Source organism: Monodon monoceros, unplaced genomic scaffold (assembly GCF_005190385.1).
Source record: "Monodon monoceros isolate NGI ecotype Baffin Bay Population unplaced genomic scaffold, NGI_Narwhal_1 Super_Scaffold_7, whole genome shotgun sequence".
In the NCBI taxonomy this organism is placed as follows: domain Eukaryota; kingdom Metazoa; phylum Chordata; class Mammalia; order Artiodactyla; family Monodontidae; genus Monodon; species Monodon monoceros.
Genome location: NW_021703784.1, coordinates 101,496,710 through 101,556,816, shown reverse-complemented (window position 1 = coordinate 101,556,816; position 60,107 = coordinate 101,496,710). Strand labels below are relative to the sequence as shown.

At 44.9% G+C, this 60,107-nt stretch overlaps 3 protein-coding genes across 11 annotated transcripts; 1 reads left to right on the top strand and 2 right to left on the bottom strand.

The window, feature by feature from the left end:
• Positions 1–4,540: 4,540 nt before the first annotated feature.
• RBM4B (RNA binding motif protein 4B) lies at positions 4,541–17,182 on the top strand. Of its 3 annotated transcripts, none has more exons than XM_029207689.1 (4): positions 4,541–4,736; positions 5,405–5,828; positions 11,115–11,791; positions 14,342–14,943. In XM_029207689.1, exons 2-3 carry the CDS (start codon positions 5,417–5,419, stop codon positions 11,780–11,782), a joined length of 1,080 nt encoding a protein of 359 aa, XP_029063522.1. In that variant the 5' UTR covers positions 4,541–4,736; positions 5,405–5,416; the 3' UTR covers positions 11,783–11,791; positions 14,342–14,943. The 3 variants fall into 3 exon arrangements, with proteins under 3 accessions (XP_029063522.1, XP_029063521.1, XP_029063520.1); XM_029207688.1 differs by lacking the exons at positions 4,541–4,736; positions 14,342–14,943 and adding exons at positions 5,014–5,030; positions 13,437–13,584; XM_029207687.1 differs by lacking the exon at positions 4,541–4,736 and adding an exon at positions 5,015–5,030 and having other exon boundaries at positions 14,342–17,182.
• On the bottom strand, positions 12,657–40,614 carry RBM4 (RNA binding motif protein 4). 6 transcript variants are annotated; one of them, XR_003791409.1, is made up of 4 exons: positions 38,925–40,466; positions 35,093–35,780; positions 34,669–34,899; positions 29,780–33,390 (listed from the first exon to the last, which is right to left on the bottom strand). XR_003791409.1 is itself a non-coding variant. In XM_029207691.1 (4 exons), exons 2-3 carry the CDS (start codon positions 39,334–39,336, stop codon positions 35,101–35,103), a joined length of 1,092 nt encoding a protein of 363 aa, XP_029063524.1. In that variant the 5' UTR covers positions 39,337–39,348; positions 40,328–40,524; the 3' UTR covers positions 29,780–33,390; positions 35,093–35,100. The 6 variants fall into 6 exon arrangements, 4 of the variants coding, with proteins under 4 accessions (XP_029063527.1, XP_029063524.1, XP_029063526.1 ...); XR_003791410.1 differs by having other exon boundaries at positions 34,669–34,733; XM_029207691.1 differs by lacking the exon at positions 34,669–34,899 and having other exon boundaries at positions 38,925–39,348; positions 40,328–40,524.
• Positions 40,482–56,525, bottom strand: LOC114886753 (RNA-binding protein 14). 2 transcript variants are annotated; one of them, XM_029207685.1, is made up of 3 exons: positions 56,056–56,525; positions 49,001–50,465; positions 47,341–48,224 (listed from the first exon to the last, which is right to left on the bottom strand). In XM_029207685.1, the coding sequence occupies exons 1-3, from the start codon at positions 56,390–56,392 to the stop codon at positions 48,017–48,019; spliced, it is 2,010 nt and encodes a 669-aa protein (XP_029063518.1). In that variant the 5' UTR covers positions 56,393–56,525; the 3' UTR covers positions 47,341–48,016. The 2 variants fall into 2 exon arrangements, with proteins under 2 accessions (XP_029063519.1, XP_029063518.1); XM_029207686.1 differs by lacking the exons at positions 47,341–48,224; positions 49,001–50,465 and adding an exon at positions 40,482–40,667 and having other exon boundaries at positions 56,056–56,483.
• Between the last annotated feature and the right edge of the window lie 3,582 nt (positions 56,526–60,107).

The following is a 60,107-nucleotide window of genomic DNA, read 5'->3' as shown; positions in this document are numbered from 1 at the left end:
GACCCTGACTATTATCAGCCGTGACAAAGGGTCAGGTGTGTGCAGGCCCAGAACGTTTCCAAACATGAGATGTGGTAGACCGGATAGTACACAGAATAATTATCCCTTTCTCTTAAGAAGAGCAGATTCAGTATGCCAAAGTAAACATGTGGATAATGTAACGAATAATCTGTCGTGGGAGTAAATGGAGTAAATACATCAGCACTACACAGACACCTTCTTTTGTTCTTCAGGTATAACTGTAAAATCTCCACCGTATGAAGGAAGAGAAAATCACACATTGTGGCGTGCTCAGGGAATCTGGGTATTTGTACTCCATGGTGACAAGCCTGTGGGTTGGGAGAGAAAGCAATAACTGGAGATTTTAGAAGGAAATGTATATGGGCGTGAGGAACCAATGGAGAAGTTATCATTTTAACTTGTAAATAGGGCAGCCAAGTGAAGCAGTCCTGCAGAATGCGGTCAGACATTGTGAATGGAGACGTAATAAAAATATGGTTTGAGCATTTATGAACACATGGTAGCTGAAGCTACCTGAGTCCAGGAATCCTTAAGGACAGGACAGAGAAGAGGATAAGCATAAGCATAAGGTCAGGAAGTAAGTCTTGGGAGACACCTTCAGGAATGAGTGGAAGACAGGGAAAGTTCCAGGAAAGATGACAGAATGGAACGGAGTGACGGATATGAGGCAGATTAGAGCACAAAAATACAATAATGCGGGTTCCACAAATCAATGGGGAAATAGGGACAGATAAAAATGGATTAATTATTTAGAGAAAAATGTTTGCGTTCTTACCTAACCCCACCTCCAAGGGTGAACTCTAGATCTGTGCTATCTGGTATGGTAGCCACAGGCCATACGCGGCTACTAGCCACTTGATATGTGGCTAGTCCAAATTGAGATGTGCTGTAAGTGTAAAATGTTTTCCGGAGTTTGAAAACTGAAGAGGAGAAAAAAGAATTTAAAACATCTCAATAATTTTTATACTGATTATATGTTGAAATAGTTTAGCTATATTGGATTTTGAAAATATTAAAGTTAATTTCAACTGTTTCCTCTTATTTCTTAAATGTGTTTACCAGAAAATTTTGTATATGTTCACATTATATTTCTGTTTGGACAGCACTGCTCTAAACGGACTACAGACCTAAATGTGAAAGGTAAAAACATTAATGTTAATAGAAGAAAATGTAGGAGAATATATTTGTGACTCAGGGGGATGGAAAAGGACATTTTATACAAAACTTCAAAAGCACAAACTTTAAGACAAAAATTGATTAAGTTGATCACATAAAAAAATTAAGGACTTCGGGCTCCCCTGGTGGCGCAGTGGTTGAGAGTCCGCCTGCCGATGTAGGGGACACGGGTTCGTGCCCCGGTCCGGGAAGATCCCACATGCCGCGGAGTGGCTGGGCCTGTGAGCCATGGCCGCTGAGCCTGCACGTCCGGAGGCTGTGCCCCGCAACGGGAGAGACCACAACAGTGAGAGGCCCACGTACTGCAAAAAAAAAAAAAAAAAAAGTAAGGATTTCTGTTCAGTGAAGGAAGGACTCCATGGACAAAGTTAATAATTTGGTGGAATGAGAGAAGATATTTGAAACCAATAAGAGATTAATATCTAGAACATACAAGAAAATCCTGCAAACAAAAAGGAGACTGTAACCTGACAAGAAACATGGGGAAAAGATACGAATAGGGAAGTTACAGAAGAGTCAACCTCCCACACTTCAGAGAAATAAGAGATGCTTAGAATCATTAGTAATCAGAGAAATGCAAATTAAAGCAACAATGATATACCACTTTATACCTATTATACTGCCCAAAATTAGACAACTGGATAATGGCAAACATTGGCAGAGACACTGAGATGCAGGGCCCCTCAGGTGGGAGGGTAGACTGGTTTCCAGAGGACAACCTGGCACTACTTGGACAAGTTAGTTCCAAGTATACCCTATGACCCAACAACCCAGCAATCCCACCCCTGGGCTTATCTCCCCTCAAATTCTCACACCAAACCATTAGGGCGCTCAGAATTAACATAAGGATGTCCACTGCAACCTTGTTTATAGCAACACTAAGGAGTTAGGAGGCAACCTGAGTGTGCTATGCTGGGATATGGATTAGGCAAAACATGGTGGCTGCACACTGTGGAGTATTACTCAGTAGTTAGACACCACACAGTAACTTAGTGCTTAGTGAAAAGAGAAACAGTGAGCTATACAACACAATTTACATAAACATTCGCAAAATTAATTAACCCAAATGAACAATGGGCGGGCTTTGTCTATATCCATGTTAGAAAAAACCAAATGTAAAAAGGGATACTTGGGACAATCTAGGAAAATTTTAAATATAAATATTAGATGAAATTAGCATAGCATAGAGCTGATGCTTTAGAGGCAGTTAGTGAAAACCTTACAGGCGAATGACATTATGTCTGGGGTTTGCCTTAAAAAACTCCAGCCCACCCACCCACCCACACAAAAAGTAGAGGGGCTACACAAAATAAGATCAGCAAAATGCTGATAACTGTCAATGCTGAGTAAGGGGTCCACAGGAGTGCATAATATTCTCTATTTGTGCCTTTTTGTAATTTTCCACAATAAAACTTTTTTTAAAGGGAAAAAGTAAATGTGCACTAAAAAGACACGTCTTGTAGAAAACAAACTTACGGTTACCAAAGGGGAAGGTGGGGGAGGGATAAATTAGGAGTTTGGGATTAGCGGATGCAAACTACTGTATATAAAATAGATAAACAGCAAGGTTCTACTGTATAGCACAGGGAACTATATTCAATATCCTATAATAACCTATAATGGAAAATAATATGAAAAATAATATACGTATATATAAAACTGAATCACTTTGCCGTATACCAGAAACTAACACAACATTGTAAATCAGTTTTTAAAAAAGACATGTCTTACAAGACATTTAAAAAAATATACTTCAATTAAAAAAAGACATGTCTTGCAAGAAAACAAACAATACACACTAAACTCATTTACTGGTTGCCTATGAGGGAAGGGGAAGGGAGGTAAGAGGGAATAGATAAGAACAGGGAAATAAATGGGGGGAAGGAGATGTAATGGTATAGTCAGAGCTATGAGGAGGAACAGCATAAAAACACAGGAGAAAAGGATGGTGAATGAATGAAAATTTTAGAAGGGTGAAAACTGTTAAAAGGACATTAGTTTTGGTGACCTCAGAAAACTTGGGGCATTGGAGAGGAGGACAGAACCCGAAACACAGTGCACGAAGGTGGGCGACAGCAGGTTCAGACTCTATTTGTGGAAGTCTGTCCTGGAACACAGGGAAGAAACCCAACTTAAAAAACCGTAACAGTGAAGATGAGTGAAAGCTATTTCAGATATGGACAAGGAGGTCCCTATACATGTTTTAAAAGTCTGAGTGTAGAGAGAAAGTGGAAACGACCAAGAGGAGAAGGAAAGGGAAGAGGTAAATAGAATTAGGTGGGAGACAAGCATGATTGTTATCAGAATTGGAAGGACAGTGCCTCTTCTGAAATTGCTGGGAAACAAAGAATTCAGTGAAAGAAACATAACAAAGTAGTTGGAGAGGAAGAGGTCAGCCTGCAGAATTTGTGCCTAACAGCATCAGAAAGCATACCAAGGAGTAATGATGATTGACAACCACCCTGGCATGCTCTACTTGGAGATAAGCTCAGTCCATCAATCTCCATAAACTTCTATTCTTTGTTCAAAGGTGACAGAGAGTAATCCACCTCAATATCTTCCTTTTTACCACCAGGAGGTGCCCTTGGACCACAGCTGAATTTTGAAAGCCGGAAAGTGCTCAGGGACTCAGTTGCCCAGTCCTCCAGCAGCTTGGTGTGGACACGGAGACCTGGCCTACCCCCAAAACAAGAAACCTCTCTGGGCCTCCTTTGGTGTGCTCACCACGGATCAGAACTGTGAAGGACACAGAATTAGAGCTTAATTCTCTAGCTAGGGAGAGAAAACCAGCCTTCATGTATATGTGACAAAACTTGACTGATTAAGTGCAGCTAGGATAGAATGCCTCTTAGAGCCATCTCAGCTCTGCCATCTTTGGTTCTCCTTTTCCTCACCAATGCATAACGTGTTTGCAATTAAAAAATTTTAAATTATGTATAAAAGCTCTACCAAAAAAAGACTAGGTTGGCTTAAAATGTGGCGCGCCTCTATTTCTAAAATGTTGTCCCAAACTGCCATAGAGGCTGGCAGGCGCTAAGAAAACCCCCTTTTAGGGGGCCCAGTGAGATAACCCTTTGTCATCCGCAGCCGCCTTCCTCCCCCACCCCCCGCTCCCCCACATGGCCCAACAGCACGATCCATTGTGATGCTTAGTGATTCTCCCGGGCTTCTGATTTCACCAAGTCAGTGGTTGCGTCCAGAAACCTTCTGACGCTTGAGCGACGACCGCCCACCTTCCAAGGTGGTGATTGGCTAGTCAGGCCAGGGGGCGGGCTGACCTCCTCCCGCAGTACCGTCACCAGCTGGCCCCGCCCCCGTATTGGGGCGACTGGGAGCAGAGCCCAGGGCAGCCATTTGTATGCGGCCGCGGGATTGGTCGTCCGGCTCCCGCGAGGGTGAGGCGGGGCAGCGCGCACTCGCGCGTGCGTGAGCTGGCGCGCGAGAAAGGGCCCGGTCACGCTGAGGCTTGAGCGGCCGTCGCCATTTTGTAGGGTTCTCTCTGACGCGGGAGCCGCCGCCGCCGTCGCCGCCACCCGGAGGTGCGAGGGGTTCTTGTGGGTGTGTGGGGAGCCTGAGAAAGGGCCGGGCCGGCCCCTGGCTGACGGGGTTGGCCCAGGGTTAGGGTTGCTCCTCTTGCTGCGGGAGGTCCGGGGAAGACACCGGGAGGAGGCGGGGCCGGGTTTCCGGAGGGGGCGGGGCAGAGGTCGGGTCGAGTCTTTGTTGGGGCGAAGGAACTGGAGTTGGGCCGCTGGGGCGTGGGTGTCCCAGGTTGGGGCAAAGGGGGCCTTTTAATTCTTAGAGTATCTTGAAAGGTGATGCGGCACGGAAGAGAGGTACACAGATTTCCCTCCAAAACCTTGTTACCAGGGACAGTAAGATATATGCCTCTTGCCCCCTGCTTGGACTCTTCTCTTACCTGCCCCCCAAAGAGAGTATTTTCAGCTAACCCTGTTACCTAAAATGCGCCTCATTTAACGGAGATGATGGGCTGTGCACTGCCTGCTGACACTCGACCTGTTCGCGTGTCACACACAACTCACACTACTCCTTAAGAGTAAACCTTTCCTCCCGCTGTTGAAAACATAATGAACGTCTCTGCGAGGATCTAGATGGTGCCAAGAACTTTGGAGGATTAATCCAAAATGCAATGCACTGAAATTTTTCCCTCCACCCCTGACTTTTGGAAATCTCCTTTCTTCTTTTCCAGGCTCTTGTCAGGATGGTGAAGCTGTTCATTGGAAACCTGCCCCGGGAGGCCACAGAGCAGGAGATCCGCTCACTCTTCGAGCAGTATGGGAAGGTGCTGGAGTGTGACATCATTAAGAACTACGGCTTTGTGCACATAGAGGACAAGACAGCGGCCGAGGATGCCATACGCAACCTGCACCACTACAAGCTGCACGGGGTGAACATCAACGTGGAAGCCAGCAAGAATAAGAGCAAAGCTTCAACCAAGTTGCATGTAGGCAACATCAGTCCTACTTGTACCAACCAAGAGCTTCGGGCCAAGTTTGAGGAGTATGGTCCGGTCATCGAATGTGACATCGTGAAAGATTATGCCTTTGTACACATGGAGCGGGCAGAGGATGCAGTGGAGGCCATCAGGGGCCTTGACAACACAGAGTTTCAAGGTGAACTGCTCTGGGGCCTGGGTGGCAAAACTGAGTGGGGTCTAGCTCTAGACAGAGGCAAGAACACAGGACTGTGGGGCTGGCAGGGTGGTGTCTTCCATTCCGTTTTAGCCGGAAATGATTGAAAGATTGTGTGTTTACCACGCTTAAGCACAGCTTACTCTTGGAGAAGCAAACACTTCTCCTTTCCAGATTTGCCGAGATGTTCCTCAGCAACTTTGTAGAATTGCAAACGGTGGGTTACTTTATCCTGCAGGCCATCATTCATTTGGGTGCTGTTGGAAGTTTAATCTGCCTGGGCAAATGAGTATCTCATGGGAGAAGGGAGGATAAAGGTCTGTGGGTTACCTGCTTTTTCTGTTATGACAAGGAAGCCTTTTGAGAGTTTCAGTGCTTAGGGTTTATACTCTTCACTGCCTTGGGTGATGGGGCTGTGGTGGGAAAGAACAGTGAAGACATCTCGAAGAATCCCTATATTATAAATCTGGGTGGTGAATCTGGATTTGGGGGAGTATCTTTTGAATACTCAGGTTTGTTCGGTCTGAATTATACAAGCAGAGCCAAAAGCCATGCCTTGGACTATTCTGCTCCACCTACTACTATTTAACCCTAAGGGGAAAAAAGGAAATTTCTAAAAATATTAGGTAGGTTGAATGGGAATGATGGTCCTGCTTCTGAGGAGATTCCAGTAAGGGTGTTGTATCGAATTACTTATGTCATTAATAAACATACATATGGTGTCATTAATACCACAAGAGGTTGACTGAAGACTCTAGGACTGTGCTAATATGGTGGCCACTAGCCACATGTGGCTATTAAATTGAAATTAAATAAATTTTAAAATTCAGTTTCTCAGTTGTGCTGCACACATTTCAAGTACTCAGAAGTCATATGAGGCTAGTGGTTAGTGTGTTAGTGCAGGTATGGAACGTTTCCAACGTCACAGAAAGTTCTGTTGTACAGCACTGTTCTTCAAGTTTTTTGTTGACCCTATCATCTTGGACCGCACGTTTATAGCCGCTTTTCAGGTTCATAAATTAAGACCATTTTTTCTCTGAGTGCCACTAAAAGGGTTGTTAAGAAGTACTTAAGGGTCCTCTACTAAACCTAGAAAACAGAAAAGAAATGGAGAAGAGGAAAAATTGACCAGAAAAGGGTAAGAAAGTTTGCAAATAGTAGATTACAAATGGTGCGTCAGATATCTCTGGCCTCAGCCAGTGTTGTCTTGGCCTTTAGCTACTCTTTAAAGCACAGGGCAAAAGTTGTAGATACTTTCTACCGTTAACTTGTCGTATGACTTTGGACAAGTGTTTTAACCTCTCAACGCTTCATTCTCCCCACTTATAAAATAGAATTAATGATCCCTGCCGTACCTCCTTCACAGGATGGTAGTGAGGCTAGAATGAGGTAATAAGATGTGAAAGTGTTTTAACAGTAAAAGCACTGTATGATGAAAGGTGAGTGGTGTTTGCAACAATGAGTGTTTCTGTTAAGGTTAGAAACTTACTTAAAATGTAATAGTTGGCTTTCATTATTAGCTGTTGCACTTCAGACAGCTTTAAAAATATTCTTAATTATTTTCATTTGATGAGGGAGGGGATCGTGAATGGACAGTGTTGGGGAAATGGGGGTTCTCTCTTGACAAGTAACAAGCAAAATGTAAAAAGTGCAATTAAACTCAGGTACAAAGTGCAGAGGTATTCTAGTATAATACTGCATGTTCTTGCCTATTTAATATGCAATTGAATAAAAGGGTAGGGGCCAAAATAAGTATATGGAAATCGGTTAACTGGGGGGAGCAGGCTTGAAAGGAATGTTTGTTTTAATATAGTGAGTTTAATTACTTCAGGAAGCAGATATCTGAGTAACACGATGATCCATGAGATTTTTTTTTTTTAATGTCTTTATTGGAAGAAAAGGATCCTTTATTTGGTTTTTCATGTTCTTAGCCTGGGCCCCTGGAAAAAGCACTCAACGGCGTACGGTACGTACGTACAGACATTTTTATAACCAGCTCTGTTTTTTTTCCAGATGACAAGAGAAAGTTTAGCATTGGATAATAAGTTGCAGTTTTACAGAAAATACAATCTAAATACCAATTTGTCACATTTTTCCATAAAGCCTTTTCAGTCATCTCCTAATGAAGGGGGCCTCTTAAGAGTGCCACTTTGGGCATCTTTTGAACCTTTATGTGTTAATGGCTGCCATAGGCTTCCTCATTGTATGACTTCTGAAAGAAAGCAGCAGAATCTGAGTTTACCTGGGTCTTTCAGGATGTTTCCTCTCCACCGGCAGCAGTGAACTGAACCACTATTGAGTTAGCAAACAAGTTTGCATTGGAAGACCCTAAAGAAGCTATTCCCAAGTAAAAACTCAGGCAGTTGAATTGGGAATGATATGTAAGAGTTCAGATGTTTCGTTTTTCCCCCAATATATAAACAAGCATTAAACTGGAGTACAGTTGTATATCAGCTATATCCCTTGATAGGAGCTCAGCAATGAGGACCCCAAGTTGCCCTCCTCTTTGTTTCAAAACAAAACACTTTTGCGGGGGCCGGTTTTCTGGGAAATGTTGGCAACACATCTCAGTAATGTTTTGGAGATCTCAGAAAATCTTTAAGCTTTTGGCCTCTCCAAAGCCAAAGTGTAGTAGAGTGGTAGAATTTAATCTTCTTTCAATTTTCTTTGCCCTGGATCCTTAAGGGAATAGAGAAGCACAGTATATTTCAATTATAAGAACTTTAGGGCAGGGCCCCCCCCCACCCCGGGCTCTAATGCCTGATGATCGGAGGTGGAGCTGATGTAATAATAACAGAAATAAAGTGCACAATAAATGCAATGCGCTTGAATCATCCAAACCCCTCCCCCCCATCACCCTGGTCTTTGGAAAAACTGTCTTCCACAAAAAAGGTCCCTCCCTGGTGCCAAAAAGGTTGGGAACCGCTGCCTTAGGGGATTTAAATTAAAAGCCTAGTTACAACCTCTGGAAAGATTATGTGAAAAAAAACCCTGTCACTTCTGTTGCAGATCTTTTAGTTCTAGGTAAAAACTTTTTTTACCTGAATCCTTTTCACAGCTACTACAGAGGTAGATTTTGCCACAGATGTTTATAAACTTCTGAGTTCCGCTCTAAATCAGTGGTGAAGACTGGATGTATTAATAGAAACATCATAGTGGGGGCAAAAAAAACTGGGTTTTATTTCTCAAAAAAAATGGACCCATAATCTATAAAGGAGCAAGTTAAATATTTTCCTTAAAAGTGTACCTCTAGTTCTCTGGATTGGCTGTTTTTTAGATTGGCATTGTTACACTGACTTCAGAATTGGAGCACAGTTTGTGTCTTTCACACAGATTAATGTCACCGTGCATGTTTGAAAGCCAAGTTAACTTGTAATCCTCCAGTCTAAATTATAGGGAATTCTACATTTGGGATATAAATTGGGGCAAAAATCCGTGTGTTTCTGTTCTAAGCACAGTTAGCATTTGGCCCATAATAACTTCTAAGAATGGGAGTATCTAAATCTCTGAAAATACTGGGATGGCTAACTGCTGCTTTCAGAGAATTATTGCCATTTGGTATCTGTTGACGGTATCTGTTGATGGTGGATGCTGCCTCTCTACTAGCAGCTGGAAGTAAAAACCTGAGCACCTTTGTTTCTACTAAAGAAAGGGTTTTAAGTTTGAGGCGGCAACTGCTAGAAACTGGGGTGGTAGGAATGTTGGACATTGGGCAGAAGTGAGTTTGACTAAAGTGATATTACTGCACTAACCCGCTCCCCTCTCAGGGTCAGTGCATGGCGCTGTTCTGGCTGCCGTCCTGAATCGGGCTGTTTCCAACAGGATGGTGGAGCACGAGGCCTCCTATCGCATAGCTGCATCCAGAACAAGGTCTGTTAAAGAGAGAGCAACTTACTGATCGTGGAGGGGGGATTTGTTCTGAGCCGCCCTTTAGAGTGATGTTCTCTACGTCTGTACTGGCTGCCTTTTGGCTACAATTTGTAAAGCATTGACTTGATCTCCAAAGTCTTAGGCAGTTTGGCACTAAATGCTGCCAAGAATATGCCTTTCTCAAACTGCTTTTAAAGACCTTGGATGCTTTCATTAGTAAGGGTCCCTGGGCTTGATGGTACACATGGCCAGGGCAAAGATTGTTTCTTCTCTTAGCTGTTCCTTGTTCTGGTCATTTTCTGGAAGTATGGATGTGGCTTGTTTGTGTGGGTGCCCAGAAGCCTTTAGGCAAATGCTGCATTTTTCTAACAAGTAGATAATCCCCTATAAAGAATTGTAAACTACGTAGTAGGATGAAATGCCGATCATTCCATTACATGGAAGCACACTCTCCCTAAGAAACCAGTACTGCTTCAAGATCTAATTCTAGCTGTTGACAGGCCTAGGTCAAGTAGTTTTCTTTTCCACAGTAGGCATGGGTTCACCCTTGCTGAAAAAAGTGGGGGTGGGCTTGAAATGTGGAGGGTCTTACAACAAACTCTTAGAGGTGCTAGAGTTGAAGCAGATGGTGAGCCAGCTGTGGTTTGTGTACCCCACATAGCCTTCTGGTGACACCTGCAGAAATGGCTGGAGGAAACAAGATGCACAGCATATTGCTGTTTGTTTGTTTGTTTGTATTGTTTTTGCGGTACGCGGGCCTCTCACTGTTGTGGCCTCTCTCGTTGCGGAGCACAGTCTCCGGACGCGCAGGCTCAGCGGCCGTGGCTCACGGGCCCAAATGCTCCGCGGCATGTGGGACCTTCCCGGACCGGGGCACGAACCCCTGTCCCCTGCATCGGCAGGCGGACTCTCAACCACTGTGCCACCAGGGAAGCCCTGCTGTGGTTTTTAAGCTACAGTAAATGCTCAGGCCTTATGTGGCCCTGAGTAAATCGTTGAGAGGTAGGATGCTTTCCTCTGGCATAACTGAGGTTTTGTTGGATATTTGATTTGGAAAAACTGTCAGGTTTTGAATGGTTAGAATTAATAATGGTCTTAGTAGTGAAAAGTGGAAACTTTCTCAATTTCTGTGTTGGAGAAGAAAGTTGTGGAGACGGAAGTAGGAGGGAATCCCGATCTACTGGTGTAAGTAGAGAGTATTGACTGGTTTCTGAGAACTTAAATTTTCTAGCTCTCGTCTGTTAAAACTTCAACTACTTTTGGAGGGGATTGCTGAAATAGGGTTGCAGGAGTGTGCGTATGTTTGCGTGTCTTTTGCCAACTAGTTCACTTTCATTTTGGGGAGGATAAAGAATGTCAATGAGTTATAATAAATCTTCTTATGTCTATTTCCTCAAGGCAAACGAATGCACGTGCAGTTGTCTACCAGCCGGCTTCGGACTGCCCCTGGGATGGGAGACCAGAGTGGCTGCTATCGGTGTGGGAAAGAGGGGCACTGGTCCAAAGAGTGTCCAGTAGATCGTACGGGTCGTGTGGCGGACTTTACCGAGCAGTATAACGAACAGTACGGAGCAGTGCGCACACCTTACGCCATGGGCTACGGGGAATCCATGTATTACAACGATGCGTATGGAGCGCTCGACTACTATAAGCGTTACCGAGTCCGTTCTTACGAGGCAGTGGCAGCAGCAGCAGCAGCTTCCGCGTACAACTACGCAGAGCAGACCATGTCCCATCTGCCTCAAGTCCAGAGCACAGCTGTGACCAGTCACCTCAACTCCACTTCTGTTGATCCCTACGACAGACACCTGTTGCCAAACTCAGGCGCTGCTGCCACCTCAGCTGCTATGGCTGCTGCCGCTGCCACCACTTCCTCCTATTATGGAAGGGACAGGAGCCCCCTGCGTCGTGCTGCAGCTGTGCTCCCCACAGTTGGAGAGGGCTACGGTTATGGGCCAGAGAGTGAGCTGTCTCAGGCTTCAGCAGCTGCACGGAATTCTCTGTATGACATGGCCCGGTATGAGCGGGAGCAGTATGTGGACCGAGCACGGTACTCAGCCTTTTAAAAACTGGAGGTGAGAGTGGGGTGGGTGTGGTTAAGAGATTCCATTTAGTTCCCCAGGAGGGAGACCTGTGCCACATAGAGGAGGCTAAAGCCATCCGTTTGCTGTCAGGACAGTATCCAAAAGGTATAAATTGCATGTTAGTCTTAAGTATTTCTCTAACTTAGGCCAGGGGTTCATTTGGCCTGTCGAGGTTTTAGTTTACAACTCCAACCAACCAACTTGTTCCTTCTGAGAGAACAACAGCAACTCAGTTTGTTAGTGAGAATATTTTTCTTTAATCAAGTGTAAGCAGATCTGGGTTACAGAGACATAGTTAAGAGAACTAACACTTGTTGAGTGCCCTCTTTGTACATTATATCATTTAATTATACAGCTGGCCTTTAAGATATTTTCTTTTATGGAGGAGGGAACTAAGGCTCAGACGGGTTAAGTCCTTTGCCTAAAGTCACCTGGTAATTGAGAGGTAGAGCCAGAATTCAAACTCAGGCGTGCCTGAGTCCAAAACCACTTTCTCTTTCCACCACAAAAGTCACTGTAGTGTACGCCGAAGAGTACAGGTTCAGGAGTTAATAATGAATGTCACCAGTGAGAATTTAAGCTGTAACTTCAGACATCCAATTTGCTAATAAAACTACTACTTCGGTCATGAGCCTTTATCAGAGGAAACTCTTCTAACATATCTATAAGCCAAATAAAATCCTCTAAATTCTAGGTGTTTAGTTCCAGGATACTTGCTTGAAAGCAGAACGTTTTGATGCCATAGTCCCATGGAGTCCCTTCCTTGTTAGTAATCCAGAGCATCGTGTTCTGTGTGGGCACTTAAGCCGTATTTCTGCATGGCTTATGATGCTGTCATTTAGAGCCTGACACTTACCATTTCTTCCAGCAAATTTTGTTTTTTTTTTTTTGTTTGTTTGAGAGGAACATTTAAGGAGCTAGATAAAACAGGTAATTTTCTGATGTGTGTAAGTCCCATTGGTGGTAACCTTGCAATTTTTCCTACTTCAGAAAATGTATAGCAAAGATGTTTGAATGTCAAGAATAACTAGGAGTATCTAGAGATTGATAAATCTCTTCATCTGAGTGGAAATTGCATTATAACTTTCTATTCTCATAGTTTTCCTTGTACCTTGAAATTGACCATCAGTAGAACTGGAGGCCTCGTAGCAAAGTTAAACTGAGTTACCACTGAGTTTTCAGGGTTCCTGAGTACCCTTTTGGTATATGTGTAGAAGAAAACCAAGTGACAGGAATTTGCCCTTTTATGTAGTGGGAAGCAAATATGATGTGAACCTGTGATAAGTTATGTCCTATATGACCATGACAAGACGGATCCCCTGAGACCGCTGTGTAGTGTGTGTTCATGTGCATGAAGAGGACAATCTTACAACTAGTGTAGTTTGCCATTAATTTTTACTTTTATTGCTGCTGGATATGCCATGAAGTAGGATATGCCTCTAAAGTAAGGTGGTATCTTCTATCGGATAACTTATATTTCTCTCAGATATGTTCCAAAGTTAAATATTAAATTAGTGTATATTGTGGTCTTTAAAGGGTATTGCTAAGGTATTTTTTAAGTGGTTTTTGACTGCGAGCAGTGGTTGTTCAACTAACCTCTTTTTAGTGATGACTTTTAAAGAAACTTACCTTCCAGGTGTGAACCTCAAATGGACTGAATAACCTTGAGTTGGTTGCAGTCCCAGGAGCCTGATGTTAATGAGGCTGCCAGGATGAAATACTCCAGAACTGTTGGGGATCCAAATTCGGGTCTCACCCTAGCAGAACTGATTCAAGAACGTCACAACTTTTGAAGTCGATTGGCACAGATCAAGACCAAGATTTGGCCCTTTGTCTGTAATAAGTAGAGGAACTTGGTGTGAGTTAACTTTTTTTTTCCCCCAGCCATTGGTGTCTGGAGTTCCCATCATCAGTGGAAGAATTAGAGAATTTAGGATTTCTTCTTTTGATTTGGTAAGGGAGATTTGGTCAATTAAAGGAACTACTGGAATTATGGCTCTAAATCTGTGACAGTATGATATGCAGATGTGCTGGAGGATGAATGAACCACTCCTTGATACCCTTTGTGATTGTGATACCCATTTCTGAAAATTTGTTCACTATGAAAGATTAAAAATGAGACAAATTTAGAAGACTGCAGTTGGCCATATTTGAGACCTTGGCATCTTCTGATTGTTCTGGATAAATTATGGTTCTTGATAATATCTGTATGCCCTTTGTTGCAGCGACAGTAGCCTTGTATCACAGAAGTAGTCTTGCCTAAAAGATTGGTGAGAAAGATATGTTTATCACCAACACAGCAGTCTTCCAGATAGACTGCTTCTTGTTCTATATATAGCTAAAAGTAAATTCCTATATATAGCCATAGAAGACTCCTAGGTAATTATATGAGTTGTAAGTTTGATCCGGTCTGACTTGGTTTTGTTTTGTTCTGTTCTTTTCTTTCCCCCTGGAATACAGGACGGGACCGGGGCCCTTGTACTCGGAGCCAAGCTGCTCTCCAGGCATTGTGTAAGCCTCTTGTGTTGTGCTCTCTTTCAGGTAGGATAATTGCGGACTGAACCCTCGGGCTGCGGTCATATATGAGAACTTGCTCCGCGCGGTCCCCTTTGCCGGGATGTTTCCATTGCTTCATGTTTCAGTAAACAAAGGAGTTTGTGACCAACTATGTTTTCTTTCTTAATTTAATTCTTCTAAGTTGACTTTTCTTTCCTCCTGATACTAGTCTCTGTAGCCTTTCACTCTATTCCTTATGTTCTCAGCCTCTGAGCAGCCCTAGGTAAGGATTATGCTGGCATCCCCTTTTTCCTGTACAGTGGAATCCCTCTTATCTTGCTTTCCTTAGGAGTTGAACCCTTCTCCCTGTCTACCTGCAACATCTCCTTTCCCTTTAAAATGACCATGTAGTGGCAAGCAGCCTTTTACTCTTCTCTGTTAGCTCTGGACTCTAACATTGAAGCTAATCTTCTGAAACTGCTAGGACCATTGGGGTTTTGGTTGTTGTTGTTTTGTTTGTTTTGTTTTTTTATGTCTGACCTGTGATCATGGTACAGCATTAGCTGAAATTTAGCCTTGTTTTACTCCACTTCTCCCCCCCCCTTTTTTTTTTAATATTTTGACAAATAAACGTTTCTAACACTTAAGTATCTTTTTGTATTTGTGTGACTGTTATTTACCACCGATATCTTCTGGTTCTTTTTCAGTTGTGCTCAAACCACAAACTTCAGTGACAGAATAGATATCTGAAATTTAGATGTACAAGGAAGGATTTAGTGAGATAAGTAGTATGGCTGCAGCAATAAGTGGAGATAAGTGAGCCAGCATCTTGAGACATTGATAAATATGCTATACCTGGTAGTCAGATGCTTCTCTCTAAATAACCAGAGCTGCTTTTCCCCTTTTATAGGCCAGCAAACCCAGGTTAGTAGTGATAGAAATAAGCCCCACAGAGAGAACCCTGCATCAGGAAAAGGCTGAGCCAGAACAAAGGACCTGTCAGATTCTCACTTTGACTTCATAGTACATGTTCATTTAAATTCACAGTTTAAACTAGGATTAGACTTTGGCTAAAGTGAATACAATAGTTAGTTATGATGATACGGAGAAACGGTATTTTGAGCAGAAAAGCAAGTAGGGTATTCATAACTGGCAGTGATAATATTCTGCAATAAAATGTGTCCTTTAGAAATTTTTTTTAAAGATTTATGGACATGCTATTTTCTTATCATTGCTTAGATCCTCATAAAACAAGTTTAATGATGGACTCAACCCCACTTAAGCTTTATTATATCCTGTATCACATGGTGATATAAATTCTGTGAACCTTTATCTAACAATTATACAGCACTTTCCCCACATATTTTGTACTTCTTAAAATACTTTTGACATAGGTGAAGCAAAACTTTTCCTTGATTTTTGGGGGTAGGATACAACAGTCTGGAGAGGTTAATCTCTCTATGCACACACTCCAACTAGTGATGATGTATATACAATATCCATGTTAGCTCCAGTATTCCCCAAGGAGGTGGGATTGTCCTTGTTTTACAAAAAAGAAGGCAGAGATACTGGGATTTCCTTGTGATTGATCTGCAAGGCATCGGGCAGAGCAAAGAAATACAGCATGTACAGCTTTTGCTAGCCTCTCCAAAATCTCTGGTCCTCCTCTGTGCTAAGTTAACATAGAAATTTAACATATCTTGATTTCCATATCACTGGCAGGACAAGCTAGAAAAAAAATTGGATTCTGCAAAACAGTTTTACGTCACTGTCCAGTAAAACTTTTGGCAGTGTTGGAAGTGTTCTGTATCTGTGCTGTCCAATTTGTAGCTACTAGCTACATGTGCCTGTTAAGTACTTGAAATGTGCCTAGTGAAGCTGAGAAACTGAAGTTTTTATTTTAATTATAATTAGCCACATGTGGCTAGCGGTTACTGTATTGCACAGCACAGTTTAAATGGTAAAGTAGAGACTTCCGCTGGTACAGCTGTTAAGATTCCGCACTTCCACTGCAGGGGGGCACGAGTTTGATCCCTGGTTGGGGAACTAAGATCCCGAATGCTGTGTGGTGTGGCCAAAAAAATAAATTAATTTAGAAAATAATAAATGGTAAAATACTGTAAGTTTCTTAGGAGGAGAAAAGCCTTGAAGAATCATATAAAATATTTCTCCCTTAGAAAATCCTTTCACTCTACCCAAAACAGATGACACTGGGAAAGGGGTTAGTTTTCAGCCAATGTAAGAGGACTGTTGAATAGGAACAAATAGGTTTATTTCTAAACCTCAGTTTAGAAATTGCATGTTGTGGGTACAAAATTCCTTTTATTCACCAAGACCAAGTTGCTCATTATAGACCATTTTAGAGTCCCACTAGGCCTCTCACACTAAAAGCTCTGGAATTCATTCATCAGTGATTGAATTGCTTCTGGGCCAAGATTTGGGTGATGAATGAGACATGTGATTCCTAGTTGAGAAGCAAACTTTGACCACGTCTGTCATAAGCACAACAGAGGGACAAGTACAGGGTGCCTTGAAAACATGTAAATAGTGACTGACTTTGGGGGACAGGTGGGGGGGTGGCAGTTGCTATTCCAGGTTGAAACAACATATGTGAAGGATCCTGATCAAGGAAGAGTGTGGTGCCCATTAGGAACCAGAAAGGGAGCTCTGTGGCAGGAGAAATCTGTGTAGCAGAAATTTGAAGAGGTAAGTTCCAGCACAGTTCACGAGAGACTTGTGGGCTGTGTTAAGGAATTTCATCTTTAAGACTAACTGGGGGACTTCCCTGGTGGCGCAGTGGTTAAGAATCCACCGCCAGTGCAGGGGACACGGGTTCCAGCCCTGGTCCGGGAAGATCCCACATGCCGCGGAGCAACTAAGCCCGTGCGCCACAACTACTGATCCTGCGCTCTAGAGCCCACGAGCCACAACTGAGCCTGTATGCCACAACTACTGAAGCCCGCGTGCCTAGAGCCCGTGCTCCTTGACAAGAGAGGCCACCACGGTGAGAAGCCCGTGCACGGCAATGAACAGTAGCCCCCGCTTGCTGCAACTAGAGAAAGCCCGCGCGCAGCAATGAAGATCCAACACAGCCATAAATAAATAAATAAATAAAGACTTAAATGCAAGCTATTAAAGGGTTTTAAGTTTGAAGGTAACAGGATCAGATTCATTTTTCCTGAAAGATCATTGTGATTGGACAGAACAAAAGTGAATAGCATTACACTCCAATGTTCATAGCAGCATTATTTACAATTGCCAAGGTACGGAAACAACCTAAACGTCCATCAACAGATGAATGGATAAAGGAAGATGTGGTATATAAATATATATAATAGAATTCCACTCAGCCATACAAAATGAAATTTTGCCATTTGCAGCAACATGGATGGACTTGGAGGGCATTATGCTAAGTGAAATAAGACAAATACTGTATGATACCACTTACATGTGGAATCTAAAAAATACAACTAGTGAATAAAATAAAAGGAAGCCGACTTAGTGATAGAAACCAACTTGTGGTTACCAGTGGGGAGAGGGAAAGGAGAGGGGCAGTACAGGGGTGGGCGTGGGGGGGAAGTGTTATAGGATTATATGAAATCGTGTGAAACTTTTGAAAATTGTAAAGCACTACTGAATTTAAAGAATTCAATTTTTAAAATACTTTTTAAAAGTTTAAAAGAAGTGAATAGTGAGATTTGCCTGATATATAACAGAGGTCTCTCCCCTAATCATGAAGCCGATAGAGTTGATGTTTTGTTTTAAAGGAAGAAAAAATACCTCAAAGACAGGAAAACAACCATTCATAAGGAAATGTGATTCAAGGGGGCAGCGTTTAAATCCTGAGGCTGACTGATCAAGCCTTTACAGGGGTGGGTTGTGCCTCTCCCACTCTAACATTTCTGAGCACCTGTTGCGGGCCAGGCCCTACCTAAGGGTTTTACACTAGGCACCACTGAATGCTGAAGGGCGAGGGAGATGAGATAGATCTCAGAGATCTTAAGAGATGAGAAAGTATGACCAAAACAGTAACTGCTATAAGAAATGTAGGGCTTCCCTGGTGGTGCAGTGGTTAAGAATCCACCTGTCAATGCAGGGGACACAGGTTCGAGCCCTGGACCAGGAAGATCCCACATGCCGCGGAGCAACTAAGCCCGTGCGCCACAACTACTGAGCCTGTGCTCCAGAGCCCACAGGCCACAACTACTGAAGCCCACACACCTAGAGCCCGTGCTCTGCAACGAGAAGCCACTGCAATGAGAAGCCCGCACACCGCAACGAAGAGTAGCCCCTGCTCGCCACAACTAGAGAAAACCCACGCGCAGCAACGAAGACCCAACACAGCCAAAAATAAAATAAATAAATTTATATATAAAAAAAGAAAAAATGTAAAAGCATTGTGAGAGTTCAGAGGACAATTATTTATGCAATCTTACCAAAACTCTATAGCTTATTCTTGGTGCCTTAAGATTAAAACTCTTTTTTTAATATTTCTCTCCTTTGAAATGAGAATACTTATCAGTAGTCCACAAAGAGGGTGAAATGTTTGTGAGGGATGAAGGCCGAGAGGACATCGCTGGCCCAGTTTGGAGAAAAGAAAAAGCTAGAATAATACCTGAGGCCTTCCATCTCCATGAATTTCTTCTTGAGCCGTCAGCTATTGGAGGTGGGGTTCTGGGCACCACTCAAGCAAGGCCCAGCCACAGCAGCAGCACTCTGAGGTACTTCAGGTACAAGGCAAAAGAAACCGCAGACTGACTCAAACACTGCAGCTGGGAGAAAAGCATCCAGATTCCCCCAGGTGGTGTCTCTGAACTCCTGGCTGTTACTCAACACCTTCCTTAGGGCGGTGGGGGGAAACAAACAGCTACCGTTTGCAGCAACATGGATGGACTTGGAGCCCGTATCACTGGCAGGACAGACTGGCAAACGCTCCAGCCTGGCAAACGCTGAGACCACTGCAGCCCAAACCCTGCCTCTTAGGCCTGTGGCGGACTCCAATCTCCCCTTTCCTCCAATCTCTGGCCACACGATGAAGTTAGACAGTGTGGCACAGAGAGATAAGACGCCCTCAGGGCACTCAATGCACTGCACAGAGCTTGTCCACAGGGCAGGAAAGGGTTTGCTGGCTGCAAGGTAGCCCAGGAAAGGGAAGCAACGTGCCTAAGATTGGCCTCATGGCTTGTCAGAATTTGGCTCACAAATCTGGGCCTGAGATGAAGTGTCTCTGGCATACCTGGGAGGAGAAAGGAGGAAATAAAAATACATTCCTAGGAAGAGCTGTCAGCTTTGTCAGAGGAATCCACCTCAAGGCTTTCTTAAGATCAGGGCTATGCTCTATTGCCAAGGAGAACCGAAGTGCAAGAAATGACTGTTCAGTCCCAGGAACCCACAAAGGAAGAGGGAAAGGTCTGGCAAGATGATTTCAGTCAGCAGTGTCTTAGGTTTGCAGGCCCTCTGAGGATCCAGGCCAAATTTAAACCGCACAACAGCCCTACAGATTTAATGACACCCATTATCTCTACTAATCCACAAGAACCCAATGAGGTAGCATCCTTTGGCTCCCCTGGTAATTAAAGCAACTGAAGTTTAGAAAGATTAAATAATTTGGCCACCCTCCCCACAAACACACAGTGGTGAGGAAAAAAGACCCCCGATTCCTACTGCCTATTCACCACAGCAGAAAGCCAAAGAAAGAAGCTACTGAAATGGAGACGAACAGTTGGCAAAGGCACCCAGCAGTCCTAAGGCTAGACACTATCTACCCTACTTGGGGGCAGGGTAAGCCTCTGCATTTGGCAAGGTGAACTAGACTTCCAGTGATAGTGGCCCTGGCCCACCCTTGGCTCTTATCTCAGAGGCAGGACAGTGGCTATGAGAATTAGGAAAATGAGTGGCTGGGGAAAAGGCACCCCCCACCCTAAGTACCATTATATTCCCTCCACGTTGGGGCATGGCCAGTACGCTTCAGTGGCTGTGTTTGTGAATCATACCTCGCCTCTCCATAGGGACACAAAGAGGTATTTGGGCCAAGACCACCTAAGTTGAGTAAGTGGCCAACACTCCAGAGACCATGCCACTGCTGCCACACGCCCACCCCCACCCCCACCCCCCGCACCCGGAACCACACTGCACTGAACCAGACAAGGTAAGCCAAGCTCAAGATGGGCTGGCGCAGGTCTGGCTGGAGGAAGCTCGGAGGTCCGGACCCTGCAGGGAAGTCAGAACCCTGAGTGCGACTGGGAGTGGAGCTCGCACTGCCACATGTCTCAGGACACTCACTAGACTAATGGCTGAAATTCAGGCTCCGGAGCTGGACTTAAATTAAGCCAGAACTTAAATCCAAGCCCTTTCTGTAGTCTTAGACATGCAATTTAACCTTTCAGAGCCCGTTTCCTCATCGTAAACTTCCTCTTAGAGTTGTTCGGAGTAAATGCAAAGCACTCAATTGGCCATTATTATCACAGATGAACTGTGATGTGTGCAAGCAAAAGAGAGGGTTCCACCCTATCCATGTAGGGAGCTAGAGGGAGGAGAGCTGTCATCACTCCCCCTTCAGTCTTCAAAGATTCCAGCTCCCCCTCCTTTCTTTCCCAGCTGTGGGACCTAGACACAAACCCACTCAAGCTCTGCCCTTAGGGATCACCAAATCTCAAAGCTGAAGGGCCCTCCTAGGTTATCAGTTCCGCCACCTCTGTCTTTCTTGACTGCTGACTTACGGGATGGGGCACAACACCAACCCTAACAAGGGCCATCCAGGAATCCTCCAGTCCTACCCCCGGGTCTGGTCCTATGCTGGCACTCAGTTTCTTGAATGACTGGTAACTGCTAGGGCAATGAATGGATGAGGGCAAGGGCAGAGCGTAGTATGTTCCCAGGAGGAGCACATCATTCTAATGATAGCTTACATATATACAGATTTATTATTAAAAGCCTGTTACATGTCAGGCACTGTTGCCAGGCACTGGGGTAGTTTCCTGTCCCCCTTACAATTCTGTGAGGAAAATATTCACTAAATGAGTAAGCAAAGAAACTGAGATAAGTACCACAAAATACAAAAACTGGGCAAAATGGTAGGGAAGAATAAGGGGGCATCTCTTAGAGGCTGTCAAGGAGGGCGCTCTGATGCTTGATCCTGAAGCTAAGACCTGAAGGTAAGAAATTAATCTTAAAGTGGTCAAGGGGAAAGTCCTTCCAGGTAGAAAGAAGGTCCTGAGGCAAGAAAGTTTTTGGTGAATAGGATCTGAAAGGAGGGCCAGTGTGGTTAGAGAAAGGCGGGTGGGGGGCCTGCGATGACACTGGAGTTCGGGGTAGAGGCCAGATATTTCAAGGCCTAAGGACTGGCATTTTAAACACAATAGGAAGCTGGAGTTATGGAGTGACAATCTAATTTATATCTAACAACATCATCTCGGCTACTGAATGGAGATTAAATTGAAAGATGACCAGAGGAAAAAAAGGAAGGAGAAAAAGAGAGGTCAGAAAGCCACTGCAATAGTCCTGGTGGGACTGTATGGTCTCCACTGTGGTGTGGCAAAGACATGGACAGAAGTGACAACGTTTGATATAAAATATGCTAAGGGACAGACAAGGGGGATAAGAAATGAGGGAAGAATCAAGGATGACTACCAGGAATCTGGCTGGAGTGGCTACATGGACGGTAACACCATTTAAAGAAACAGGGAAGGTTGGAGGAGAAATTATTTTGGAGTGGGGTGACTCAGGAGTTCCATTTCACACACATCAAGTTTGAGATATTCTGTTGACAACCAAGGAGAATGCTCAAGTAGGTCTTTGGATCCCTGAACTTTGAGCACAGAGAAGAGATTTGGGACAAGAGATGTAAATTTGAGTCTTCAGCATCTAGATCAGCATTATGCAACAGAAATATAAAGTGAACTGCAAAAGCCACATGGGCAATCACTGAAAACTACTAATAGCGACATTTTTAAAAGTAAAAAGAAACAGGTGAAATTGTATTATTTTTAATAATGTATTGTATTTCACCTAATATATCCAAAATATTATTTCAACATATGATCATTAAAAAATGAGTATTTTTACATTCTTTTTCATATGAAGCTTTCGAAATCCCATGGGTATTATATACTCCCAGCACCATATGTGCCTGTGGCTCTTATACTGGACAGCACAACTTTAGATGGTACACAAAGCCAGGGCGGCTAATGAAATCCCTTAGAACAGGGTTTCAACCTTGGCACTACTGATATTTGGGGCTGGGTAGTTCTCTGTGTGGGAGAGGAGGCTATCCTGTGCATCATAGGCTGTTTAGCAGCATCCCTGGCCTTCACCCATTAGATGCCAGTAGCATCCTCCCAACTTTGACAGTTAAAAAGGACTTCAGACACTGTCAAATGTCCTAGGCAAAGGGTGAAGAGTGAAGAGGGGAAATCACCAGTGGTTGAGAACCACTGACCTAGACAGAGAGAGAGTGTAGAGAGAAGAGGGCCCAGGAGAACGCTGGGAACACCAGCCTTACCATCTGCCTTAGGTAGTGTGCATGGGGAATTAAAAGGTTCAATTCTCTGGTTCAATTTTTCTAGGACTGTAGGCCCTAGGGAATTGAAAGGAAGGGGTGAGGTGATTTCATGTGAAAACTGCAGAGGTCCAGTTTCTAGTACATGAAAACACTCAACCAATGTCGGTAACAGCAGCAGCAAGAGGTCCTCCCCAACTGTCACTTCTTATATAATCAAGTTTTCCTCTCCTCATCTGATCCCTTCCTCTTGACAAATGGTAGCATTTACCAAGGACCACTGTCTCCAAAGAGAAACTCCATATAACTATTTGGAGAGATTGGGGGTTATCCAAATTAGAGGAAACCATGGGTATAGATTCAGTATCAAGCTTCTATGGCCTCGTACGTAGACATACAGCTTGCTTGAGCATAGAGGAGAAAGTCTGGGACTGGAATCTACATGGTGGGTAAAGCCAAGGAAACTGGTGATAATAGAGGGGCCCTAGCCTAATTGTTAACAGTCCTGAAAACTTATCAGCTTCCTTTCCATCTTGAAAACCCAAATCTGTTTTTAAAACAAAAAAACCAGGCCCTTAAGGAATATCTAGAGGACTAGCTGGTGCAAATACTAAGGGAGGAAGGGCCCTGGCATTGAATAAGATGTATAAAAAGTCCGGCGTACAGTATGGCTGAAGCCAAGTGAGCAAAGGAGAGGAGGACAAAGTCAGCTAAGAGGAGGGGGCAGATCATGTAGGGCTTTACAGACCTTGGCATCCGACTCTTACTCTGACTGAAATGAAAAGCCCCTGGGGGGAGAGGGGGTTTGAGCGTTTTGTGATGTTATCTGATTTCCGTTTTAAAAGGATCACTCTGGTTGTAAACAATGTAGAAGCAGGGACATTAATTAGCAAAGAATTTAGGAAATCCAGGTGAGAAATGCTGGTGGCTCTGACTAGAGTATTAACAGGAAGATTCTAAGAAGTAGAGCCAGTAAGATTTCCTAACGGACTGAATGTGGGTATAACCATCATTTTCAGCCAGAGTGCATCACATCATGATATTCCTCTGCGTAAAAACAATGCAAGACTATTTTATTCAGAGTAAAGACCAGAAGTGCCCCAGATGATCATTTAACTACCTGACCTCTTCTACCTACCCCACCCTCCCCCATCACTCCACTCTTGCCTCTGGCCTCCTTACTTTGAGAACTGGCCAGCTACAATCCCACCTCCAGGCCCTTGCTCAAGCTGTTCTCTCTACTTGGAATACTAGAGGGCTGTATGGCCAACTTCCACCTCATTCAAGTCTATTTAAATCTCAGTTTCTCAGTAATCTACACCCACATACGTTGCTCTAGCTCTCCCAGTCCTCCTTACGCAACTCTACCCTTTTTAATACAAAGCTCTTATTTCCTAACACACAGTTTACTTATTTACTATGTTCACTGTCTGTCTTGGGTTGGAATGGAAGTTTCAGATGGTGGAGCTTCCATTAGTTTGGGTGATAAGACTAACAAAGAGGAGAAACCACCAGCATGTCAACCATAATAGACATGTGGCATGAACAAGAAATAAGCCCTGACCTTTTTTACGTTTAAAAAAAATCATTTCACGATTTAGCATGAAATCACTAGCAACATTCCTGTGGAATGGCAGGGGTAAAAGCCTGATTAAAGAGGGTTTAAGAGAAAGCAATCATTAGAGAAAGAAACCATATAAAGTACTTCTGAGTTTTGTACAAAAGGAAGAAATAAAGTGATAATTGGCAGGGGAAACAGAGTCAAGACGTTTGTAAAATGGGAATGACAGAATGTCTGTAATGCTAACAAGACTGATTTAATAAAAAGGAAAAATGGATGATATGAGAGGAAAAGAACTACAGGAACAAGAAGAAGGGCCCTAATGCATAAGTAGAGCAACTAGCCTTAGATAAATGCACAGTTAATTGGGATGCTGGAAGGTGAATAAGTGTGCTGAGAATGTTAATTCTTTTCTGATTGCTTCAGTTTCTTCTGCAAGGTGCGAAACACATCATTCATTAGGTAAATAAGCATGAGAGGAGAGGAAGTGAATGGGAGGGCAAATGGACCAAGGACCTATTCTCTAATCTGCCTAACAGAATTACGGGTCTACACAAGATATAACGTTTGTAATAATTTATTTAAAGTGAGAGCAGTCACTGAGATTGTTTTTCTCCAGCAACCTTCAGGCTCATCAGTCAGACAAATGAATAGATGAACTGCATTTAATCTGGGTTGTGGTTTTGCCAAGTATGATAAAGCTGGGGACTGGGTAGGCTTTGGGCTTGCAAGAAAAATGATGGGGTAGCAAAGGAATGAAAGTGATTGGCTATGGTTTTCAAGTTGGATAAGGAGGTGATAATATTAGAGGGTGAGGGACAATGAAAAGTAAAATCAATGAGCTGGGAGTTCCAATGGGATCAAAAGGATTAGAATATTAAAGAAAGCAATCTGGAATGACAGAAGATGGCTGAGTTGAAGATAAGAAATAAATTTCAAAAGACTAAGAGGATGGCATTTTTGAAGGATTGTCTCCAAACCAAAAAAACAAGACACACTTCTATATCAACTGGTGTTTAAGAATGGTGCACCACTGAGATGATTTACCCATTCCCCCTTGATGAAGGGGGAAAACACTGCCAACCAGGTTTCTTATCCATTTGCTATCTTAAAAGACATTCAAGGGCTTCCCTGGTGGTGCAGTGGTTAAGAATCCGCCTGTCAGTGCAGGGGACACGGGTTCGAGCCCTGGACCAGGAAGATCCCACATGCCGCGGAGCAACCAAGCCCGTGCGCCACAACTACTGAGCCTGCGCTCTAGAGCCCACAGGCCACAACTACTGAAGCCCACGCACCTAGAGCCCGTGCTCCGAAACAAGAGAAGCCACCTCAATGAGAAGCCCGCGCACCGCAACGAAGAGTAGCCCCCGCGCTCCACAACTAGAGAAAGCCCATGCGCAGCAACAAAGGCCCAACACAGCCAAAAATAAAATGAATTTATTAAAAAGAAAGAGACATTCAACACCAAAACCTAAAGGAAATTTGTTTAAAGAAATTGTTTAATGACTAAGTTAATTTATGACTGACTTTGGAGGATGCCCAGGTACTGTTTATTATTTCATTCTTCACTTTGGTAAAGCAAATCAGTATGGTTCTAACATGACTCTTTCTAAATCCAAAGTTATAGTAACTACATAAGAAATTAATCTCTGATGAAAAATTGGACCAAACAGTAAGAATGCTGGTCTATACACTCCAAGTCAGTCAAATACTTTAGTGAAACTGCAGGGAGGTGGGTGTTAAAAAAAATTTTAAAGGCTGTTCTTGTTGCAGCACAAGAATGTAGCCGAACAGGACACCAAGAGGGGAAAATAAAAACAAAAAACCCATGGCTTTGGGCACCAAGAGAGTAAGATATCTGCTAATAAGCTATAGCTTGACCTACACAACCACTGCAGAAAACCAGTTGGGTAAAGTCTTCCACCCAGTAGGACATCTGGGGGATAAGATCTCCACTTAGGCCAACATAATGGCCCATAATTTTATAAGTCTAAGGTATGTCTTCCAGCCAGATAACTTACATATTGTAAAAGGCTACCTATAGCCTTAAAGCCTAATTCAAGAAAAAGGCCATGGGACATAAGTAAACTCCAAAATAGCAAACATAAGAACAGGCCAAATATGGCAATGCACCTATATGAAACTGGAACAGATTTATCGCCAATCAAGTAGAAGAGCTCCTTCACCAAATATGAGGTGGTTCTAAAAACCTCAAAAAAAGGACTCCCCTGGTGGTCCAGCGATTAAGACTCCACACTCCCAATGCAGGGGGCCAGGTTCGATAGGGAACTAGATCCCGCATCCATGCCACAACTAAGAGCCTGCCTGCCACAACTAGAAGATCCTGCATGCTGCAATGAAGATCCCACGTGTGCCACAATTTATTTGGAGCAGCCAAATAAATAAATATTAAAAAAAAAAAAGCAACCCTCAAATAAGCTTTGTTTTGGATTGCCAAGGGGGGATAACTTGACAAAGAAAAAAATTTTCAAAAGGGATTAAAATTTATGTATCTAACCCCAATTGTTCTGCATGCTGTCCACCAGAGATGGAAACAGTGTAAGACAGAGAAGGAATAGGTGAGGAGAGAAATGTCATTCTCATCCATCTTGACAAATAGAGGCACATTGGGTCCCCGTAGGTTCAATACTATTAGAGAAGTCCTGGGCATTGTCACAATTGGATTGGGGAGCACTATTGGTTGTTTGGTAGGTTCTGTAGGTTGACTCCTACAGATTGAATCCCTGGAGGACAGGCATGCCAAACCACAACAAATCCGATTTATACTCTATAAAGTAAAGCCTAAATACATTATTCAGAGCACTCTAGGCACAGATTTACAACCAGGGTTGACTTTTCCCCCAAGGCCAACCCCTACAGACTGTGATTTAAAGGGTCTAAGGCAGTGGTTCCCTCTGGATAAGCAGGTTTTGTTAGAGTAGGTAGGACGCATCTGTATCGCGTTCATTCCAGTCTTCCATGAAAAGTGCTAAAATTTCTTGCTTCTTATAATCAGAAGAGGAAATATGATGTTCTAACACTATTTTCATTCCTTTAGTTCTACTGCAATTAAATTGAGATTTCTTTCAATTTGGTCCCCAGCTGAGTGGCCACCTAGAAAGCAAAGTCAGGTATCTACCTCATACTTTATATCAAATAAATTCCAAATAGATTAAATTTTTAGTTAAAAAATGAAACCATTAAAGTATCAGGAAAAAAGTAAGAATTTTCTTATGTTGAACTTCAAGTGCAGAAATCCCAAATATGATGCAAATCCTGAAGTCCTAAGAATAAAGGCTGGAAATTCCAACTACCATACATTTTATTTTCTTACATGGCAAAAACATCATGAATAAAATGACAAATGGGGAAAAACACTAGCAACTCTTACCACAAAGAGCTAATTTCCTAAACATATACATTGCTTCCACAAGTTAGTTAACATGAAGACCCAATTTTTAAAAAAAGGTAAGGACTAAGGATATGAAAAGACAAAAAATGCAAATGGCTCTTAAAAATATAGAGATGATCAACCTCATTCATTATAAAAATAGACACTAAGTGTAACTATAATAAGATACCATTTAACCCATCGGGTTGGGAAAGATGAACAAAGGCACTGATGAGGGTTTAAAGAAACATTTGAAAAACTGGAATAAATGCTGAGAACAATCTGACATGTAGCAAAATGTAAAATGCCATTCCATCTCTAGGAATATAACTTACAGATACACTTGCACTCATGCAAAGTAACTATATTTCATCTAATCCAAATGCCACTGATTTTAAGGTCATCATTGATTTTAAGATGCATCGTTATTTTATGTACCACTAAAATCAAAACACTGCCAATTAAACTATGGATATTAAGATACATTCAAATTTCTGATATTAAAAAATGTGGGGGAAATATATATATATATATCCTATAACCTCATTAATTTCATTCCATAATTTTTTAAATTGAGGTAAATATTCAAAATCTGGTTCCCTATCTTTGCTGGGCATCCTGAATTTTACAAGATGTGCCATGCTGAAATTCTACAGGAAACCTTTTTGGGCATCTTAGTTCCCTGCTTCTCTGGCTCTCCAGGGAAAACTTTTCATCATTTACTACGAAAGTCTGTTCTTCAAACCATTTCAAGTCTATAAATAAAATCAGAATGTCCTAGTCCAGCTCAAGCTAGTGTGTAAAAACGATCCTCCTTCCCCTTGCAATAGGCTAGATGGAACAGATCAGGTTGGATGGTCTATACCATTGGTCCCCAACCTTTTTGGCACCAGGGAGTGGTTTCATGGAAGACAATTTTTCCGCGAACGGGGGCGGGGTATTCAGTTGGTAATGCGAGTGATGGGGAGGCGCAGATGAAGCTTCGCTCACTCCCTCGCCTGCCACTCACCTCCTGCTGTGCGGACCAGTTCATAAGCAGACCAGTACCGATCCACGGCCTGGGGGTTGGGGACCCCAGGTGCTAAGGAAGCTCCAAACTCAATCTGGTTTCAATATTCCCTACATAGTGAAAATGAGAGAGGTCCCATCTCGTAGTTTAACTGAGTACAAGCAATTCAGCATGTTCAGTAGAGGTACTCTACTGAACCAGCAGGCTTAGCCCTTCAAAGAACCAGCCCCAGTGGACTAAGAGCATAGTACTCAGTTTCCCTATTGGCCTTGACAAGTTAGAGAAAACATGAGCAGTAGTAACACACTCAATTCAACTTTAAGATTTACTTATCATTAGCTAAGCCCCTTCCTTCTTTGGTGTCTTATCTCCTTGACAAACTGCTAGCACCACCCCTATCCTGTATCTCAGGGGTGTTATTTACCTGCCAGTGAATAATACTAGGCCCTACTCATGTCAGAAAATTTGCATTTGGTGAGAAGTTGGAAGGTTTCCTAAGTTAAGCCATCATCTCAGGCTTAAGTCAGAAAAAAGCCGTTAGCATAAAGCTTATTTTTATCAAAATTACCCACGAACGAGCTTGCCTGGTGGCGCAGTGGTTGAGTCCGCCTGCCGATGCAGGGGACACGGGTTCGTGCCCCGGTCCGGGAAGATCCCACATGCCGCGGAGTGGCTGGGCCCGTGAGCCATGGCCGCTGAGCCTGCGCGTCCGGAGCCTGTGCTCCGCAACGGGAGAGGCCACAACAGTGAGAGGCCCACGTACCGCAAAAAAAGAAAAATTATCCACGCACATGATTTAGCAAATATAACAAGGCTTTCACGTCTCTTACCCCATCCTCCCCAGAAGCAACAGATCTTAGCTCTTTTCAGCGTTCCTTACCTTTGTGTCTGAGTAAGATGGTCACTGTTCTCCATCTACCACTTCAAGAAATTATTAATTTTTTTTTGGTAATATTTAGCTGCCCCAGGTCTCAGTTAAGGCACGTAGAATCTTCACTGCTGTGTACGGGATCTTCGTTGTGGCATGCGGGATTTTTTTTTTTTTTTTTCAGTTGTGTCGTGCAGGATCTAGTTCCCTGACCATGGATCGAACCCAGGGCCCTCGCGTTGGACGCCAGGAGTCCCTATCTATTGATTTCTATTATGAAATTTTGAATTTTGCTCTTACACACCCCATTACTTACCTATCCACGCTTCCCTATTCTCCCAATTTAGTTAGATGAAAATTATTTTATTAAATATATAAATCATGCTGCCATGATTATGACTCGGTAGAGCTCCTAATTATATTTTATGAGTTTTTGTTTACTCTGGAATTACCATTTACATTTTTTCATTTATTTTCTATTTTCTTATCAGCAATTGAGCTAACTCTTCAAATGAACCAAAATTTCCTCAAGATGCTCAAGCTAAGTTTCAAAATCAGTCTTGGAGTCATTCCATTCTAGAACTCAACTTTCCCTTACTGCAACCTAGAGTACTGTTCTCCAAGCCAAAGCAGAAAAGCAGTCCTGAGACTTCCCATTGCCATCATTTCTGGGAATTCCGTTTGCCTCCGCATGAGACCACATGGAGAATTCCAGTACTAAGTAAACTCTACTTCAGTAATTTGCACCAGCATTTAATACCACAATGCAAAGTCTACCTCTCACTACTCCATCCCCCTAGAGTCTAGCTTATTGCTGATGTAGCTCTGGGATAAGAAGCCTGGTTTAATTTAGCATTCCAAGTCAACCCCAATTTTGAGGGTGTGTGGATGACTTTTAAGTGAAAGTTAATCTAACACCAAATCAGTATCATCCTGAAAACTGCCCTCCTAAGTCCTCTGATTCATCCAGAATCGGGCTTGGCCAGACGCCATCACAACAGAATGGTGTAACCATTCCTATCTCCACCTAACATATATACCAGTTATTTGCACACCCAAATTGCCTATGCAGAAAGCTGCCTGTGTAGGCAAAGTAAGGACAGGCACCTAATCATCTTTATTCTCCACATGGTATTTACACGTAGTAGGTAACCAGTGAGTACTTCACAATGTGCAAAGCAAGCTCTCAGATGGATGCCAACCACAGTTTACTCAACGGAATGAAAAGAAAAGTGGAAGGCTACATGGGAATTCCCTGGCTGTCTGGTGGTTAGGACTCAGTGCTTTCACTGCTGAGGGCCCGGGTTCAATCCCCTGGTGCGGAACTAAGATCCCACAAGACACGCAGCACAGCCAAAAAAAAAAGTGGAAGGCTACAGAAAGCTAGTGTATTAAAGCATCACTCTTAAAAAACTACTGTACAACTCCTGAGGCTAAGCGTTAGCAGTATAACTTTGTCAATGACACAGGGCAGACTATGTGGCCTCAACTCGAGATACATTGGATTGGAAATTCACACAAAAATAATTTCACAAAATGTAATGTTGAAATAGCGAATTCAATCATTTCAAAACACCTTTTTAAAGTTTTAGAACTACTTTTCCACTGTTCTTAACAGTGTTTTTCCTTTCAACAGTAATTAAAAAAAAAAAGACAAAAAAAACAACACTATAGTAGGAATACAGCATTAAACCAGCCCAGATTCTGGCAGTCATGAAAAACTCAGGTTGTGTTACAGGGAGATGATGCTCTCAGAGGGAGAAAGAATGCTTTATCATGCAAAAATATATTACTCCCATATTTAATCCACTGTGACACGTCACCACCTTCATTGACCATTCCCATCTAAATGCTCTACTTGACAGTATGTAGTCTCCCTCTCTTAGAATATAAGCTCCAGATCTAGACCTAAAACAGTACCTTGCAGAGTATCACTGAAAATTTTTATTTGTTGAATCAGTGAACGCTGCTAGTGCCCATCTTTTGAAACTTGCCAACCCCACCCATCGGACCAAGGGGCATGTTCATCAGCGCTGATCAGTAATGGGTCCATCTCTGGCGGAAAAAAGGAACCAAAGCAGGAAAACCCTCTAAGTGGCAGTGGCAGCAAACCAAGCCAGCCAGGGAAGATAAAGACAAATACAAGGACCTAGCCTAGATATTAGTCATAATCTTCTTTGTTGATCACTTCTTATCTGTAGGAGCCAATAACTCTTCCCACCCCTAATCCCAACTCCACCAACAGTTTTCCCAGAACTGTTGTCTTTACCACTTGACCTCTCACCAAAGACAACTTCCATATTCAGTAAAATGGTGGCTGGGAGATTAACACATAAAACACTTCTCACAGGGTTTCAGAGAACAAATATCCAATAAATTACAAGTTGTACTGTTATCCCCATCTCAGCCATCTATGAATTAGAAACATTAAGTAGGAAAATCTGAGAGACTACCCAACTAAAAACCAGCTGCTTTTTCTTATCTCCCATTACCACAACCCACCTTTCCTAAAAGCATAAGGGCCGGCATACAGTAGGTGCTGAGTATTTGTTGAATGATGCTGGGAAATGCCCTAACCAGACAGAACCCCACTATATATATTAAAACTGGAGCAAGAAAGTACAGACAAAAAACATCTGCAAGACAGTCTGTTTTGATAAAAGCATGGAACTAAGAAGCAGTGGCTCTTCCTTGTACTCACCCCCCATCCTTGTTAAATAATCTAAAGCTCACTTCTGGGTCCTTCTTCTATGCCTATCATTCTAAAGGAAATGAGGTACTAGTGGGGCCACTGAGGAATTCTTTGGATTTTGGCAGAACTGTACAAATAGATGGTGAAAGGCATCAAAAGGTGTTGCTTACTGGCCTAGGAAAATAGCAGAATGCTGTTGGAGCCACAACTTAATTTTCCATATGGCATGAAGTGAAAGCTGACCTCCTGTTCCCTCAAACCCTTCCTTACTCTAGACCTCTTCCTTGGAAAGTAAGTCAAACTAGATGTACTGATTGACTGGGTGGTTGGAATGTTAGTAGTAAGGGGTGGGTGACAATTGTTTCTCAAGCAGGGAAAAGTCCCACATCTCAAAACTCCTAGTAAGTTGATGGTTTTATAACAAAGGTGTATGAGAGACAGAAAGTCTTTAACGGAATAAGCCTGCCTACCTGGGTTCTTCTATACAAGCCCTCTTTTACCTTTGGCACCTATAAACCCTATCTACAATAAGGAAAACAACTGCAGTGATGTTCACCCAGAACTGAATGTCAAACTTTATACCCTCCCCTTCTCTTCCAGAGACAAATAAAGAACCCAGACACAAGCCCAAGTAAGAACTCTCTCAAAGCACACATTCCCTAAGTTGAAAAACCATTTATTTCACCGGAAAGAAAAAAGTGATCCAACGCTATGTGTCTACCTGCCATAAGCCTTTGGGTCAAAAAGACTCAGGAGCAGTGACACTCTCACAACACCCACTGGAAGCAGGAAGTGGGGATACAGCACAACCCCCACCAGTTTCTACACACAATGAGACCTGCTGGGAGAACAGAACATGATGGGAAGCTACAGAAGTATTGAAGGACAGAAAGAACACGGAAATGGGCAGGAGAGAGGAAAGAAGAGGTGGTCTGAACTTAACAAGGTAAATTAAGGTCCACGGTTCCTGGGGGACTGAATGCACAGAGCTGAGAACGTCCCGGAGATGGGGTACCACGAAGGGTGTATTCTCATGCACAACCGCAGCTCGGAATTTCAGCCCACACACATCCCACCTGAAAGAGAGCACAATACAGGGGCTTTACAGCAAAGCTCACAAGGGCTTTCCCACTTACACTTCAAAGAACATCTTTACAAAGTACGGTAACTTGACACTCCTTTTAAGTTTACTTGTATCCATCCATAGTATAATAATAATCTCTAAAAGTGAAAAGAGCTTGAAGGCCAGACAGTAACTGGGAAGGGTCAAGCAATCCCAGACTAGCCTTTCTCTAAACGAAATAGCAAATTTTCTTTCACGAGAGTAGACAGACATTGCATTTCTCTTGATGTTAGCATATTAGCATTCCTCAGAGAAGGCAATTCCACATTTACAAACTGTCATTGGAGAGCAGGAAAAAGGGAAAGGTTCCAATTAGCTCTTAGCTCTCCACAGTAAAAAGTATGTTTGAATCTTGGAGTTACAAGTTAAAAACCGTTTAAGGTCTAGGAAAAAGTGGCATTAACTGAACAAGCTGTAACACCTGAGGGCATCCAACTCTGCCTAGGGAAGAAAATAAAAGAAAATAAAAGAAAAGAACGTACTGGAGGGCATGTGTAAGCTACACATCAGGTCACTCAAGTTTCTTCTCCAGCCCTATCAGTGATCTCCTATCCAATAACCCTGGGCAAGTCACATACCTTCTGCCCTAATGGAAAAGATGACAGTATCACCCACCCTGTTACTACAGGATTACAGATCAATGGTAATGTCTGGGACACAATGGGAGCTACTCAAGACAAAGGGTGTTGTGAAACACCCTTTAATACAACAGCAGTCTCAAACACCTAGAGCCCAAAGCTGGCAAGCATCAGAAGAGAATACACTCAAGTAGAGCCAAATGGATCATGAGGCTCAAAACGTATAGGAAAAAGCCAGAGGACTCAAGGTAGAGCTGGTGGTTCAAGAGTGTTAAATGCTCATAGCTGGTGGGAAGATGAAGGGAGTGATGTGCTTAAGGCAAAGCTCCCAACCTTGGATTTCAATATTACTGAAGAAGAGTAGAATTAACAGGGTGCATACATATTTACGTTATTATATACCTTAAAGAAGTGGAGAGAATGTCAAATCTAATACCGTGGGGACAGTTTAAAAACAAAACTGAACAAAGTAAATGGGCTCTTACAGGACAGATTCAAAGATAAAGCAATGGGGTAGGCATTCTATTCAGCTCAGGGAATGAATGTGAACTGAGCAGAGAAGTTGAATTTGAGTCTATGCCCCAGACTCCTTGCTGAAATCAACTTTATAAGTTGAAAGATATCTTTTTCTACTCCTCTCTGCCCCAACTTACCATCAGACCTTTCACACAGCATGAAGCAGAACAGGAACCTTGCAGACCTTAGTAATGTCACACACCTAGGAATTTCAACGAAGGCTCTGAGAAACGGCACACCTGGGTCTGAATGTCTGGTTTCCAGGTTTGGTTCAATTACAGCACACAGGTGTGACCCAAGAGTCATCACACCACTGTTTGCTTTTCCAGGCACAAATGGAATCAGATTGACTCCCAGGACTAGGAGCCCTGGAAAAACAGCCATGAGGGATAAGGATGTTTATATATTTCACAAAGTAGTTAGGACTTCTCCCTATCCTCTGAACCATTAGCAACCTTACCCTAACCCTGCAAAAGCAAGCAAGCAGGGCAGCCTAACTGGAGCCTTTAGGCTGCAGGAGGGATGGCAAAACCAGAACAAGGGACACCCCACCGCTCTCACCTCAAGCTTTAAAAGGCTGAATACCGCGCCCGATCCGCATACTGCTCCCGCTCATACCGGGCCATGTCGTACAGGGAATTCCGCGCGGCCGCCGAAGCTTGGGACAACTCACTCTCATGCCCGTAACCGTAGCCCTCTCCAACAGTGGGGACTGGGCCGCGACGCAGGGGGCTCCGATCGCGCCCGTAATATGAAGTGGAAGCTGCAGTAACAGCAGCAGCGGCTGCTGCAGCAGCAGCAGCTGTAGCAGCAGCAGCTCCTGAAGTCGGCAACAGGTGTCTATCGTAGGGATCGAGAGAGGTGGAGGTGAGGTGACTGGCCATGGCTGTATTCTGGACTTGTGGCAGCTGGGACAGGGTCTGCTCTGCGTAATTATACGCAGAGGCAGCTGCAGCAGCCACTGCCTCATAGGACCGGGCAGCACGGCAGCGCTTGTAGTAGGCATCGAGCGCTCCGTACGCGTTGTTGTAATACAATGAATCCCCATAGCTCATGGCGTAAGGTGTACGCACTGCTCCATATTGCTCATTATATTGCTCGGTAAAGTCTGCCACTCGGCCCGAACGATCTACCGGACACTCTTTGGACCAGTGCCCCTCTTTCCCGCACCGATAGCAGCCGCTCTGGTCTCCCATCCCGGGCGCAGTCCTAAGCCGGCTGGTGGACAACTGCACGTGCATTCGTTTGCCTTGAAGAAACAGACGCAAGAAGGGTTGCTATCACTCTTAGTCATAGCCCCAGCCCCTACCCCAGACACTGGTCATAGCAATGGCTTTACCTAGACAACTCTAATGCAGGATTCATTGCCATTTTTAAGATTTTTTTTAAAAGGTCCAGTATAAATTCAGTATAATGACCTGATTTCAGGCAAAGATCAATTAAATGAAGAAATGTTTCAGCTCTAACACCAGTTTAACGCTTAAGAAAGAAACTACTCTCGCTCAAAAATAGGCATTTCATCCTTTGCCAAGTAACTGTGGACAAAAACTACTCTGAACGGTGGCCCAATGTCAAAAGAAACCACAATAATAGTGCTCCACAACATTCTGACACCTCCAATCTTCACTATTAAGACTCCTGAATTCAGTAAGCAGGAGAATGCAAAGGCCAGTCCCCCATACCGCCCCAAAATCAAAGAGAATAGAGTAGGACTCTAAAGTTACCATTGACAGTAATCCAGACTTGATCCGTGGCTGAGTGCGGTAGGCAAGTTTCAAGACTTTTGGGAAAAACACTCATGAATGGGGGAAGAGGGGTGAAATACGAGTTGAAGGACTGCCTTCCCCCTAAACTGGGTCCTTTAAATTGTTAGTTCTGATATTCATTCTAACAGGGATCCTTTACAATATTTAGTGACCCCTTATAACAGGGGATCAAACAAAACAGGTCAGGCAGTTCACAAGATGCCTGAATTTTCAGAAAGAGTATTATGAAAAATGTGGAAGAAAAGAGGGGATGAAAAAAGTGGAGAATGACCAATAATGTTAGTGTATCACACTGTTCACGTTAGCGCAAGATTAAAGTACTTTTCCTCCTTTAGAGATCTAAGATCCTAAGAACATGCACTTGATACTAGTTTTTGCTGAAAATTACAATTTGTATTCTGGAAATGAAGAAGTTTAAATTTTAAACCTTTTCACAGGAGCAATTTCCACCTAACATGATCTACCATTTTAATGTAAGCAAAACTCCAGCAAAACCTTTCCAAAACAAATGGCTATCATGCACCCAAGCATGCAGATGGCGAAGAAGTGAATGCTTAGAACCAGGGGAGTTAACAGATAGGTCATCTACTCAACTAACGTTATAGAAAATGGTAAATATACAATTTCACCTACAAAATTAAAGTTAGGTTCTAGAAGACTAAAAAAGGGAAAAGGGAAGGACCAAAATACCAAAAAAAAAGTCCCGGTTTAAACATTTTATCTGATAAGTGTAGGCTGCCAGTGAAAAGCTAAGATGTACAATTAAGTACTTAAGTGCTTTAAGTGCTAACCCGTGTCCCTCGTTATTTGTCCAAATGGCCACTTTGGCACCTAACAAAACCAGAGAAAATAAGGGCAACCGAGGAACCAACCATGTCCTTTCAAGACATAAAGGTCATTAATAAATGTCCTGACCTGAAGATTTGCCAGAAAAAATTCCTAAGCTGCCAGAAAAAGCAGCTAAGTCTTTAAAAATATCTAAAATGGATGTTCCTTAAATGGGCAAACAATAAAAAGAATATACCCAACACTGAGAAACTGAAAGGGAAAAAGACCATCATAATAAATACTGCTACTCTATATACATATAGAACTGTACTAGACAATGCTAAAGAGAATGACTAACAGTAAGGAAAACAGAGCAAAAACAACTAAACCTCAGAGAGCCTAGACTTCAGATACCAAGAGTTATGCTCTAAGTATGATGTGTCCTGTATCAGTTCACAATACCCTTCCCTTACATGTGTTAACAAGGAGACACCACCACCTCTTCTATGACTTGGTTAAAGTGTAGAAGAGTATCCAAAAATTAGGTATCATAAACCCTCCACCAGAGCAGCCTTTGCTCCCAATTAAGTTGTTGACACAAAATAATTCTCAACTTACCAATTAAAAATGGAAAACCAGACCTGAGAGACCTGTGACATTTTTCTTTAATAATGCACAGCAATACCCATAACACAGGGCACCATTAACTTGGGAGAAATGATGATCAGACTTCCAGGTCTAAGAAGGTCCAATTTAAGTAAACATCAAAGATAGCCGAAATGACTCTTAACAAGAGGAACGCTCAGGAGAAGCAGCAGCTACTACCTTGTTCGGGCTGAAAAAAGTTGGAATATAGATTAAAAATGTTAACAAGGAGTTGTGGGAATACTCCATAATTTAGAAGTAGTTACACTGAAGGGGAAAGGCTCTTTTCTGGCTTTGACACTGGGAACCCAAAGTGGGTGCACGAAGAGTAGAGTTAGCAACTCACCATGGTTACCACCCCCTTCACAACTGCCACCCTTGCCACAGGAGCTTAGACCTTAAACCAAGAAAACAAAATGTCTATCCACAGCATCACTCATGCTGCCTTCCAGGCACACTATTAATCTAGTCAAGGCTCCAAGGTTAACACCCATCTAAGTGCTCTACTCACCAAGGATGTTACAGCTCACTCCTCAAACCAGTGAAACGGCTTTGCCATTATCGCCCCCCAAATCCCAATACCTTCTCCTCAGAAACTCCTGAAATTAGCCTTCAGTTCTAGAGTGTCCTCGTCCTCCAAACCGAACCTCTTTGGTGCAAGCGTAACAGAAAAGCTGTAAGAGCTATAACAATTTAAAGACACTAGTTCTCTCAAGACTCGTTTAACGACAAATTATATTTACTGAGAAGCCATGAATTGGGATGAGGTGGGGGAGCTTCACAGATATTTTGCTCCTAAACATGTGGCTTAAGCCAGCTTTTGCCAGGTCCTTCCACATACAAAATAACACATGGGGTGCTGAGGCAATAAATTTCAGAGTGAAACACTGTTAGGTGCTCTACTACCCCCCCCACCCCGCAAAAAAGACAAAACAACTGAATAAATCTTCAGAGGAAGGGATTTCTGCACTAATAGGCAAAAAAGCCTAGGGGTTCCAAACTAATGCCAAGTGGTTCTTCTCCCAAACTTGATTTGCCTAAGGTAAAGCCTCTAAATCCCATGCATTCTCCATTTAAGCCCATCACCCACACTTAATCCTCACAATCAGCCAACCAACAGCTGTATCTCTATCTCTATCCCAGACCCCTCCTATCCAGCCTATTTTCTACACAAAACCTTGTGTTCAGCCCTCTTCCCAAAGAGGGTGGTTCACCTTGAAACTCTGTGTTGTCAAGGCCCCTGATGGCCTCCACTGCATCCTCTGCCCGCTCCATGTGTACAAAGGCATAATCTTTCACGATGTCACATTCAATGACCGGACCATACTCCTCAAACTTGGCCCGAAGCTCCTTGTTGGTACAAGTAGGACTGATGTTGCCTACATGCAACTTTGTGGATGTTTTGCTCTTATTCTTGCTGGCTTCCACGTTGATGTTCACCCCGTGCAGCTTGTAGTGGTGCAGGTTGCGTATGGCATCCTCGGCCGCTGTCTTGTCCTCTATGTGCACAAAGCCGTAGTTCTTAATGATGTCACACTCCAGCACCTTCCCATACTGCTCGAAGAGTGAGCGGATCTCCTGCTCTGTGGCCTCCCGGGGCAGGTTTCCAATGAACAGCTTCACCATCTCGGACACAGCCTGGGCGAGAAAAAATGAAATTTCTAACAAAAGACCTCACGCCCATGTCAGTTAAAAAAAAAAAAAAAAAAAATCAATACTGCCATCTCCTTTGGGTCTGGCAAATATTTCCAGTTTTCCCCCCTCTCAGACGCCCCACACTCACACGCACACCCCCAGATAATAATCAAAGGGAAGTGGGAATAAGGAGGCCCGCTACAATTCCAGCTATAGAACCTACAGAAAGGAGAAAGCATCTGTGACACAGATCCTTAGCAGACACAGACAAAGGGTTTGGTAAGAGCTGAATAGTTTCAAACGGAAACGCAAATGAAAGCGGGGCATAAATGCAGCCCTGGGGGTACTGGGCTTTCTACCTACTAAATAGACAACAAATTCCCTGGAGGTCCGGTTAGGACTCCACGCTTTCACTGCTGAGGGCCCGGGTTCAATCCCTGGTCGGGGAACTAATATCCCGCAAGCCACGCGGCGGCTCCGCCGCCAAAAACAAAAAGAGACAGTCAGAAAACAAAGGTCTAACTACTTGGCTGGCTGGACTGACTGAAATTATGAACTGGCTCTTCCTCTCGTAACCGAATTAGCCATTTCCTGAAAAAAGGACCTTATAATAGCTACGTTTTAGGGTTTCCTTTGGAAGCAGTGAACCCGTGACTTAAGCTGGATAGCGAGGCGTTCGGAGAGTACAGGAAGTGCTGGAGCGGGGAACGCCTCTCTCGGGGTGCCGTCCTACGAGCTCCTGGAGAATTGGAGAAATGCATGGCCAGAGAAGGGGCCTTGAGCCTCAACGGCCAGACGACAGTGTCTCGGGGCTTCAAAAATTCTCGACACGGGGTTGTAATTCCTAAGTCTAACGGAAAAGCGGTTATCTCGGTAAAAGCCTCGAGGCAGTAAGCCGAGCAAAGTCGGATAGAGGGCAAGGTGGGGAAAAAGCAAGGTATTCTCGGCGGAGGTCGTGGGGGAAGGGCTGCTTGAGGCTTACCGCGCAACGCCGAGCACCGAGGTCGGCTCTCAGTGACGGATGCGGAGGCCAGGACCACCCTAGGATACCCCTAAAGCCCAAGTCGTGAGATTTAACAGGGCAGAAAAAAGACAGTGAAGGGGCTCGGAGTCTCTCACCCGCACGAAAAGCAGCAGGGGCTCTTCCTCGCGGCGCGGACGCTTCTGACAAAACGCTAAAATGGCGGCGGCTGCAGCAGTGACTCTGGGTAGAGAGGGGGAGGTGAACCTACCACCGGATTGGCCATTCAATAAAATAAAAGGCAGGCGTTCCCGTAGATCCTCTTCCTGATTGGTTACCACGAACGCCAATTACCTGAGGCCTGGAAGAGGTGGAAACGTCAGTAACCCCAAAGAGTTTATACGAAAGCCAATGAGCACCTCTCTCGACAAACCGAGGTCACTGATTGGATGGAAGGTCGGCGTGAGGGAGGAACTACCAACGTGCGCTTCGCTGGCGGGGTTCCGCCCGCCATTAGGCGGAGCGAGCTAGGGATCCGGTGTGGCGGTCTTCAGCTTCATGGCGCCAACTTTGTTAAGCTTCCACATTTCGCCACTCCACGTGCGCTCCATTTTGCCTTCTACTCCACACTTCTCCCTCTAATCTCCCAAACGCCATCCCCCTCGCAGCCAGGGTGCTGCGGGCGGTAGCTTACGCAGACCCAGAAGCCAGGTAAGAAAAATAGCAAAGCTTCCCACCTGAAGAAACCAACCTCCTCCTTTGGCCAAGAATCCGCACTGGCGCCCTGGGAGTCTCGGAGCTACCCCCACATTGAAACTACTTTCATAGGTGGTGAAAGGAACTCTGAAAACAGTTAATGGGCTCAGCTTCAATTAGGGTATAAAGGCCCCGACGTCGGCTCGGTTGAGGGCTGCATTTCTCAGGAGGCGCCGAAGAGACAAGTTCCTTGGAGGAACCAGCCTCCCGGGGTCCAAGATGAAGAAAAGGCTTCTCTGTGTGACCGTGGAGATTGCGCATACACCCCCACCCCGCCCTGAGAAAAAACTAGAGCAGCAAAGTTTTTTGTTTTATTTTATTGGGCGCCATCAGCCAGAGCTGTAGGTTTAAACTCCTAGAACCGACCTTACAGGGAAGAGCCTAAGTCACAACCAGCTATAAGCAAAATACAATCAAAACAGCATTCTCCAGAGGGTCCGGCTTCCCTCATCACATTTTTTTTATCATCCTTTGGCTTCTTCACATAATCCCATAATTCACTGAACAAGGAAGGCAGCTTTTGAAGAGGGAGTTTAAAAAGGGGGATGGAAGAACTTAAAACATGATAAAAGCAGTGAGGAAAGCGATCATCAGGAAGTGAAGATGACAAAAGCAGAACACACTACCGTTCAAAGCAGCCCCCCCAAAAGGGGTGGGGATCATAAAGAGAAAGGTGAAGTCAAAGTTATGGAAATAGATTTTAAAACCTGACGTGACTCAGAAATCAAACGGTGGGGAATTGGTCAATAATTTATTCTAGGGTGGGAAAAGGCAGGAATCTAAAAATGTCACATTTACAAATGTAGTGGTCACTAATCTTGGTCCGTTTTCATTGTGGATCCTGATGCTGACACTGCGGCTCTGAATAAAGGCCAAAGGATCAGTGATGAAGAAAACCAACTGCATGTTAGCTGCAAGTGTGCCCTCTGGAGGGGCCCTGCATCGGGAGGTGGTCACAACTCCATGTGCGCAGGTTTGGAAACACATCTGGTATAGAAATCCTTTCAGCTCCTTCGTTTGATCTTCCAAAATTTTTGTCCTAATAGCCTTGGAGATAAAACTTTCTTCCAAAATACCAAAGCATATGAGATCAGCTTACTCTATGAAACTAGGAATCTCTCCAAGTCCAAAGGGGAAAAACTGGGAATAGAAATCTTCTCGGGATCACAGTTCAGGCCAGTTTGCAGACCACCACCCACACCCACCCCCTGATCTAATTATTCTTGGTTTACCTTCTGAAAGCCCTCTAGGTCCAGTTATATTTGTTTCATTTTGCAAGCTCATCCAACTGAGTAAACCACATTAAATCATTCCCCTGCTTTTTAAATTAAAACCCACGGCAACTGGAAAAGTTTCAATTCACACTACCCAATCTGGTTGTTGCCAGAATCCCCCAACCTCTGTAACAATTCTCCCACCCCCATCCCTAACACACCCCACCCCAACTATGCTCCAGCACACTGGCCCCTTTGTCCCAAGCTCATTCAGACTGAAATGTTCTTTCTCCAGGTCCTTCGCTGGCCACCCCATCTAAACACAGCCCCCCACTCCAACACTACACCTTGGAACTCTATCCCATGACTCCATGTTGTTTTTCCAAATACTTACCACCACTTGAAATCCTATTCGTTCATTTTCTTACTCCCTCCCACCCCCTGCCCCCAGCAAATACTTGTTCTACAGGGGCAAGGACCTTTTCTTGTTGTCTACTATTACCCTGTGTTAAAACTGCCCCTGGCACGTGGTAAGCACTCAAATATTTGTTGACTAACTTAACAAACAGATAAAGCATGAGTTAAAATCTTGATAACCAAGAGGAGAGAAATGACTTTGGATTTGCAGTCAGTATCAGCTTAAGAACATGGACACTTAGTACTAAAAACAAGCCCTTTTGCTCTTATCACCTAGTATACTTTCCAGTCTCCCTCAAACATAAAAAGCCCAAAAGCCAGGGGTAACTTATGCTACAGCTTCTGATCACCAGGATTACGTTTGACAAATGCTGCAAAATGAAGCTTTAGGTAGGGAGATTTGTAGCTCCAGTGTCTCCATACTGATGTTCATTTACCCAACTGTATTTTACCAAAATACTTAAAAATTAAAGGTTTTTAAATTAAGGATATCTGGTTTACCACACCAACTACAGAGAATCGGATGTTTTAAAAGCACTTTGTCTGGAACACTGAAAACGGCCACTTTGGTGATTCTTCTGATCAGGTTACCAAGCCTTTAAATTAAAAGATAAAGCAACTTGTCCAAAGTCATCTAGCCTTTCTGTCAGAGCCAAGCTTAAGTATGTTCTGGCTCCACATCTTGAAGAGATGAAAGAGGCTGGAGCCTGGACTCTTGAAAGGGAAATGAGGAACAAATCCAAATTCAGGGGGAAACACTGTTGTCAGTGTAGACCACTCAAATGTGAATAAGCAATGTATTTGTTTCAAACCCTTTCACAGTCTTAGGAATGTATACAACTTATATACCTAATAACTCTGGCTCCTAATCCAGAAATGAGTTACTGGTATAATAAGGGCTCAAATTAAAAACCAGTAATCTCCAGGGATGTTCAGAGGGAGCCACTAGGCCAGTCAGCAAGCTTCCTAAGCCTCCAATCCCACTGCCAACTACACACTCTAAGCCTCCCCTTAATGTCTGTGCAGGGCCCCTACTCCATACCTTTCTTCTCCATACCTAGGGGAATCTGACCCTCAGGACACAACGGTATTGTCTGACACTGGTGGTGGCCAAAATTGGTATGGTCCAGTGGCCTACATCACACCTAGGTACCACTCATTACAGAAATCCCCCTTCTTCACTGTTACTCATACGTGCTGTACTCACACCTACACCCAAAGTCCTTTGCTCAGCTGTGTGCTACCCTACGCAGTCCCAATCTCCCCAGAATGTTCTAACTTCTTATTTCTGAGATGGCTAGCATTTAATGAGCAGTGACTATATATGAGGCTCTACACTTGCTACATGTTATTTGCTCCAACAGTCCTGGATGGTTCAAAATGGCTGGTTCAATTCCTTGATCCTCTACTTTCTAGCCATGTGATCTTCAGAAGTTACTTAACCTAGCCTCAATTTCCAAAATAGGTTTAAAAGTACCTAATACAGGCTTCCCTGGTGGCGCAGTGGTTGAGAGTCCGCCTGCCGATGCAGGGGACACGGGTTCGTGCCCCGGTCCGGGAAGATCCCACATGCCGCGGAGCAGCTAGGCCCGTGAGCCACGGCCGCTGAGCCTGCGCGTCCAGAGCCTGTGCTCCACAACGGGAGAGGCCACAACAGTGAGAGGCCCGCGTACCGCAAAAAAAAAAAAAAAAAAAAGTACCTAATACATTTGAGTTGCAATGAAGGTAAAATAAAATATATGAAAAGCACTTTTAACAATGCTTAGCATGTGTTAAATAGGTGTTAACTATTTTCCCTATCTTACCGATGAAAAAACTTAGGTAGAATTCCTGACATGTCCAAGATCACCCAGATGAGTGGCAGAACCGGGATTCAAACTCGGGAAGCCTGATTTTAGAGCCAGCACCCTCAGTAATTCTCTCTGTGCCAAGTCAGTTTTCAAATCAAACAAATCCCATCTCCACAGTTTTCTCTAGTGGGGCTGCCCCATCCTCTCCTTCCTTACCTGTCACTTCCCTAGCATTGCTTATTAACTGTAACTAGTTCATCGAGGTAGGTCCTGCACCCACCCCCACTATCGATTTCCCAAGGTCAGCCCAAGGGCTCAGCTACCTGAACACTATTTCCAGCACTACAGACACACAATATTTCTAATGATTTACAGCTAGACTTGAAATCATTTATTAATAACTTTTTCTTCCTGGAAAACTAGATTCTACCCTTTATGATCTTTTTAAAGGTTCCTATAGAATTTAGGTGAATAAGAATTTTCCACCTATCATATCCACCTTATCTTCTTTATCACCCAAACTCCTATTACATTACATACTAGTCCATAAATCTAGGAAATTAAGTTTCATTATGACCTTAGTCATCCCACATTATAGTCAACTTACTTGACTTGATAGGACAAAATGACTGCAGAACCAACAGTCTGCGCACAGACTTTGGCAGAGCTTAACTGATGGGCATGACTACAAAGGCAGCCTACCCATGGAGGCTGACCACTCAGTGATAGTCCCGTTACCTCCAGCACAAGGGATGGGGCCCCAGGCCTACCCCAGACAGAATCTGAAACAAGGTCCAAACCGCAGGAGAGAAGAGGCTGTAGAGGGGAGAAGCCTTTACATAGTCTTGTTCCAGGAATAAACCATCTAAAGCTTCTCCAATGAAGGTCAAGTTATAGAGGTGATAGATCAGAAGAGCAAAGATCTGAAGGACACTGGGAGCGCATATTCCCACCCACCTCTCCCAAAGCACACATTAAATGTCTATCCTCCCATTCACTCAACCCAACCGTCTCCGAGTTATAGGACCCTGGAAATCAGAAATCCACAAAAAGCAAAGTATGAAGAATGGGCTATAGGATTAACACAGGTGGCATAATTTACAGAGGGAGGGAATTTTAAAACAATCTGCAAGAAAGAGGAAAATGACAAATGATTTAGCTTTAGCTCCTTCTAGCTTAAATGAGAAGCCTGGCAGCGGAGGCAACAAGGGCATCAGGACCTAAAGATAATAAGCAGAGTGATCATCTAGGCCAGGTCAGTCTGAAGAACTTGGGCTGCAATAAAGAAATATCAGCACTGGCCCCGAGAGCACATTAGGAACCATGTCCTAATGGTTTCATAGGAACCATGGGATTGGGACAGTGGCAGAACCCTCACTGGAGAGAAAGATGACAGAAAGCCACTGACAAAGAAGTAATTACAAATACGCAGGCCACAATCACAGCACTACAATTAACCAACCCTTGATTTTCCAGGGAAATAACCAGAGCTAAGCCTGTTAGCTTGGCCCTGAGATTACCCCACCCTCACTGCAGAAAAGTGACAAAAAACCTATCAAATTCGCCCTCCTCACAGTCCTGCAAACAAATGAAAAGGAGCAGCAAAGCACCTGAAGGCAAAGAAGTGAGAAGAAAGAAAAGCAAGGAAGAGCACTATGGCCTCAGTACCCCTGAGATTACCCCCAGTTTGCATCCACAAATAGGAGCTCACAGTTAAACAAAAACCATATGCTTTTGCCCAGTGGGCAGAGGGAAGAGAACACCTGGGGCAAACTACTCTGTCACAGGGAAGTTCACAAGAAACCAGTGAAGGAAGCAGAAGAGAACCCACCTGAAGTCCATTTGACTGATACACACACACCCCAAAATCACCCTGCCCCAACAGACTCCCAAATCAAATTTATAAAGCCCCCTTTCCCAAAGGAATGTCAGTCAGTTTCCTGTCACCACCCTACCCAACCAGTCTTTCATTCACCCATCATAAAGCCCAAGCCTCTGTCTTGTCCATGGCTGGAATTGTCTTATTTTGTGCCCAGGTCCTCTGAACCCCTAGTCCCAGAATGAAAGTATAAACAATCAATTCCTCAGCCTATCCCAGCTTCCCTATTTGGTTATGCTTGCACCTCACCCCCTTCCCAGAGTCTATCATAACACCTTCAAATATAAACCCAACAAGAAAACATCTGGAAACCCTAACAAGTGAAGATAGGCAATTTGAGTCTCAGGTGACTATGACAGGGGTTGGCAGGACGCAGGAAGGACACTCTGTGCTGATGTTCGACGTGCGAAATACCAGGTCTATAGCCAGAATCCCCCATACCAGCTTCCAACTGTCCCAACCACAGGGCATTACCAGACAGTGACATGACCCCCCCACCCCAACTACTGGCTCCTTCCCAGTAGCTGTCCCAGCCCCAGTACTTACTGGAGCCCACTGCCTGAAGGACCTACTAGCCTCATAAGCACCAAAGCCACCCATTCCCCACTTCTCACTTGAGAAGCCAAACCCCAGAACCACCCTGCTGGAGCTCAGGATTTTCCTGAACTGGAGACAAGTCAAGGAAAATAGCCAAGCACAGGCGAGGAAAATGGGCAGTAAAGTTACTGCGCTTTGGTGTGATTAACTCAAGCTGAAGCAACTTGGGCCAGACTCTCCAGTCCTAAAGATGGCAGACTAGCAGAACGACGATGGGTTAAATCCCTCTGGCAGCAGGGAAATCATTCTAATTCCTACATTCAAACCCCTTTCCTCATCTGCCCTGGGTTCTCTGGCCACCCTGCCTTTAGTTGTCATGTCTTCCTGGATGTCAAACTGGCTTCTCTGAAACTGAGTGCAATCAAGACAATGACAACCAGGTTTCCAAACTGCAAATCGCCCCAAGTTTTATTTGTAGTCCATACAAAAGGGAAAAAAAAATTAAGGTTTTCTAACACCACCTACTTGGGGAGATGGGGAAGTGGACTGTGCCGCACAGCATCAGCTAGAACATCAGGGGTCAGGAGGGATCTGGACATATACCAACCAACTGTCCCAACAGGAACTCAGTCTCAACACAGTCTACAGAGGGACAAAGTCAGGGCCCCCTGGACAACTGGCACAGCTTGGCGCATAGGAAATGGTTAAGCTAACCCTTTCCTGGCCTCCCTCACATCTAAAAAGAAAAAGGCGCCGCCGACCTCAGCTGCAGGTTGCTTCCCCATCCAGACGACCTTAAATATCGCGCACAAAAATAAAAGGGAGCCAGGAAAAAAATAAAAACATAAAAGAAATTCCCATCCTGGGGAGATGGGAGGCAGGGGAGAGGGGAACCGCAGATCTAGAGCCAGTAGCAAGATTTGCTGCTGAGGCGAAGGAATAAAGTAGGTTACTGCCGAACACTCAAAAGGATCGTCTCCTGGGGAAGGCCCACATGGTAGAGGGGATGAAAAACCGCAAACAGGAGAGGTATGGGCCAGTGGTTACAACCTGGGTCTGCACCCTACCCCACCTCTCCTCTCCTTCCCTCCCTGTGGAGCCCTGTCCCAGGATGGCCCTACATGCGGCGCTGGTAGCCAGAGTGCATCTGAGCTGCCCGCAGGTAATCATTATAGGAGCCCGAATAGCGTGCGTAATCGGAATGGGCATCGGGCAGGCGACGGTAATCCAGCGAGGACTTTGTCGGCGAGCGGCGGAACGAAAGCTGCGACTCTGATAAACGGCGGTAATCAGAGAGCTCGGCTAAACGCCGGTCGGAACCATACCTAGTCGAGAGAAGAAGACAGTTGGTGAATGAGACAATTGAGGGGAGGGCTCCAGGTGGGCACGGGGGAGATGCCAATGGGGATAGGGAGGGTGTAATCAGATTGGTCTCCAACAAACAAGATTTTGTCAGAAGGCTCAACACCCTATCCAGGGCAAGAATTCAAGCCTGGTCCAACTCAGTGGGAAACCAAGCCCACCACTGAAGACCTCCCTTCTGAACTGGCCAAGGTGGATTCTGGTCTGCATTCCCAAACCACAGACAAACTATCCCCACCCTTGGGCCCTGCAGAGAAAGACCTTGGTTGTTTACCAACAGAACGGCGGACGAAAGCAAGGTCCCCAACTTCCCAAAGAGTGGACGCACCACATACACCCTGCCTGCAGCCAGTGACTGCCAAAGGGACTACTCTTTCAAACCCACCCCCACCAGAGGCCAGGACAACCACGTAACAGGCTTAAGGATCCTTCAGACAGTGGGAAAGACTATGGGCCACAATCTTGCAGGCAGTAGCTCCAATAGCACTTGGGCTAGCCTTGACAGGTGACACTTTTCCCAGCCTGACTAGCTGGTACCACCCCAGTCTGAGCACTATGCTCCACCTGAACCCTCGTGACCAGGAAAGTTCACAGACATCACCCCCCTCAGCTTCTGGACATCCCACAGGAGTAGAGAAGACCAAGGGAGGGGCCGATGGCTCCAGTTTCCCTCCCATGCCAACCTCAGCCCCTTGCCCTGAGCCCCAGCTGGGGGCAGAGGCGGGGGGGCATACAGTACCTTTTCGACATGGCGACAGCCTTTTTGTACGGATCGTCGTAGCTGGCCCGGGGTGGGGAGAGGCGCGTACGCTCATAGGGCGGCGGGGTGCTGTTGGCGTTGGCAACGGCCCCCTGGGACATGGACAGGTAGGCTGCAGACGGCTGACCTGCCCCATCGTAGGCATTGCCCGGCTGGCCACGGTAGGAGGCAGCAGCCTGAGGATGCTGCTGTGCAGCATAGGAAGCAGCCAATGAGGCTGACGATTGAGTGCGGTAAGGAGCTGCCAGGGTGGCAGAAGGTTGGGCCCCGTAGGCAGCTGCAGCACCATAGGAGCCAGTGGCCGCAGCAGCTGACTGAGCCCCATACGAGCCTGACAGGCCCATTGATGCTTGAGCTCCGTAACTATTCAGCTGGGTCTGAACAACTGGCTGGGCCCCATAGGAGCCAGCCATTGGGGTAGTGGCTTGTGCAGCATACGCAGCTGGCTGGCCAGCGTAAGCAGCAGCTGTAGCTGGCTGTGCCACATAGGCAGCAGGTTGGGAAGAATAGGAAGCAGCCTGTTGTGCGGCGTATGGGGCAGACTGGGCATTATAAGAGGCCGAAGGCTGGGCACTGTAAGAAGCTGCCTGGGCCCCATAAGCTAGTGAAGAGGCTGCAGACTGGGCCCCATAGGAGGCTGCCTGGGCCCCATAGGAGCCTAGGGAGGAAGCTGCTCCCTGGGTGTTGTAGGAGGAGGCAGCCGCACGAACCCCATAGGAAGAGGCAGCCTGCGCCCCATAAGAGGATGGCTGGTTACCATAGGAGGCAAGGGAGGAGCCCTGAGCCCCATAGGAGTTGAGCGAAGAAGCCGCAGCTGGCTGACCCCCATAGGAGGAGAGGGCCGAGGCCGAGGGCTGGGCTCCACCATATGGACCAAGCGAGGAAGCTGCGGCAGACTGGGAGCTAGGGCTAGCCAGCTGGCCCCTGTATGGGGCCCCAAGGGAAACAGAGGGCTGAGCGCGGTAAGAGGCTGCCTGGGCTGTCATGGGCTGAGTCCGATAACCGACACCCAAAGAGGCAGACGGCTGGGCCCTGTAGGCAGCGCCCAGTGACACTGAGGGCTGGGCCCGGTAGGTGGCTGGCTGGGCCGTCAGAGGAGCCACATACGAGGCTCGGGGAGGTGAACGGCGCAGGGGGCTGCGGTCGCGACCAAAGAAGGGTGGTGTGGGCTGACGGGCTTGCCCATCAAAGCCACCAGTGCTGTTGCCAAAAGCCTGCTGGTAGTCGAAGGTGGCAGAGAAGCCACCAGTTCCGGGGAATGCCGTATCCCCAGCCCCTGGTTTCTTGGTCTTGTCCCCAGACTGGATAGCCAGGCCAGGCCCCTTCTTCTGACCCTTGGTTGAGAGTTCCACGTTGATGCGCTTGCCCTTCACTTCTTTGCCGTTGAGCTGCGCGATGGCGGCTTTGGCATCTGCTTCCTTCTCCATGTGAACAAACGCGTAGTCTGATAAAGCAGCAGACAGAGGGTTAGCAATTAGGGGGGCAGGGCATGCTACCTGATGGGTCCCAAACTGGACACACCAACAGCACCCAGCTGTTGCCAGCTACCTCCAGGCCTCCAAACCCTCCTCTCCAGGAGTAGGTCATAAAATGTAGCTCCCATATAACAAAGCTTCTGACTGTCCCAAGCAGGCAGCTTTGTCTATGGCTTTCTTCCCATTCTCCCCATTCCCCCTGCCACCTCACCCAACTTCCTGGTGAGAGAAGAAAGAGCAAAGATGAACAGCAACACAGGATAAAAATCTTCACATCTCCTGTAAGTATAAACGAGCAGACAAAAAGCAGAAAGCATTCCTGGATCACTCAATTATTCAGTATTGTCTATCCCAAGATTACCAAACACTACTGTTCACCTTTGAGGCTTAACTCTCAAACACTGAAAATGACCACTTATGTCTTGGAATGACCCATGTCTCAGCCCAGGGTCCAATTAAGGCAGGAGAGCTACACTGCAATGCACAGTCCATGAAATTCCTCCAGTACGACCTCCCCTTTTCCCACGGTACTTCCCGGTTTTCAAAGCACTTCCATGCACAGGACCTCATTTGGGCCTCACAACAATCCCAGGAGGCAGGCAGAGCAAAGGATCATTATCCCCATTTTACAGGTGGGCAAACACACTCAGAGAATTTATACGGCTTGCGACAAAACCATGTGTCAGACCCAGAAACAGAATCCCAGCTCTCCATGCCTCTTCACTACACCAGTCTACCCCTGAGAAGTCAATGTGTAAGGCAGGATTGTGTATTAAGACTAGACATTTAAGCTTAGAAGGGGAAAAGCTGGACCCCACGTAAGCCAATAAGATGTGAGAATGGAAACTGAGCCTCCTGGCTGAGTTCAGGCCCAAGGCGCGCGCGCACATACACACACACACACACACACACACACACACACCCCCCCCCCCCCAGTCTACATTACATCAGAGGTTACTCATCAAGAGACAGAAGTATTCCTTACCCCTTGGGCTTCTGTTCACAGAAAAGATTTGGTTTCTCAGCTTCACAGCAAGAAGCTGCAATTACCGCAACTAGCAGGCTCTGCTAAGCAGGTTACCCCTCAGGTCCTCATTCAGTTCTAAATGAGCTGTGGTAGGAAAACCTCTAAGACAGGATGTTGATCTCAAAGTCCTACTCATCTACCATATAGAACAAGAAAACTTTAGGAAAGGAAGTAATAGGAAGAAATTCTTGTTCACATCCAAACTCACAAACCACGATGGTGCAAGCAGAATCTGAAGAACAATGAAAAAGGTCATGCTGGTGGTAAGTAAGGCCATGCACTTAACCCCATCTGGACCTGTGGCTACTTTTAAAGTCCAAGCACCAGGACCCCATCTCTCTCACATCACTTTAGGAAATGAATTACCTAGATGAAATTACTAAGGTTCCATTCTTGATAAGAAATCCTTTTAAATGGCCTCTAAACAAGTGTCCTAATTTCTAGAAACTTTCATACTGGGATGCCCTCTCTAGCTGTTCCTATAAAGCAAGCCATTTTCCTGGATGTAAGCCACCAACGTGACTCTCATACAAATAAGAATAAAAATAATCAACAGGTAGAAGTCAGAAGTGTGGTATAGCAAAAGGAATCCTGGGGCTAGGCACTAAAATGCCTCAGCTGAAGATCCAGTTCACTGACTTGCTGTAAGTTCTTATGGAACTTACAATTTATTTCTCCATCTGACAATCTGTCCTACCCACCTCAGAGTTAGAAGATTCAAATGAGATGACAAAAATGCCTTGTAGGGCTTCCCTGGTGGCGCAGTGGTTGTGAGTCCGCCTGCTGATGCAGGGGACACGGGTTCGTGCCCCGGTCCGGGAAGATCCCACATGCCGCGGAGCGGCTGGGCCGGTGAGCCATGGCCGCTGAGCCTGCGCGTCCAGAGCCTGTGCTCCGCAACGGGAGAGGCCACAACAGTGAGAGGCCCGCGTACCACCAAAAAAAAAAAAAAAAGCCTTGTAAAGTATAAACAGCTATATAATGATAAAAATCATGATAATTATTCAAGCCTAGGAATAACCACAGGCTTAGTTCCCTACAGATATGATCTTTCATCTCTAATAAAACACAAGAGATACAATGTCACCTGTAAATGCAAATTTGGAACTAGCCAGAGATGATAAAGGAACAAAATGAACTATCACAACTGTCTTTACACCCCTATGGCCAGAACCTGATTCTTCCAATTGCGAAAGGCGAAAAGCGTTCCTTTCGGCCTAGCCACAGGGCACCAAAACTGTCCTCTCATCTCTCACCTCCAGTTTGGGTACAGTGAGCTAAAAATCAATGCTGGTGGTCCCAGATCTCTTTAAAAGCAAAGGCTGAGCTGACCCTACCACCAGGAGAATGCAATGGCAAGCAGAAAGCAAGAGTGTAGGCAGATTAAAGGGAATTAAAAAACTTTCAGGCACTATGAGGGAATATTAAGGAACCATACTATATTCCTGGTTAACCTATCCACAAATTCCTAGGGCTGGAATAAGCTAGGAAAAAACACCCAACAAAAACTTTCAATGGGTTTACAAGAGCAATAGGATGTCACATTATCTACTCCCTACTTAGCTGGGTTTTATTAAGAGACCAACTTGTGAAACTTGAAAATTGAGATTTCATGTGTACAATTCAATTGACCACACAGATAAGCTATATAGCTGATAAAAAGAAAGCCATCAGATACAATTATATCCAATTTATATCAGAGAGTTTCTAAGCCTGATACTGGAGGGAAGTGCGAATAGGTTGTCCAGCTGACTCCATCACATGAGGGCTAACTAACACTTATCACAGTGAGCAGCTAAACCCTGACCCAGCCCTTCCAAAGATGCCCAGGAACCTAACTACTCCTAGGACAATAAAGAAAAACCAAAGATCTAGAAAACTCCAGGGACCCACCTGCCTGGATAGGTAGTTCAAGGAAACGGTGTCCCCTGAAGGAAATCCATCGCATTTAAAGGGACTAGCAGGCAATGATTTACAGAGCTATCCTAATGGTCTGGTGACTTCACAATTCCTCCAGTACCAAAGTTAAGAGAATCCAGAAAAATGAGTTTTCCTATTCTCAGAAGAGTAAAAAATTCTAATTTGAAACTACAGAGCTGTATGTAGGAGGAAAGAATGGCCACCCACAACAAAGGAGAGGAAACAGTTTCCTATTCTGCCCTTCAGACTTCTCATGGAATCTAAATGGTTCCTAAAGCTGTCAGCAACTCTCAAACTTCATCCTTGAACACCCAACAGAATGTAGCTGTGGAGAGTGGTTACAATCTGCTGTTGCTATGGAAATTTTTACTCTACAAATCACATCTAAGCTCCTGGAACCAAGCAACTACGTTATTCCCCCTGTGAAATAAAACGGAACTGGCTGTCCTGTGCAATGCCAAGCTTCTGTGCTTTTCAAAGACCTGACAACCAACACAAGATGACTCAATCAAGTGCCCATTCCCAGAGCAAGAAATAAGTAAGCTATTTATAGAGCCAGAGCCAAGTCTCTTCTACTACATTCCCAACTTAAAAACTTCATTTTCCTTCACTCCAACTAGAAAGGCATCAGTGGAGAATATGATCCTCAAATCTTTACCACAGTCCCTTACCTCAAAATATTATCAGGCACTCTCTTACATATCAGCATAACTACAAACAACAGCTAACCACCACTCCCTAAGGAAATCAGTGCATCTCTGCCAATCAAATGTTCACAAAGGGACAAAATGCACAAAACTTTCACTCGAACTCTCACAAAGAAACAGTCAAGAGTTCTAAAAACCACATGCAGTTACACACTTCACTCTACCCCCCCCACTGTCACTTGGTGTCAGTCCCAAGCAAATTCAGGCAAATTTTTAGCTTTCTCTACCAACCCAAAGGAGGCTTCTTGACCAATGAGTTCCATAGAGACTGTCCCCTCAGATGCAAGTTTCTAGACTCCCAATCTAGTAGCCACCCTGTCTGAGAACCACACAAAAAAATGTAATAGGTCAAACACAGAACTCTCATAATGAGTCATATACATTTCCTGGCCAGGGGCCCAATCTGATGCCCTTCCCACTCTTTCACTCTAAATAAAAGCAAAAATTCATGCACCATACAGCCTGCCTCATCAGAGCACCCAGCAGGAAAGCCTGATTCCGATAGTCATGAATTTGCATAGCCTGAGTTGAGGAAAACAAAATGCAGTATTAATGCAGAAGAAGGAATTACTCCTAGTGGTGGAGACTGCAACCCTCACACTTCCCCCAGTTACGGAGAGGATAAGGAATGACCCAAAAGATGTATCTTGGTGGAAATGAATAAGCACCTGCTCCCAAATGTATTTACTATCCTCAAAACTTCTCACACAGGGTATGAGCAGCTATGAATCCAACACCAGGATCAAGGGATCAGATACTCACTCCCAGGTTGCATCCCTGAAGATAGCAAGGCAAAGTTAACTCTGATCTGTTCCCAAGTGGAACAGAAACTGGCCACATACACAAGGGCTATACCTCCAAATCTTGCCAACAAAAAAGAAAAAGAGCTTAGGGATAAGAACCCAGACTATGAAAAAAGTCAACTAAGTCCCAAAAAGGAGGTCAGGCCTAAATTATAGTGATATATTCTTCTCGAAGGCAAACTAGGGATCTACCCTGACAATTAGACTACTCAAGCAAAGATGACTATTAAGTCCCCAGGTCCCCCTCAGAGTGTGCCCCCTTGCAAAATCACCAAGTTTCTAAAAGGATACCACCCTAGGGCACCGGCTTGACGAGTTAGCTGCTCAGAAGAGGCCGTTTCATAAAACAAGCCTTCGTCCCCATGCGAAAAGTCGGGGTTTCCAGTTTATAGATGTAAAATCGATCCCAAAGGGAAAAAAAAAAAGTTTGAGGGAGTTGGAAAGCACAGAATTGCCACGCCTAACCCACCTAACAATACTGAAAGGCCAAAGTGGTTAGGAAGGGGCCCCTCCTGTACCCACAAGTAACTATACCCATCAATAGACCCACGCCACACAATACTAAAAGATCCCAGCCCAAGAAACTTCCAAGGGCCCCGTTACCTTCCGCTCGGGAGCATTCATCGAGAGGGAACACGACGGTGGCCTTGGGGGGGGGTGGGATTCAGCCCCCACCTTTTCCCTTTTCCCTTGCTCTGACAGACTTCTGAAGAGGAAGTGGGGAAGTGGCGAAATCTTCCCCGCTCCATGATCCGGCTTGTGCCCGTCACTTCCCAATTCCGTTCGGTGCCAGGCCCAGGAGCCCAGTGGAAGGCGCGCCCCCGGTACCCTCCCAAGTCTCTCAGGCGCGTCCCCGGCCCCGTAGCTCGGCTCGCAGTGGCCGCCGCACCCACCCAGAGCCGCTTCCTCCCATTTGGTTAATGGTGCCTGGACCGCACGGGAGGAGGGTGGCTCTACCCAACGCGCCCCCAACACCTCCGGCCTCACTCCCGCGGACTTCTCCCAGCCCCCACCGCCAACCGCGCAGTGACCGACCCCCGGGAAAGGGGCGTGGCTAACAAGCAGAGTGCCCCGAGCGCGCCCGCGCCCGCCTCCACGTTACCTTTCACCACGTCACACTCGATGACGCGTCCGCGGCGCTCGAAGAGGCTGCGCAATTCCTGGCTCGTGCACGCAGCCGATACATTGCCCACGAATATCTTCCAAGTGTTAAGAGGCCGTGGGCGCGACATCTCCACCACGAGCGCGCGCCCCGGCCGCAGCTCGTGGCCATGCAGGGCCTCGATGGCGCGCAGCGCGCCCGCGTTCTCGCGCATGTGCACGAAGGCGAACTGTTTCATGACGGCGCAGCTCATGACCGTGCCGTAGGGCGCAAAGAGAGCTGCCAGCTCCTCCGGCGTCGTATCCGCCCCATCGACGTTTCCCACGAATATCTTCATTTTGCCGCCGCAGCCGCCTTTCCGGAGAGCCTGGACCTCTCCTCCAGCGACAGGCGAAACGTCTGACCCACCGGCAGTCCTCCCCAGGAATGGCTGGCGACCGAGAACCCCGCCGCGCAGGCGCTCTGACCTAGCCAATCGGAGCCCAGATCCCGCGTGCCCTGCAGCCAATCAGAGAGGCTGAGAGAAAATGCACTCAGGCGCAGCCAATCCCAGAGGGCCTGGAGCCCGCTTGTTAGCGGAGGGGGTGGGAGAGGGACGACTGCGCGCGACCAACCGCCACTGCCGGGGGGAGGGGGAAGAAGGGCTGGAGAGGGGGATCCGCGTGCGAGGAGCGCAGTGGCTGCAGAGAGGCCTAGTCAGTGAGGCGGCCTCTGGCCTGGGTGGGGCCGGGATCGGCTGGCCCCAAGAAAAAACTTTGTTCAGTCGGAAGTCAGAGCCCCTCCCATTCTGGCAACCTAGGCCGAACACGCGCCTAGAGGTGGCAGCGAGTGTCCACGGGAAGGCCCAGCCTGGCGGGAGAAAACGGGACAGACGCCTTCCTTCAGCAAACGACTCCCAGGACTGCCGCTTGTGGTCTGAGGGGACCCTGAGAGGCATTTGCTCTGGAGAAACCCTCGTGCCATTAATTTATTCTTTGGAAACGCATTCCCTGAGGTTGCTGAGGTCCTGGCAGAGGCTGGAGACGTTGAAAAATCAGTAAGAGCCTCTCCCTTTTATGGACTTTCCAAACGAGGAATGAGATATATATGTCTGTGTATGTTTGAAATTTTCCACAATAGAAAGTTTAATAAAATAGGAAATTAAGTCAAAAGAACGGTCCTTGAGAGGGTAAAAATTGAGCCTTTAAATAAAAGAAGAAAAACTTCAAAACTGACGGTTGTACGTATGTAAATAAAAAGATTTTGCATGGCAGAAGACGTCAAAAACAAGAACATGTGACAAGTTCAGGGAAATGTTTGCTTACAAGTTCATGCTACAAATTTTATTGAGAACCTACCCTGTGGGACAGGACCAAGGATAAAGCAGTAAACAAAAAGTGACAAAAATCCCGACCTTGGAGTTTATATTATGGTGGGGAGAGACAGATAATAACAAGTAAAACATTTAGCCTGCTAGGTAGTGATAAAGACTTGCAGTAACTGAGGGAGCAGACAAGCCATCCTCTGGGGGGAATAATTCCAGCGTGAAAGTACATGTCAGGAAGTCCTGGGGCAGCAGCATGTCTGTTCAAGGAATCACAAGCTAGTATGGCTGGAGGGGGGAACAGAGTGAATAATAGAGCGTAAGGATGGGGAGGAGGTGTAGAACCTTGTGGGCCATTGAAGTAATTTTGGCTTTCACTCTTAGACCGGAAGTCTAGAGAGCAGAGGGGTTCATCTGATATGACTTATCTTTCATAGTTTTATAAGTATCATTCTGGCTGCTATTGAAATGGATAAAAACAAAGAGAAAACAGTCATTTGCTCAGAACAGTTATCACTATGGCAAAAATCCAGGAGAGAGGGACTACCCTGGAGGTCCAGTGGTTAGGACTCCGCACTTCCCTGCAGCAGGCTTGGGTTCAGTCCCTGGTCGGGAAACTAAGATCCCTTATGCAGCACGGCCAAAAAAAAAATCCAGGAAAGAGATGATGGTGACATGGATCAGGATGGCTGCAGCAGAATTCAGGGGAAGTGCTCAGATTTGGATATAGTAGTTTGAAGGTAGAGCCAACAGAATGTGCGATCGGATGTGAGTTGTGAGAAAAGTCAAAGATGACTCCAGGTAAATGGAAACATGGAGTTGCCATTTATTGAGATAGGGAACATTGTGGATGACCAGGACATAATAAGTTGTTTTTTTGGTTTTTTGTTTGTCTTTGTTTTTGGCCATGCATCGCCGCCTGTGGGATCTTAGCTCCCCGACCAGGAATCAAACCCAGGCCCACAGAAGTGAAAGCATGGAGTCCTAACCACTGGACTGCCAGGGAGTTCCCTGGACATAATAAGTTTGAGATGCCTCTAAGTCATCAAGTGGAGATACCAATGGACAGTTAGATATGTGTCTGGAGTTCAGGGCAGAGGTCTGGGCTGAAGATACAAATTTGTGAGTCTAAAGAGTTAATATCTATACTGTACAAAGAACTCCTACAAATTGATAGGAAAAAAAGATGAGATAAATATGCCAAGGATGCTAACTGGTAATTTTATAGGAAAAGAAGTACAAATCGGCAATAAACAAGAAACTTCATTGCTCGTCAGGGAAATGCAATTTCCTGAGAGAATGAGAATGTTTTCGCCCCTCAGATGTGCAAAAAATTCAGAAGATTTATATCTGTTGGTGGTAAGGGTGTGAGGAAATTACACTTACAGATTGTATCTATGAACTACATATGTAGTGTGAACTCTACATCCTTCTTGGTAAGTATTCTGCCAATATCAAAACTTTAAATGTAGTGAGCTGGGATTTCCCTGGTGGTGCAGTGGTTAAGAATCCGCCTGCCAGTGCAGGGGAGATGGGTTCGATCCCTGGTCTGGGAAGATCCCACATGCCATGGAGCAACTAAGCCCGTGAGCCACAGCTACTGAAGCCCACACGCCTAGAGCCTGTGCTCCACAGCAAGAGAAGCCAGCACAATGAGAAGCCCATGCACCGCAACAAAGAGTAGGCCCCACTCACCATAACTAGAGAAAGCCTGCACAGCAAAGAAGACCCAACGCAGCCAAATAAATAATTATTAAATAAATAAATGTAGTGAGCCTTTAATATAGTAACCCTGCTTTGGAAATCTAGCCTACAGAAAACTCATCAATAAGGATGTTGGTATAAATTTATTTATTGTTGCATTGTTTGTAGTAGCAAGCAGTGGAAGCAACCTGAATGTCTATAAATAAGGAAATACTGACTTATGATGGAATATTATGTTGCTATTAAAAATAGGTCAGGGGACTTCCCTGGCGGTCCAGTGGTTAAGACTCTGCACTACCACTGCAGGGGGCACAGGTTCCATCTGTGGTCAGGGAACTAAGATCCCACATGCCCCGAGGCCAAAAAAAAACATCTAAAAATAAAAATAGGTCAGAATCTATTGACATGGAAGAGTGACCATAATTTAAGAGAGAAAAAATGTAATTATATAACATTACATCTTTCTAAGCTGTAGGTGAAAAAACCCTCAATATAATATGCATACATTTTTTCAGCAAAGAAAAGTAATATTGGATACCTCAATGGGATGAGATGGGGGTTAATTTTTTTATGCTTTTCTGTATCATTAGACTTTCAACAATGAGCATCTAATTCTTTTATAATTTAAAAAAGTACACTATAAGGAGGAAAAGAGGGGCACCATTTTGATACCACTCTGATATATTCACAAATCCAAACTGCTGGCACTATTCTCAGAGCAGGGTATCAGCAGGCCTCTGGACACCCAGGGCACATAGTCTTTTAAAAGGATTCGTGGTGGCAGTTCCATGTTTGTTCCAAAAAATCCTGGGTTTAGAGTCAGAACGCTGCAATAGAAATATAGTGTGAAACCCATATGTGCTTTTAATTTTTCTGGTATCCACTTTAAAAAATAAAAAGAAACAGGTAAAATTAACTTTAACAATATATCTTATTTAACCCAATGTTTCTAAAAAAATATTCTTTCTTCATGTTATCAATATAAAAATTCTTGTTAAGATATTTTACATTCTTTTCCTTCAACTAAGTCTTTGAAATACATTGT

What these genes read in the sequence shown, in the direction of transcription:
- RBM4 (XM_029207690.1), bottom strand. Translation starts at nt 39,336, where the DNA reads ATGGTGAAGCTGTTCATTGGAAACCTGCCCCGGGAGGCCACAGAGCAG. An exon ending in TGACAACACAGAGTTTCAAG is followed by an intron (nt 35,781 to 38,924) that starts GTGAACCACCCT and finishes TGTTTCTTCAAG; the next exon opens with GCAAACGAATGCACGTGCAG.
- RBM4B (XM_029207687.1), top strand. Translation starts at nt 5,417, where the DNA reads ATGGTGAAGCTGTTCATTGGAAACCTGCCCCGGGAGGCCACAGAGCAG. An exon ending in TGACAACACAGAGTTTCAAG is followed by an intron (nt 5,829 to 11,114) that starts GTGAACTGCTCT and finishes TATTTCCTCAAG; the next exon opens with GCAAACGAATGCACGTGCAG.
- LOC114886753 (XM_029207685.1), bottom strand. Translation starts at nt 56,392, where the DNA reads ATGAAGATATTCGTGGGAAACGTCGATGGGGCGGATACGACGCCGGAG. An exon ending in CGAGTGTGACGTGGTGAAAG is followed by an intron (nt 50,466 to 56,055) that starts GTAACGTGGAGG and finishes CTGCTTTATCAG; the next exon opens with ACTACGCGTTTGTTCACATG. An exon ending in GCTGTCGCCATGTCGAAAAG is followed by an intron (nt 48,225 to 49,000) that starts GTACTGTATGCC and finishes TCTCTCGACTAG; the next exon opens with GTATGGTTCCGACCGGCGTT.